The sequence below is a fragment of the Hetaerina americana genome, unplaced genomic scaffold (genome assembly GCF_022747635.1).
Source record: "Hetaerina americana unplaced genomic scaffold, ioHetAmer1.1.p SCAF_10, whole genome shotgun sequence".
In the NCBI taxonomy this organism is placed as follows: Eukaryota; Metazoa; Arthropoda; class Insecta; order Odonata; family Calopterygidae; genus Hetaerina; species Hetaerina americana.
The window spans coordinates 19637216-19701505 of NW_027286070.1; the positions used below are offsets into that span (position 1 = coordinate 19637216).

General features: G+C 36.7%; 1 protein-coding gene across 1 annotated transcript; it reads right to left on the bottom strand.

Moving 5' to 3' along the window:
* Positions 1-23597: 23597 nt before the first annotated feature.
* Positions 23598-60626, bottom strand: LOC139700001 (farnesyl pyrophosphate synthase-like). The gene is made up of 9 exons (XM_071598422.1): positions 60490-60626; positions 59803-60370; positions 36591-36780; positions 34256-34396; positions 33765-33986; positions 31397-31552; positions 29212-29289; positions 26282-26416; positions 23598-23822 (listed from the first exon to the last, which is right to left on the bottom strand). Exons 2-9 carry the CDS (start codon positions 59949-59951, stop codon positions 23625-23627), a joined length of 1269 nt encoding a protein of 422 aa, XP_071454523.1. The 5' UTR covers positions 59952-60370; positions 60490-60626; the 3' UTR covers positions 23598-23624.
* Positions 60627-64290: the final 3664 nt, after the last annotated feature.

Sequence of the window (64290 nt, forward strand, 5' to 3'; positions counted from 1 at the left end):
CGATGAATTTGCAACGGTCCGGAAAAGTAACTTTGGCGAAAGCCCCGTGTGATGAACAAGGGATCAGTGGTAGGGGAACGCAGGCGAAGTTCCTGTGACTATTTTTGTTTCAATGGAGGTTATATCATGCGGGATACAAAGCGAAAGTGAGCGTATAAAAAGGGGGAGGTAGACCAATAGCCTCCGGTTCGCTGACTTCGCCACCCACACACGGTTTGTTCCCATGCGCCACCATACTCGTTCCCCACCCGCCCATTTCCCCCTAGCTTCCGCCAGTTCATCGCAAGGCGGAAATAATGTGTCACTGAAAAATTATAGAGCCCTCATCCGTTATTCCGGCCATAAGCATCTCCAGAGAGTATTATATTTATATTTATATATATATATATATATATATATACATGTATATATACATATATATACATGTATATGTACATGTATATATATAGTATACATCCACCAGATTAATGCTAAACATCTATCTATAGGTATATGCAAACACGTGATATACGAGTTTAATATGAAAAAATGTATAAAATGTTTCAAATAATTTTATGATATCACTTTGGCTACTGAGTAGAACATGATCGAAAGGTAACAAACACCATCCTGGGTAGGAGTTATGAAAAAAATTATTTGAGTCGGGGAGGAATGAAAAGTTTTTTTAAATCACTATAAAGGTACTATTAGATTCTGTGGTATTTACTTCATGATGTTTACGTCTCCCTAACATAGTATGAAGTCAAAAATAGAGTTTTCATTTTTAACACTATTTCGCAAAGAAAAAATGAACATGTCGTGAATAATGCACCAGAATTAATTGCGATTGGAAAATTATTTGTATCGCGTTTCTTATTTTCAAACAACAAAACTGTCAGAGTTATCCTAGCAAGTTTAGTTGCATTAAATATCAAATAATTCGTAGGCAAAATAATCTCTTTCACATTCCCCAAAATATGATTCAATTTTGCCTTATAGCATTTACCGTAGCAGCCGTCAATACCAGTCATTATTTAAACTCATTAGAACTTATAATTAAGTATTATAGTAGAAGGAAGGAAGGAAACTTGTTTCTGATAATTTAAGTATCAGGATATATAAAAAATATAGACGTATTCATTAAATTCTTTTTAGGGTAATGTTTTGTTATATCACTTTCAAGAATAAAAACTAGAAATGTTTAACAAGGCTAATAATCCTGCTAAATAATGCTTGCGTTTCCTCCGATCTTAAATAAACCCAAAAAAAATACTCAAAGTTATCAATACTACCGTAAATGCTTTATCACATTAATTTAAAAATAATTTTAACATTTGTAAATTCTCTTTTCATTTGCATTTGGATTACTCAACATGTTATCGCAGTTAAACACCCTCAAAACCATTGACTGAATACTATAAGTATTTTCATAATTCCCACTCGTTCTCACGTAAATTTATGTTTTTTAATATGATCACCTAACTTTAGTTTTAAATGATAAGTATGATAAAACTGAGGTAACAATTTAAGGTGACTTAATATTCACCCTAAATAATTCCTCAATTGATGAACGACCTTTTTCAGTTAGTAAATATTTCAAATAAGATTGATGCGACGAGATGTAAATAAGAAACAAATTACGTATGCTTTCCGGAAAACGTTTAAGGTTTGCTCGTTCACCGGGGATGATGCAAAATCCTTCGGGCAGGAAGTGCTAATTCCTCCGGCGCCACTCACTGAGAGAGTAAACATTCATCATCATCCCGCCTCTTCTGAATACGCCCCCATAGCCTCACTCGACGTGCCTGTTTTGTCGCAATAAGGAAAGCATATTCCGCCTGGCTGGGAGTTCCCAAGATTCCCTCCTCTCACCTTCCCACCGCCCTCTCCTCCTCCCCCTCCCACAACCCACTTCTCGCCATACTTTATCTCTCCCTCCGGCACTCTCTCTCTCTCTCGTTACAGTAATTTAACCGAGAGACGAAGGTGAATGACTAAAAAAATGGCAATTGAACGATCGCAAGGCAATAAGAGGAAACCTAAGAAACGCGTTCATACGTTGCTTAGGCTGCCCAAGGGACCTATCACTTCATATACTCTTCCGTACCCTTAACATTGAAGGAGGTAAGAAACCAAAATGTATTCTTTGCAACAAGTAATGATTTAAAATTACAGAAGCGTCCGTACTTAGGTACAAGATAACGTTTTTTTTACAGTATTTCATTTATAAACCTAAGTGCTGGTGATCCTTATGAGGAGATAATTTATGCATCTACCTTGGAAGCAAAATCACTAAAATTGGGATAAGTAGGAAAGAAATGATAAATAGACTAAGCTAGTTAAGTACAGCATTTAGCAGTAAATAACGCTCATTTACTACAAAGAGCAGAAATTTTTGTTCAGAAATAGACTACCAAAAACATCTGTGTGGAGCGTTTCCCAAAATGGTTGTGGATCCTGGATAATAAGAACGGAAGATAAGAGAGGTTAAAGGCCTCTAGAAAGTAGCACTATAATAGAATGCCCAAGATCATTTGTAAAGACAAAATAAAATTTAAAGTTTATCGGAGGGTAGTGTAAATTAGTAACATATTTAAAAGTAGGATAAACAGGAGAGGGTGATACAAATAGGTCATATTCTACGTTACGAGAGCTTAAGACAATTTTGCAGGGAATGACGGACGGTAAAGGATATCGAGAAAGATTCCGCATTAAATTATATGCAACAGATCAATTATAGATGATGCTGACGGTACCAATTATTCAGGAATGAAAAGAACCAGAAATAGAGCATACTGGAAGACTAATGAAGATCAACTTGAAGCTTGATCTGCTAATAAGACAAAGCAGTGATGCTATTTGATATGGGGGTAGATTTTGAAACTGTTGGGAGTAATTAAATCAATTGCGTATAGCGTGACTTGGTGTACTGAAGCGTACCTTAAAAATGATTACCAGGGGTTAAAATGTACGTTGTACACGCGTTGCAATAACTTGAAACTCCATTGTAATAATTGACACTTTGCAAATTATTCGTCATGTATATTTTCAATCAAAATGATTCTTCAATCGGAAAATGGAGGATATTTATATGTGATATAAGTGCAATTTGAGGGAAAGATCCCGCGAGAAAGACCAAGGAGAAGAAAATCCAAGGCCAAATATATAAATAAAATATATCAGGGTGGAAATAGAAATGAAATATGATAGCGAAAAACAAAAGAGGAATGCAGCGAACCGGTCATCGGAATGAAGAAATATTGATCATAATGTAATATATGAGATATACTATTCCACTGGTACCTGTATGTGAAGATATAGTATACCCTATCAACGCACGCAACGCATCCATGAGTAGAACACTCAACGTCGGACCAGTAAATTTTCTGGGTGCCGGGAATCTTAAGGTATTTGAATTTCATAATGACATTTTACATCAGGACTATATCAAAATGATAATGATAATAATGATAATATCAAAATGATAATAAAAATAGACTGAAGTTCAGTAGAAATAAATACAAAGATAAGAACAAAATTTGAGAATAACATGGGTATTGCTACTACCAGCTTAATTTGAACCTGAAATTCAAGGACTAACAGAAGTTCTTGCACCAACACGTCGTGTGATAGCCTAGAAAAGATAGCCAAGTGCTTTTAAGGTATAAGATCATCTGATTTTTTCTAAGGACTAAGAGTACGTAGTGTAATTTATTTGAACTTAAATTCACTGAGTATTCCTTATAAATACAAGGCAGATGTCTGATGATGTACAAAGCTTGTAAAGCTACCGCCAGAGGTATAAGCGTTTTAATACTAAAAATGGCCTCGTTTTGTGTAAAAGAGCAGCGTTTAATCATCCGATCATCCGTCGTTTCCACTTTCGTGGTTTAATACCTATCGAAATTCAGCTTCGACTGAGATACATGCGGTGATAGTGTTAGGGTCAGAAAAAATGTGCATTTGTGGATGCAACAGCTCAAAGAAAATCAGTCGGGTCGCCCTTGAAACAGCAAGTTGCTAGTGTACAAAAGGAACCCCTATCGAAGCGGTCTTGGCAACCATGGAATCACAATATTGACGTCCAGGAAAATGTGTAAGTCTATGGGGGGAAACTTTGTTGAGAAGTAATAAAAATTTAAACTTTTTGGTGAGTGTAGTTTTTCTCAGAAAATAAATTAAGTAACCTAAACACTTGAACATATCTCGTATAAGTGGTAAGTTATGATTTTTTTTAATCCCTGAGGTTCCATATTACAGCTTTCAAGTTCAGAAAAATGATTTTTGCGACTTCAGCACCTCCAATATGAGATCCCAACCTATGATCGTAGAGTGAGAATGGCTATTGCAAGCAACAGGAGGAAGAAGAATAATTCAAGGGAAGGGTAGAGATAAATGAAAGAACTTGTCAAAGGAGAGACTGAATAGGGTAACTATTGCTCTAGTATCACCATCTGCTCCTGAATATTGCACACACAATAACAGATAGATAAACTTAATTTTGATTGTAAATCCTCGATTATGGTTAGGTTTGTTATGTTAATCACATCACTGATAGTGGTCTGGTAGCCAAGTGTGGGTATGACTTTCGGCCTACGACCACACAGTCAAATCACTCAAATTTGGATGATTCTATAGGACACCCTCAGTTATGCCCCATGCATTCATCATTATACTAAAAGTTTCTCGTAACTACAGTTGACTCAGGAAAAGTAACAGAATCGCTTCACTTAATGCGTTTTGCACACAGTAAGGCATTACTTATGGTTGCATGGTGCATTTCATCACCTTTACTTCTGAATTTAATCCTGGGAATGGAGATACTAGTAGCTATAATAATCCGTTACCGATAATTAACTCCATTTGTCTGATTTTCTTCGTTAGTTTTTTTCCAATAGCCTTGATGGCCCAAAAACTGACACACGTGCTTGCGATTATTTGTCAAATGACTCGTGTATTGGTAAACAAACGACGCAACAGTGCCGTATATCACCACTAATGTTTAAATTTAGGATATTTTGATGGATTTTACGAGATAACTTTCAAGACATGTTCGGCTGGTGAACCAACGTATTTCAATCAAGTCCCCTTTTGATTTCCCTTCTGCCCCCCCCCCTTGTGGAGGTTGGGACTAGTCGGGGCGCCCCACCCTCATTCTCCTCCTTCCTTTGATCAGTCTTTCGCTAACGCTTTCAAACCTCTCTTAACTCACGAGTGAACATCCTCATCTCAAATATCCTTCCCTTCGATGATCCTTCTTGTTAGTTCATCGGGAAATTTTAAAAAAAGACATATTTCTCTAAATAAAATTTCCATTTCTTTACTAATTAGGCGGACGCGATTTTATCTTTTTTATAATTCCGAGTTTGAGAGAGTAGAGTGCATTTGACTGAGTGGGATTAAAAGGAACAAAATTTATCCGATCATTGGCTGAAATTTTAGCGGATTTTGCCTCCGTTCACGATGCCAATGTTAATAATTTTTTACGTTTGGATTTAATACATTAAAAACAATAATAATGCTTTAATACGCATGACAAATTTGACTCAAGCGATACGTAAAAACCTGATTTTTAGGCATCACGGAGTCGGTCATGTTAGGAAACAAAGGAATTTTTTCTCGAGTTTCCATTATTGTTCACGATCCAGTAGGTATCACTCGTCAGCACCATTAGAAACTATCTACATGTGATTTCATCTAGTCGTAAGGCTCAAAAGAATCGGAAAATTGGACTAAATGTATGATCCAATCAGACAAAAACTCCATCTCGCTTTAACTCTGGTTTATTTGAAAAGGCTTCAAGAGTAGTAATTTGTAACGAAACTGTGTATACTTTTAACTTAATCCTACCAAAGGATGAAGATCAATACATTAAAATCAAATTTCTAACCTATTGAAAAGAAAAACGGGCAGTTAGTTTACCATCATACAGAAATACTATGCACAACCAGCGCAATGAATTCGACTATCAAATGTTACTTTACCTAAACGATTAATCTCCGCTCTAATATTGGTATTAATTTTTTTATATTAATGGTCTAATTTAGTCAAATTTTCATCCTATACTTAATTCTTGTCTTTTAATTAATACATGTAACACCATATAAGGTATAACGCCATACTAGCCCTTGTCAAAACCTTCTGAAGATTAATAAAACAAATAGTAATGTGGCAGTGCAAACCAATACAATTTGTCCTATTTTCAGTGTACTGGTATCAACAGTTTCTGAAGAATTTCTTGAGTTATTGCTCCTGCCGTAAAGCACCAATCACTTTGTAACTGTTGGCAAAGTACGGCAGGCATTACTAATAGAACGCTGGTAGAACAATCAGGTTATGTTGTTTATCCTGAAGAATATGCATGACCGTGTACACTTCCCTATGAAGGAGCTGCATACATTACGAAGTTGACGGGGTAATACTATAGTATACTATATTTTATTTGAAAACTGGGTTCTAGCTACTTCGCTTGGCATCTTCGTTGACCAATTAAAAATTATTATTCCTCTCAAAAGAAGCGTTTTGGCAAAAAAAGGAACTAGCCGTAAGATATTTTTTGTTCACAGAGAAAAATTATGAAAAAAGAAAGCATAAAATTTACATTTTCTCGAGAATCACTGTATATGTTGTTAGTAGACATGATATGAGGATAGGAATAAATTAAACCAGCTCCTGATGATTAAGCTCCTTATCATAGTAAGAACTTTCCTTCAGGCCCAAAAAAGATTATTAGATTACGAATTTAATGATGAAAAATTTAAATTTAAATCTGCTTATTTTCAATTTATTTTGTAATATGTTAAAGCTGTAAATTCACCAAATGGTGTTTCAATCTGTACAAAAAGTTTGGAAATGTTGATGTAATTTATCAACCACGTGGTAGGAGTGTATGGATATTATACTTATTTCAGAGCACAGGCCGTGACTGCCAAATTTCTCTCCCAACCTAAATTATCCATTGTATCCATATTTCTTTCTCCTACTTATGTTTTTCATTTCTTTTTACTCCTCTTCTTCTCTTTTATCTTATCTCTTGTCTCAGTCCCAACCCATGTGTGGCACCACCATTAAGGTTTGAGGGCGTGTGGGCAATTTCCAGAGTTTAAAAAACTCTTTAAATACACAAGCCGGAAAAGTTTTTTTGAAACTAGGTATTACTTGAGCCTGGCCTTTTATTTATTACTTTCTGAACAAAAGGCTGTACCCAGAAAAAAACAATCCGAAAACCTAGCTTTGCCAATCGATTTTTTAATCTAATCTCTCCACAATGGAAAATGGAATTCATAACGGAAAATGTTTTTACATTGTGGGTAAGTATGATTAGTCAAGCTTCCAGTAACTCACTCATCTTAATATGACTTCATAATTTGAAAATATAATGAATGAAAAGTTAAAAAAAAACTAATCGGGTAACAACAAAATTTTCTGCAAGGACTCAGTGGAACGCCACAGAGATATGCGTTGTGGTTTGAGAGCAATTTAATTATTTCATCATAAATCTAACATTCTAAGATACAGATAGATTTTTTCTCGTGAAACCATTATACTAATAGCATATATTATAAATTATAACCCACGCAATAACTCAAAAAGAATATGATATCGCTATTAGAATACTGTTAATATCGGTTATAATTTATTTTGGCAATCATTTACAAGCGAATTGAAACTTACAGGTACCTGTATTTTCAATTTTTCATGGATATTAAGGACAATTTAGTATACGAAATTCGAGCATTAAACGATGTTTCATATTTTGCTACCTAATTGTATAATTGAGTTTACGATTAAAAAAATATTTGTTCAATTGCATCAGAGTAGCACATTAGCAAGTACAGCAGTCAAGTGGAACGAAAAGAGCATTTCAAGATTTTAAAAGTTTTCTTGAGTTTGAGGGATGAAAGGGAGAATAAATTTTTAATGGGAATATTTGTTATGGACCCGAATATCTTGAAATTACTTCATAAAATGATGTTCATTCCACAAATGAGAATTACATTGCTGCTGACTCGAAAGGGGCTATATCTGCATCCTCCAGTCCGTCCACCTGAACAATCTCATCACTAACACAGCCATATTACTATATAGGCACTTGTCTGTGACCAACAAGAGCAATAATAGCAAAAGCCGTCTCTATGTTCAACAAAAATGAATGGATTTGATACTTCAAAATGAAGCACTCCTGTATGAATGGTTTCACGCTCATCGACTGAAAAAGTACCCTTCTTGCAAATTACATCCACGAATTAGTCCAGGAAAATTCTCGCGTCATACTCATATGCAGGAGTACTATTGCTGCTGAACTCCTTTCATCGCTTTTTATATTCAGAGTATCTGAGACAATGGAGAAATAAGTAATTTTTATCATTGTTTAGCTTTAAACTGGGGATATTTAAAGAGTATAATACCATTGACGAACACCACCAACAAAGTGGTAGCTTCAAGACATTCTCAAAAAAAAGCATTCTCATATGAAATTGTTATCGGAAAAGAAAATACTTCGGTCTTACACATATATTTTATTATGCACGACCTAGGTTTCGACTTGCAAAGTCATCATCAGGTGAAGTACAATATGTAATTATTATAGTCCTAGTTTTTGCTCATAGGTGTGTATACCATTCGTGGCAGCATCATTTACTAAATACGAACGCTTCACATACAAGTTATCACAATTATAAAGAATAATTGAGACTACTGGAAAAGGCCTGGGAGACATAGGCTAGACGTTCTGCAGCTGTTATCTTTGGGCTAGTATGTATATGAAAAATTTCACGGAATTTAGATGTAGCTTGCATTTTTCTAGCGCTATTCTCCACTTGATATCAGCCAAGACTCTCACAGGAAACAAGAAAATGAGTACTCGAATAAGATGACAGGATATTGAATGGAAAAAATCGTTACTGACAAAAAGTTCCTGCGACAATTTTCATATTAAGTGCCAATATTGCCGAAAAATTGATGATATTCTTTATCCTTGATGTGAGTCACTTTTTGGAGATGTTAGGATACCGTTAGGGACGTTTTTCTTCAAGGTTTTGTGTCCAACACAGTGCTTCTGATGGTGCGGCCGGCATTTTAACCAAAATGATGGACGAAAACGTCCCGAATTTTGATACTGAAGCTCCCCTATACCAATTTTCTAATGTTGCATTTAAAATCCACTTAACTACTTGACAATACATATAAATTAGTATCCTTAGATAATATTCGTATTTATAGCCTACTTATGGTCAAAACTATGTTAATATTATCAATTAGCATATTTAAATGACCCAATTTCGCGAAATTGAATGGTAAATAAAGTTGATGACTTTACAAGCTAGCAAAAACATGAAACTAAACTGTTTTCGACCGCAGAGCAACGGCAATATTTCTTATTTAATTATATAATTCCTTTTGCCAACAAAATATACTTGACCCTCATACACAATTTAATCTCCTAGAAAACACGACAGCAAGGTTTCAGATTTTTTTAGCCTGCTGAAAGATACTCAGGTTAATATCTTTGTAAATCATCGAAATCCTCCTTTTCCTAAGATATTTATCGTTTTCTGGCGAGAGATTTAGGTATTAATAGCATCGTCTAATGTTATGCATGGCAAGGATAAATGTCTACCGAAGAACAGATGGGTGACCAAAATAGCACTTAATCGAAGATCAATCTGTAATTACTTAAAGCAGAGAGAAAAGAGAAAATTTTCCTCTTTCTTTCCAATTAACCAAAGAATAGAGAGGACCAAAAGGTTCGTATATTTTGAGAAATATGTGTATGATGACCACTAAAATATTAAATAACGTATTTTAAAGAGAACGAAAATTAACTTTAATGACAGAAGACACAAAGAGTTCTCCATGCGTGAGAGAAACAGCAGATTAAGGTAAGGATCTTAACAAGGTTATTAACATGATAATAAATAATCTTACGATCAAAATAAAAATAAACAAATAATTAAAATAATAACAATTAGCGGAATACAAGCAATTTTCAAAAAATTAGTAATGGACAAAATTTTAAAGGTAAATCATTTGGTTCCCTGGAGGAAGGATTTCCAGCGAAAAAAGAAGAGGAAATTAGTAAGCAACAAAAGACAGCAATGAGAAAAAATAAGCTAAATGGCAGATAACATTTTAAGAAATGGTTGATTGAGACCTATAGTTGACTTTTTTCAGTACAAACATGATAGTTGAAAGAAATTAAATCATTTAAAGCAATAAAAAGGAGATAAAAAAGATTGTGAAAACTGAATTGGTATACAGAGTGAAAAATAAAAGGAGCTCTCAAAGAATAGGAGAAAAGATAAAGATACCGCAGACATTTACAAGACAAAGAAGGAGATATATTCTAAAAATATTTGAGTACTTGGATATAGGTATTCTAAACAGCTGTTATTTGCAAAAAAAAATATAACCGAATGAGCTTTCACAGCAATGTGAAAAATATGGGCCTTGAAGAATGAATCAAATTATAATAAACATGCGACGAAAATCAAGGACATAAAAAAATTAAGGGATTTTTGGAAAGGGGATAGTTAGTAGGATTGCTGAAAATCAAGTACAATCTCGAAAATATGGGATGATGGGAATACCATGTAGTTTTCTAAATTTGTAAAGCTATATTATTGATGTGTCCTCCTTCATAACTTCGGTCTTTCTTTCATTGATCGAGGGAGGCATACATAAACCCTACATCACTATACTTACCCGCGAATTAGAGAATACATACCTGCAGAGCGCCATGAAGTTATAACTCTGCGTTAGAAATAGATGCACACATGAATGGGTGTTATTTGTGGCGGGTAAGATAACAATATTTTCCGTATATTCGTACATTTTGACCTTGATGAATAACGAGAGGTATCAATTGCCTATTGTTTGATATAATGTGTATTTTTCCGCCAAAAATAGTATTTTGCAATTATTTTTCGTCTCTAATCTGATTTTTGAACTAACTTCAATTCCAACATCAGTAAATAACTTCAAAAGAGAAATTTATTGACGATGTAAATGGTCCTAAAATTATATCATCCTCTAAAATTGGAAAGATATATGACTAAATTACCTTAATACCTCGTTATACTCACATAAATTATGTTATTTTGCCGGAAATAGATATTACAGCCATTTTTTTTATTATGTTGATTTTCATTGAACGAGCATTTGAAGGGGATCGAGATGGTGCGGGGGCTAGCGTACTGGCTTCCCACCCAGAGGGCCCGGGTTCAAATCCCGGCGGTGTTGAATATTTTTCAGAGGTATCTCGATCCCTGCTTGAGGTGCTTTGTGGAGGGCACTTTGAGTGAGTACGCCGTCCGTCGGATGGGACGTTAAGCCGCGGACCCCTTGGCGCCTTTCGTAAAGAGTAGGCTAATGCCGACGCCGGGTTTCTCTCCACCCTTCATCCTTTCCTATCCATCCCCTATGGCGCAAATGACCTCAGCTGTCGGTCGCCTCCCCTCAAAACTACTACTACTACGAGCATTTGAAATCTATCATTTCAAGAAATTTTCAACATTAAAAAGATTACTATTTGTAACTATAGGATTATTGAGGTTGTCAATTAAGATTATATCAGAAGGATAATTAAGGATATTAATTAGGACAATTAATATTATTCATCAGACGAAGGTTATATATTTATCTCAGTTCCCTTATTGAAATAAATACACCCATCATGTGGCCAAACTAATTTTTTACACACAGAAAGTTAATTTTACTTATCACCCTAGCGTAATACGTACTTTGTTTTCCAGCTTGCATACCAACCCTACTTTCTGGATACAACGCTCGATCAACCAGTGAATGGAATCTCCCCTCATTCTTTCTACACATATTTTTGAGTACATTTTGTAAGCTAAATATTGAATTTCTCCATCTAGGGTACAAAGAGGTCCTACCTTTTGTCATTTATTACGTTTACGCATATTACGAAATATGCGCGGCTACATGCATGTTTTATGGATACGTACATTATATATAATGCAATACATTAGCACTCTGTCTTTTTCTTCCCTGATTTTACCCCTGCTTTCGGAGAAAATACTCAAGTAATTCAGTCAGCTTCTTCAGCAGGGGAAATATCCTCTTTCATGAGCTCTCAAAGAAAGTACCTGGTTTTTTTTCATCTGAACCTTCACCCAGCTCGATATTCGATCTTTCCTTTTGAACTACCTTCTTAATGACCGATGGGTTCCGTACATGATGTGAAAAAATCTTTAAAAAACTAGATTTTCAAAGTTACGGATGTAAGATATTTCTGAATATTTGCCTGCATAGTATAGTATGCTATACTATAACGAGTAGTATCAATTATATATTAGAAATATTTCCTACAACTTATCTTTTTGAGATCAGTGTGAGTTACCTTCACGCAAACGGTATTGTGGTGTTATGCTTGACTTTAGACATTTTCAACAGATCTTCAAATTAGATAATCCCTAATTTACAAAAAAATCACTAAAATCAATAATCATTCACTTAATTATAATCAATAAAAATCATGTCAGAATGGCTTAGGTTTCTTCGTAAACTATGGATACAAGACGAGGGTGGAGGACGTGACATGAGGACTCACAACTTCTGGATTTGCAACCTTTACGATCTTGACCAATTATTGCTCAAAAGTATACTCCCTATCAACAAAGTAACTTTTTTCATTTACTTCCAGCAAATATTATTCAGCCGATGCCCGAACAAAAACCTGGGTTCAATACCAACCCGCCATCTCCGCATCCACCCTTAAACCACAGAATTTTATCTTTTCTTCCCTTCTCTCCATGTTTTCAAACAGTTTATGCGGTGATACAGAACTATATCTTCAAAAATATTCTTTTTTTTTCAACGCAGGGGTGCCATCGTGGGATGGTATATACCACCTTGGTCCCGGGTCGTCTTCGGAGGGTTGGGGTAAAAGTGTCGTTTCCACCACCGCAGCACTCAACCTGAAGCTTGTTTTGATATGTGAGGGTAGGGCTCGCCTCGTACTCAGCCCAAAGGCGTCTGAAATTCTCATATCGGGTGAGGAAGGGACAATTTCATTTCCTGTGCGGCCCGCAGCTTCCCAGAGAGACCGGGTAACTGAAAAAACATGCAGATTGGGTGACACTGCGTGTCATCTAGTCACGCCAACTGGATATGAATCCAGATCTTCCGATCAGCTGTTCAATGCCCTAATCATTAGGCAAGGGATATCGCTATCCTGAAGTATACATTTTACATCGTTTTTCGTAGAACTTAGCATGCGCACTGAGATTATAACACGTACATATCTACTAGGCTTTCGGATTTATTATTTTGGTACATGTATTACTTTTTATTACAGAAATAAAAACGAAATTTGGGGAAATAAACGCGCAAAACATTTGCAGTACGCAGTAACACCGCGACGCAATGAACTTAAGGTTGTAATCACACGAATAACTGTGAAATTTCAGCCAAACCTAAATCGGAAACGGAACTCTTGTTTATTAACAAGTACGCAAAATCTTCTAATATTCATGGAAAAGTGCATATTTTGGTGAATGTCTTGCATTTGGAGAGAGGGCTTCCAAAAAATTGAAGGTGACTCTTTAGTAAATGAATGTATACTAGTCAACCTAGTTCCATATCCCGAAAACGATCGGAAATCGTGCTTATTATTGCACGAAACTGTGGGAACCGACTTCAAATACATTTCCATGCTCTTTGCCGGTAACGCACAATATGAGGGCAAACTGGTATCTCCGTGTGTTTAATTAAGGCAAGGAGTCAAATATTCGATGTTTACACGAGATAGACATGCTTAGTAGCGGCATTGAATATAGGGGAGGTGACCGACAACCGAGGTCATTTGTGCCATTTGAGATGGATGGGAAAGAAGGAAGGGTGGAGAAAAAACCCGACGTCGTCATTAGCCTGCTCTTATCGAAAGACGTTAAGGGGTCTGCAGCTTCATGCCTGATCCAACGGACAGCAAACTAACTCGAAGCACATCAATTAGGGATCGGGCTACCACTGAAAAAGATCTGCCGTCTACAGGATTCAAACCCGGGCCCTCTGGGAGTGAAGCAAGTACGCTAGCCTCCGCACCATGCCGATCCCTGACAGCGATGCGTGTAAGGTTTATTACCTCCTATATAAGGTGTATGAAACCACGAAAGACAATTAAAACCTTCATAACCCATATAAATACAGACCTCTGTACATGTACGTATGTCGAGTTAAGATAACACTGCATTCATATTTTGTACCCATAGTTTATCCTCTAATCAACTATAAAACTAAAAATAGCTGCAAAAATTCAACGTAAAAGTTAGCTCAGCGTTATGATTGACTTATTATAGGATAGGTTATAATAAACCCTTTATCTAACATTTACCGTCAAACTATCCGCCATAAAATTTAGAAAATTAGATATTTTTTTTATTAATATCCACAATTTACTTATTTAAAACGTGCACAATTCCTACGAGCATTATCTTGTTGGAAGCCTACGCATTTCTTTCCTGTATTTTTTGACGCCAAAGAAGCGCGACACATACATTTATATGTTATTCAAATTGACATCCTACGATCGTGCATGAATTTGTAAAGTAAAATCTCGTATGGCCACAATAATAATTTTAATCGGAAGCAGATACTACTAAAGAGATTCCTTACTTATTAATGATATTATTAATAATACTAGTAAACACAATTGCAGTAAATCTTTAAGTTAAATTAAAAACGACGGTAAATTATGGTTCAAATATTATTCATCTTATAACCAGTCAAGGACTGAAGATTATGTCGAGATTTTTTACGACCATATTATGGTTTTCTTCCAACAAAAGGAAGCTCGAGAAGAGAATTTCGATGCTGAACTTTTCTAATGCTCCAAACACCGGGAGAATGTGACAGAAAACACGGAAGAGAAGAGTTGGGTTAATTTGACATCAGAGAGAAAAGCCATGCGTAAGGAAGGACACACTCAGCTTAATGGGAACTGACTATTATGGGTGCGCGGGCTTAACCTGAGCAGTAGTCGAATTGTCCTGCCTTACATCATGCACGCGTCCAGGCACCATCGGCTTCCTTAACCCATCCTTCTCAAATACATTCCTCCCTAAAATCTCTTACAATGCTAAAACTAGCTTCTACCATGAAAGAAGCGAGTTCTGGTCGCGGTGATTTCAATTCCATACTTCAGATATAGGTAATTTCCAATTCGACCATCAAGATATTATCAATTCTGGATTCCTTACGATATCGCTGTATTTTATTTGACAATCATCCCACTATGTCTCTATGCAATATTTTAATTTAACCGACCAGTTCAATAACGTTTGATAGTGTCCTTTCCCGATAACCTGGGCGAAGACAGGGCGAGGGGAGAAATGAGTTGAGAAGAGGGGAGAGCGTTGCGAGGTGCGGCGTCCTCTGTAGTCCCTGACTGATTGACTTCGGTTCTTGCTAGTCCCTGGAAAGTTTAGCATGCTGCTCATCAAGGGGAGTGCATTTAGAGGGCAAGAAAAAAGTAAAAACCTACTGCAATAGAGGAGAGGAAACCGGCCTCCCGACAATAAACTTTCCCCTTTCCTTCACGCCATTTCCTCTTCGTACTAATGTTTCCGTCTGCCTCCTATCCGAGTGACTATTATTTCCCTAATTATCCGCTATAAATCACCAAAAAATTATCCCCGAAGAAAAATGTCATTTTATTCGTCGAAACGCCTTGATTCGGTGGGTTTTGCATCTCACTACAGGGACGAAATTCGTCCAACAGTGATCTTAAAAGTTTCGCTATGAATGTATTTATAACAAGAGATCTTACCTGTTGCGAAACTCGTCAAATTCACCAACTATCAAAGTAAGAAGTAACAGAAAGTCGCCCAGCAATGAAGTTAAGAAGTCCTGGGATATCCACACTCCACCGAAGCTTGTATTAACCATCCGTGATGATTTCACCCTGGAAAATTGCCTGGCTATGAAAGGAATAAAAATACGGACGTTTGCTTTTAGTGAAATTACAAAAAAATTTACAGAATATTTATTGCAAGTTTGGAATTCTTAGTCTAGTCATGAGCCAACCGATGACTTCCTCTTCACTTACGCAATTTAAATACAAATACAATATTCTTTACCTTTGGTTATTCTTCGTGGTGCAGGCTATTACTGTCTCCTTCGATCCGCTTCGGTGCAGGTCAGTTCAAATAGTGAGCACTTCTCCACAAACACACAAGGAGGCGCTTTGAGCGTAGCCAGTCAGTTTGAAGGTTTGAGGATAAAAAGGGGGTGAACATAGACTATTAAAGCTATCCTATCTAAACGGTCCCTCCGAGGATTTTTTTTCATCGCCATTGCTTCCCGCGGTCAACAGGGTAATATGTGGCGTGAAAATATTGGACCCGGTGTGAGTGGCCTGTCCCGTGTACGATAAAATGCCGCCCACCGAACCTTGTCTTCGCTTTCTACTAGAAGTATGAATCATGTAAGAATGTGATTGACACGCCTGAAGTCACCGTGGATGACTAAAAATAACCGGGGACCAGAGAGGCACACTTCAATCCCCAAGAAAGATATCTGTACGCGGAACGTTTTACCTAAAACGCCTCAGGTCGAAAGAGGGACTGACGTCAATCGTTATATTAAAAAAAACAATAATATTTCAATAAAAAATAAGTTAAATACACTTAACCTTCACCCAAACTGTGCATGATGATTTTCGGAGAAACTTATACCTCGCCAGGGATCAAATCATGGTGAAAACAAAAATGTCTAGAAAAGGAAATCGCGAGCAAAACAACACATAACTATTACAAGTATTTTGCGGAAAAATGAAAAAAAAGGAGAAACCAGGAAGCCTCAATCACACTAACTTTTACTCCTGGTTCCTCACAGGGGTATTTGAGACTCCCCACTAATGCTTAATACTTTCAGGTATTAAAACATGGTATTAAAGGAAACTAGTCTAACGACAGGGACCATCTTACCAGACTCATATAAATGTCTCCCTTTTGGTTCACGAGAATATAAATCCGGATCCCTGTGACTTTAAGGTAACTCATTCACTCGCCAATACACAAACCTTCAGAAGCGGAAGGTAATGATTTATAAAACAAACATCCATCAAAGAGGCAAAGTTTTTTTTTTAACGGAGAAAAGACTAAGAATGGAAACCGTGGGGAGGAATGAAAGAACGACGGAGGTAACTGGGATTACAAACGGCTTCGATCTATCTCCTCTCTACTCTGACCCCTCGCACAATTACCAGATTACAACAGAACTAAATTTAAGCGCCCCGACACATGAGATCGAAAAACTTAATTGTCATCTGGGTTTACTATCATGAACCCTTAATTGCATAAAGGAGGCCAGTGTCCTGACGCTTCCTGCCACGCGCCCACTCAAAGGGTGGCGACGTGAATTCAGATGAAGGTGAGAAGTGGCGGTGATCGGAAAACTAATCTTTCGGGGATGGTGAACTCGTAGAAAGGTCTCACTCACACCCGACCTGATCATATCCACCACCTGCGTTGAGCAACATTTTTTCAGACAGAAGAAAAAAAAATAAAAGGGGTGCACTCGAGTTTTGTAACGGCTATCCCCTTCCTCTTTTCTATCGCCGATATTCAACCACCCTCTTCCTTTTTTCACCGCCGCCGATTACATAGGTTTTAGAACTCGCCATTTGCCTTCCCTAAAGAAGAAGGACGTTCAGGGATAGATTACGAGATGGTCAGCCCAAGGAAGAAGCAAGTCCCAATGGACTAAAAACAGCAAACGATAGTATTCGTAAAAGCCAAATGAGCTTTATTTTGGAATTAAACCCAAATTTATTTGGGACAACGAACCTTTTAATAGACTCTTCCTCAAACGGAGAGAATTTTTTTATAATTTAGACATTTACAATGTCCAGTTCCTTGAAATTAATATAACTATTCGATCTTAAAGAAACATGAAGTTAGGATACAATATATCCACATATTACCAGTCAAAGGACTTTTTTCACAACTATGAGTCGTTGGAACTCAAATATATTGATTTCATGAAATTAAATAATGAAACAATAATAACTAGATGGATGAATAAGGCCAGTAAGCGAAGTAGTTTTTGGGGTAGGCGACACTTTATTGAGGTTATTCGGTAAGCAGGAGTGAGTAGGATTTTTGGAAGTGGAAAATAAGAAATGATAAACAAAGAATACCACGGAATCCCTGCTATTAACAATAAATAGGTACCATGACAATATACTTACCAGTTATGTCCTATCTGACGCCTAGACATCTTCATTTTAATTTTTAATCGCTTTTAACTGAAATTGGCAATGGAATACATACTAATAAAAAATACCACCACAGCCTGAATTCGGCGAATAAATAAGATTTAATTTTCAATGCATCATTAACATAAGGCATGAGGTCATTGGAGGGCTAAAAGACCATGTAAAATTTTGATCATTATGCCTTTGAAATATGAAGCTGTTTCAGAATAAGCTCAGGAGTTTGCCTGACACCTGAGCTGTGTTTTAGTGCATCAGCTCATCCTATGCAGATTACCAAGTCTCCTTGGACTAAACAGTCATCGTCCATACTTGATCACAGCACTACCCCCTCTGATGGCGGATTAATTCCACTAAACAGAGGATATTTTAGACGGTCTAACGATTGAATGAGACGCAGCCGGGTTAAGTTGACATTTATAAGTAATCGGCTCCAATCCTTATACAGCAGTGTGACAACAGAGGACGTAATTTTCACGGAGAAATTCAAAAAGAAAATGGTTTCGTTAATTTAGGTAAACGTACTTTATTGTGTTCACTTAAGTTCTCCCCGGTGTGTACTCTTCTTTCAGACTTTGAATAATCTTTTTTGGAAAAATTTATTTCATTATATTTAAGATGACATTGTCCGTCGTTTTCCAATGCACTGATTTATAATTAGGTATCATGCATGTATTTTATGACCGGCCTCATAATGCCTAAAAGTCAGTAAATTATTCTTCTCATAACAAAGAATTTTTCTAGAAATAACTTTGCTGTTTTAAATGTCAGCCTTCGGAAAACCTGAGAACTAATTAATTGATTGTGTGTGAACTCAAAAAATTCTCTTATGCATTCAGAGCCCCTTTACCTTCTAGTTTAATAGCTGTACGCGTATCTTCTCAGGGTACGATGATGAAGAAATTACTTGAAATAAAAGAGAGAATAGGACAAAGGAATCCAGTGTATAAAGACGAAAATAGTGGCGTGGTGGACACTGTACCGGAACGAGTGATATCGGTAATCATTCAGTCTCACCCTTGACCTTACATTTCATAAAAATTCTCGCTATTTGGTAACGCGAGACGCGTGGCATTACCCTGACTCAAGGTGAAATTCTCTCCGTCGTGAACCAAACCCAGTGGTAAGAGAAAACCACTAGGTAGTTTCTTCTGTCACCGACGTCAGTGAAAAAAATCAGTTTTCATTAAAAGACGAGCAATACCTTTTTTAAAAGTGCTAGAAATAATCGCACTCCGCTTCGGTTAGCCTTGCTGTTGCTCATAAATATAAACATACAAAGGTTCACGTAAATATAAACCTTTAGTACCGTTTTCCTCGCCGAAAAGGTCAGTCGTTGAGTTCATGAAGAAGCAAAGCGATTCAAATGTAAATGAGAAATTGAGTACAACGACGCGACGTGAGAAATACGCAAGGCAGGCTCAGAGAACAAAGAAGCTTGCACAGGGTAGAGCTGAGTGTAGCCAGACGATAGCAATTATAAAATGAATGGATACGAGTAAGAGCTTTGTAAAATAACTCCATATTTTAAATTAAGAAATTATGTTAAAATATTAATAGATCATTATACCTGTATTTACAAAAGGATTATCATACGTGCGGCATCTTTCATTTTGTCGGAAGGCAAAGAGAGAACATTAGCCAGTCAATTAACGGCTGCAGTATAGCTCAGACGTAACTCTGATTCCGGAATCGACACAACGCGTTAGCGTTATACAACAAAACTTGGACGATAGAGGACTGTAAGTCCTGCAGTGTGACTGTGACTCAGTGGATTTTGGCATAGGATTTCGGTTGTTCAGTACCATAGACCCTCGTGCTCATCTACGAAACTTCACATGACAGCCCAGTGGGTAAAGTGCTAGGTTATTGATTTGAGGGCCAGGGGTTCGACTATGGGTGACGCCTATGTGTATCCTAAGCTTCACCCTCCCATCCTACACTCTTCCTCCTTTCAACTTTTTCCTTTCTTTAAGGGACTCACTGAGGATCAATACAATAGCCAAATAAACTCGTCAATAATTTTTCAGCTTCTGAAAAAATTCTTAAATCCAGGCAGAGAAAATTTTGAAAGATTGTAATTGAAATCTCGGTCGAGCGCATGTCATTTGGAAGTGGCTCGTACGTGGCAGACCGCCTCAAGTTGCAACTGTGCGACTGCAAGTTCAGGAGATATATGAGAAAAGCTGAAGTTTGCAAGAAAAATTTAACGCCCAAATGTGTTTTTGCATATCACCCACACGCACTTTTCTGCATCTCTGGTAAAGGATTATGTGCTGGGATGACGTTAATCTCTTGACTCAACAGTTAAAAACACTGTTCATATCGCAGGTGTCCAATCAATGCTCCATACAAACAGTAGTCATCACGCCCATTTACATTTCTTCAGGAAAAGTTAGAGGATTATTGCAACCTCTGTTCTCATCCACCAAATAACTTTTTGTTCACTATCAGAACTGAATTGCAATTGACTTTCCATGAGTCTACACAAAGGCCAATCACTCATATGCTTGTATTATGGGAAGAAAACAGACTCATTACCAACGATTTATTTCATAATAGTTGGTGTTTTATATTAAGTTACATATAACTATATACTTAATATAAAGTTAGCACATCCTAATTAAATCTTCTGTATTCATTTCTCCAAGTCCAAAGAATGTTTAAATGTTATGATGCTGTGAATTCAACCGTTATATATTCCTTTTCGTGTTTTATGTCTCATTTATTTATTCATAAACTAAAACAAAATCTCATAGTTCCTATCATCATGCAAAAACCTCTTTGTTTGAATTGATAACAACACCAGAAAATGATATGGACGACATGAAATTTGTTTATAAATGTGTGCTGGCAGTTTGCTGAGTAGGCTTCATGGGCTCTTCATGGTCCATAGCTCACTTTAAAACTGCAGGACTGAAGGTCATATAATTACCCATTTTGAAGGTTTTTAAAACACCAAATTAAAACCCGATATTGACAAACTAATTTCCTGTATATATGTATGTTTATGTATATATATATATATATATATATATATATATATATATATATATATATATATATATATATATATATATATATATATATATATATATATATAAAATATACATTACACAGAAATAGATACAAGGAAAGATAGGAACACATATGAAAGACGAACACAGGAAAGGTAAGGAAGGCAGAATTGAGCAGATCAAAAGTTCAAAAACATTTCAATGCAACAATTTACTGTTGCGGCATCTCCCGCAGTTTCTTTGGAATTTTTCAAAAACATTACCTTGACCCGGGCTTCAACCATGGATCTTTCAATTTGCTGGGCTAATGCTCTAACCAGTTGAGCTATTGAGTAAACGTAATCTGCAGGGTATTTGTGTAACCAAGTGCCCCAATTCTTTGGCCAGGAGATGGTGTTAGGAAGCTATTATCTTTGCAAATCACCTGTATGTGATGCAGAGAGGAGAGAGCGTACAAAAAGGTGAATGAGAAAGTGATTAAAAATAGGTTCTGGGGAGAATGGATGGAGAAGAAGAGGGTATGGAGTTAGGAAACAGAAAAAAGGCAGGTGGGATGGAAGCCAAAGAAAGGACAAACATACCCTAAATCCTCATTTTTGCAGGCACATCCTTTGAATTTTGAAAATGCATACATGTGGCTGTCTGAAATTAGTCAAGTTGAAGCAAAATTAATATATTTCTTGAATTACTATCAACATATGTACTTACTTATTAACACCAAAATAGTACCAGTAGTCCTGAAAGTAAAATAAGCAATAAACATCCAGGATACCTAGATTGCATAATTATTTTTATGTAATTTTATTATTAATAACATTATTTTGTTGTTATTTTTTGATTAAAAAATCCTATTTAAAACAGCAAATAAGCTTTGGGATACATATGGTATAATTTATGTCTCACAGGAGGGACAAATCAATAATTTTCAGGACCACTTATCATCTTTTCTCCCCAAAGTGTCCTGATTTCAGCAGATCAAAAACCACCTTGAAGATGTAACTTCTCAAGGCTGAGTGTAAAGGGACTGCATGACAGTCTCAAGTTTTTCATCAGTTTTAAAAGAGGCTATATTACTATTATTATTATTTACATTAATTATTTAATTAAATCTTTGACAACACCAATGTTTAAGCTGCAATGTGTACAAAATTACAAAGCATATAATATTTTGATCTCCAAAGAAACAAGAGCTACTGATAGCAAAAATTCATAAATGTCAGTATTTGAATTTTATATTTTTCACATTTGACATTCTTTTAAGTCCCACTATTACAATATCCACATACTACTGGATTGGTTGAAGCCTACCTTCCAGATTCAGGGATCATCAAATGAGATTAGTTGAAAGGCAGTTGAACTGCATCACCACAGGCCTATGGATTAATTCTGCATATGCACCTGATTATTCAATGGCCATACTCCACATGCATACATTAGACCATACAAAGAGGTCATATCCCCAACAAACTTTCCTTTTTGACAACTGGCGATTAAAACTTCTCCCCTTCATTAAGTACCTGCTCATTCATTTTATGTATGGAGAATTGAAGAGCATTATAGATTGAGACATTTGTTAAGTAAGTAAAAATATTGAAGTACAATTCCTCAATTTTCTTCCTTTGCAATTACTTATATACTATAGAGAAAATATTTGAGAAAATATGAAGTCTTGCATACAGATTGTAGTATTTGTAACATATTTGAAGATATTGACCCAATATTCACTATGAATCCTCATGCTTGGCAGATGAAAAATTCTTCCCCAAAAATCATATGAAATGGACTTTAACCTGTAATTAAAAAGCTACAGCAATTTTTTCCCTGGTATTTTTTATACTAGTATGTGACGTTCAATGAAAAAAATGTATAATCTGATTGCTGTGATACAGATTTTGCAAATGGATTAACACATCTTGCAGGAATCAAATTTGATTCTTAACTCAAGCATTTACAGTATTTTTCATGGTTTCCTTTATATTAGATGAAATTGTAACCAGTCTGAACATTCTAGTTTTTCATTAGTCACCAAAAGTTAACCAACCAAGTGAATTTAAACTTATTTTTTGGCTTCTTTGCTTTGTTTTTTCTTGTTAAAGAGCCATTTAAGTATTTATTTTCATTAATTTTTGGCATGCATGTAGTGTGTAGTGCATAATGTAGCTTTCATAACCTATGCACTACCATGGCCTTCAACAAGAATGATCAGAGGGACACACTTTCGAAGTCCATGATTCTGTCATTTAGAATCTAACAGTAGATCAGTGCAAAATTCTCATGAGAGATGAGGAGAGTGTCTTTCCATTGTGATCCATAAAGAGGAGTGCATTTGTGAATAATCCTTAGTGGTGAATAAAATACTTAACTCATATTTTTTATAAAAATCCTTCATTTCAGTTTTTTACATATATTTTTTCAAGGAATTTGAAGAATAACTTATGAGGAAGATTCTTTGTATTTTGCTGCACTTGGGTGCAAATGAGATCATAGCTTTGACCTTCATAAATCTTGTACATAAATGGTAACTCTAACTCATTGTACAATTCCTTCACACAAGCTACCTTCTCTGGGTCCTTTTCCCCATAGCACTCCTAAAAAGACAGATTTTATAATTAGATTAAATGGAAAAAGACAACCGAGATAAAATTAAAAACTAATCATGCTTATCTTACATGAAATAAGATGGGAATTTTTTTGCTTTCAATGTCACGTGAGCAGGTAAGTAATACTAATTGTATAAGTTTTGTTTTCTCTTAACTTCTTACCAAAAAAAATTTTACAATCAATTTTTGCATATAATTGGTCCCAATTCAATTTATCCTATTCATAAGCACAAACAATGCTACACATTTTCCTGCATAGTGGAGATTCATAAAATCAATGTCTGAAAGCTAATGTTTTTGTAAGTTGGCCCCTGAGAGATAATAAAAAAACTATTATACCGATTCTGGAAATAACACTGAGCACAAACTAATTTGAATGAAATGCTCTGGACAACTAACAATAAATGAACTTTTTTTTAAGCATTAATTTTCCCAAATTATATTGAAAGGTTTAAGTAGCTTAATGCCCTCAGTACTGTTTGGATTGGGAGTAAATTAATGGTGGACATTTTGGGGAAAATTTTCTTTTTCAAATTCAGATATAGATACTTATATACTTATGTATATAATTCAGATATAGATCATAATACAAGAGAGGTCTACTTGCAAGAGAATTTCTTAAGTCTTGATTGCCTCAAGTCTTGAGGGAATGGAGGAGCAATTGCCTTTTACTTAAAAAATATGTGTACTATCTTACATTTCTTATTAGCAGCTGAAAAGTTGGCTAACATGAACCAGGATTAAATTTGGTACACCACTGCAACAAGCCATGATAAAAAATGGAACTGGGTGTGGAATCGGGGACAATGAAGAGGAGCTAAGCAGCTAGCATATGGGTTCCCTCAAAAAGTGTCATCATGAGTTTGTTGGACAGCCAAAGAGTGAGCTCTATGGCAAAAGCTATGATTATTTCCCACTGATGTAGCCCAAAACTTGTGTTTTCGTGAAGATATACATTAATTTAATATGATAACAAAACCAGCTTCAACTCCATGGTAGTTAAATAAGGAAGGATAGATTTTACTAGACCATACAGAATTTTAAATCCACGCACTCCAAGTAAGGGAGGTCATATCCTTTCCCATTAAATTACTTGTTTCCCAAAATTTTCTGACATTTCCTATCCAGAAAATATACAACGAATACAAAGGATCAGGTGCCCATAAACAAAGCTAAATTTTCAACTTCAGACGTTCTGATCAGTGGTCAAACATTAGCCTACAGGCTACAACACTGACTTTACCAAAATTCACTATACACATATCTACATATTTATTTATAAATGTCTTAGAAATGCTCCTTCAGTCTTTGATTTTTTCCAAATAACGTGATTGTTCCGACTCTGAAAAATTCAGAGGCAGTTATTTATGTAATCACCTCTTCGTTTCAATAATATCCCCTTCCTGTCTTCCATTTCCTCATTTTGGATAATAGCTAGTCTGAGGGAGCCAAATCTGGCCAATGGGGAGGATAAGGGATGAGTTTGAATCATAACTTCATTAATTTTACGGTCACACCTGCAGAGGAGGTGCATTGTTGTGCTTGAAAAGGACTTTTTTGTGAGTGGATGTATTTCATGCAGCATAGTGTTCAAACAATCTAAAGCCAAGGCTTTATATGCACTTGCAACTCATCATTTGGATTTTTCTTAGCTACATGCATGTAGTGGTGCATCCATGTTTCATCTACAGCACCCAAACAAAGTCCTATTTGTTTCACATAAACAGCTGAAAACTGGCCTTGGAATATATCATACGATATCATTTTTGTCAACTCCGAGCAATTACAGCGTCCATCTTTTGGTTAGGTTTCTCATGCCCAAATTTTGATCCAAAATATTATGAATTCATTCACTCGAGATACCTACAGCATTATCAATCTTACAAATCTTCACTCTACAATCATCCATGACCATTTCATGGATTTTATCAATTATTCCTCGAGTGTTGACCTCAACAGGGCATCACAAACATTCATTATAACCTCTGATTATATGGCCACCTCAAAAATTTTAAAACCACTTGTAAATAATTTAATGTTTCAGATTCACCAGTGCAGTTATATCTTTTGTTCGATGAGGTGATTTGATTTTCATAAAATGTTTGGTTGAACAAGAAATTCTTTTTCATCCATTTTTTGGAAAGTCCACAAACTAACTGCTCAATTAAAATGAATGCTTTACACTGAGTATTAGACGAATCAGACTGAAACTTTATGTGTTCCTTTAAGATGTACATACTACCAACTGAAAATAACTTTGATGTGCACCAGTGATGCCATCTCTCTGATATGAACAGACTTTTCAAACTACCCTTATATTATAAAATCTCTCATGTAAATTAGATGGAATTACTACAATCCAAAATTACAAATCTAAAGACTATGGATAAGAATAATAAATAAAACTACTAAAAATTTTTTCCCAAGTGCTTGCATGGCATACATACTTGCATTACTTTAAGCTGCTTTGGTGAAGCCCTTTGTAAGGCAACGATAGACAACCAAGTGAGCTTGCCATCTTCAATGTCAGTCCCTGGCCTACCAAGCACCTTAATATCAGCATAGCAGTCCAAAAAGTTATTCTGTAATAAAAAATCCAATATAGATATACATTAAGTCAAACCAAGGAGAGAGCATGTAGAGGTCACCATAAACACAGAGGGATATTTGATGGTTTGAAGCTCAAGTTTGCAAAAACTCATGATCACTGAATGAATAAACTTAGTAACTTATTATGATTTTTTTATACCTAATTATGTCGCCTATGTATCAAAACCAATAGTTGTATAATAAATATTTTTGTGTGAAAAAATGCTAAGTTTATTTACTGAGTGAGGGGTATTCTTTCTCTAAATGTTCAAAATGCTATCTTTTCAAATTTTAAATGGGTTGAGTGCTTCAGGGACTGGAGGTTTGGAACTGGTACTTGAATAATATGTCAATAGCCAACAACTAGAAACAATAAGGGAAAGCAAGAGGGGACATTATCCCCTATTTTGACCTCTCCTAGGTCTTCCACAAGTGCTATCTTTAGTTCTCTCATTGTTATTTAAAATCACTTAAGAACATGTTCTAAGTTCCACTCATAACTGTTAGAAATAGGAAGTGATATTTTTGGCAATCATCATAGTTAAGTGCACTGTTTTGGGATGAAACTCATGTTTTTTTTTAAACCATCCTCATGTAGGTTATTATTTAACTCATGACTCATTGATTTGAAATTGATACTGATGATAGGGATGTTAAGCAAGGATGTTAAGGAAAGGCTCATCAAAACTTGAAATGGAGCTTAGTCAGGTACGGTGTGGAAACATGGCCACTAAAGCGGGATGATACTTGTAGATTGGAGGTTTTTGAAGTGTGGGTGCAGAGAAGGATGGAGAAAGTGAAGTGGTCAGAAAGGAAACCAATTGAGGAAGTGCTAGATATGGTGAGGGAAGAGATGGCATTGTTGGGAGAAATCATTAGGAGGCAGGAAAAATGCATGAAAAGCATATTAATCAGCACTGGGATGTTGAAGACGATGGTAGAGGATTGAATGTTAGGCAAACAAGGAAAGTGCAGGAATAGGATAGAGATGTTGGACGGGATGATGGGAGGAAGGAAGTATACAGAGATGAGGGGGGGGCTTGTAGCATAGGATGTTGGGTCGTGTTTTGTTAGTAGAAACAAAATATTCATTTGGTAACTGGTTCCATCCAAAACCTAACTTTACCGGTAGATTACCTGATAAAAAAATATTTTTTTAAGGAAGAGTCCATTACAGTGGAAACTACTTCAAATTATAATTGATGATGTAATGTATCAGTTAACATGAAATGTAGGTGCTTTCCATTTCAGCTCAAACTTTCTAATGCATATTTATTCATTTTACACAAGATGGTAAACATGAAACAATGGTTGTCATGAAAATATTTTTATTCATCATAAAATAAATCCCTGCAAAATTCTTTGAATATGACACTGTGTTGTGATTGAATTTCCCAATCCATTGGTTCCTCAACAGCAATTTTTCTCAATATCAACCACAGTTATCAACCAGAAGTTTGCTGGTTTGTTAAAATAGGGTAGAGTTCACCCAATACTAAGCTCAAAAATGAGTGTAATTCACGCATCAGGGTAGGGGGGGGCATTTCCTTTCCCTGTACCGCCTATGGTTTCCCAGGAAGATCTGGATTACCACATCCTATGTTTTTTCGACATCTGGCTCAAAATTCTCATGGCAATTTTTCATCAACATCCAAATGATGAAATCTCATAACTTTTTCCTACCCCCTCTCCAATCAATGGTTAAGGTCATTAGCAGTGCCATGGCACCCCACATTAGGCGCAACCTCTTTAACCATATTATTCCCTTTCCCTTCACCCCCATCAAAGGAGAGTTGGAAGGATACAATAAGACTTTTTTTTGTTGTAATAACTATTTCTGGGAGCTTCCTTCCCTACAACAAAGAGGAAGACTGGCAAGTGAAGTGTCATGTTTCATATAATTAACTCAAATTCCTCCTGACCCCTAGGTTACAGTTCATTAAAGTCTTCCTTCCCATTGTCTCCTTCTGTTCTGCACAGTCAGCTGTTTACAAACTTCACCAAGCAAAATGGGTGAATTTTGAAATGATTCAAACTACATCATTCTCATAATTATTTTTAACTGTTAATAATAGTATAATAAGTGGCTAATTTATAAATGGCTTATAAACTGCACATCTAATTTAAAATAAATTCTTCAAAAAGTGAAACTTCAGCTGATACAAACGGTTGACAATGGTTGAATCCAACATTGATATCTGCAGATTTGGGTATACCTGATTCGACCTTTTCAACAGTTTTTAAAATAGGTCAAAGATTAGCAGTAATAGTAGAAAGTAGAAAGTAATTTTGAACAAGAATGGCAGCATCTATGTACAGGAAACAGGAGGATTGAGAAGATGGGCTGATCACCTGGTGTAAACAGACCTGGTGCATCAATTTCTGGTCCTGAATCAAGGCTGACACTTTCGCTTTAGAGTTGAGAATTAATTCCATGCCTTACCCTAGATGGCTGGAGTGCTTAGAGATGAAAACTAGAACACCATTTAGGTATGTTTCATATTATACAAGTCCAAGATGGACAACTTCTACCTTGCATAAATCGGTTAAAGACTTTTCACTAAGGACATTTTAATGCTGATAAAATGCATTTTTTGCATTCCATCCCAGAAAATGCTCACATTAAAAAATGAGTGAATTTCTAGTGTGAAAAAATCAGATGAGTGCATTAAATATTACAAATTATAGTTTTCAATTGGCAGAGTGACTTTATATCAATTATATTGTTTTTATGAAATATTTACATTATCTCACTATTATTATTTATGAAATATTTACACTATCTCACCTGAACTTGAAAAAACTGAGCCATCTCCATCTGGATAGTTTTCACTTGGCGGTGGGTCTCAAGATCTCTAATGCCAGCCTAGAAAAAATATAATAAATATGTTCATTAAGCTCAAATCATTAAGTAACTCTATCATTACACCCTCATATATCACAAATATTGTAAACGTTTGTTATGTGATTTGATTTATAGTTTGTGTATTGGTTTAGGGACATAGCAGTCCAGTATGTTGAGTAATTGACAAATATTCCTCAGCACCATATATAAAATTAATGTGGGAATTAATTAAAATTAATTTCTTAATACACTCTACATATTACCAACAAGCTTTCTGCTGGCATGTGTACGCCTTTTAATTTCCTCAAGTATCGTACCATCTTTCACAAGCATCTGGCCAAGGTATACCAAATCATTCACCTGTTCAATTGTTGCACCATATAACATTTCAATGCAATCACTCTTCCCATTCTCATCATAAAATAAGACTACTTTTGCTTCAGGTGTATTCAAACTCAATTGATTCATTTCAATCTCTCTATTACCTAACCTGCTATTCAGGACCCCTTGAAGATTTTGCAATCTCTGAGTGAATCCTACTGCATCATCAGTACATGGAAGATCAACATTTAAATAACCAATCCTAATACTTATTGTATATATTTCCATTCATCACTCAAACATTATTCCACTAGCAAATTGAACAGACATGCTGATATTATGCAGTTGTGAGTCTCACAGAACAAAGACCCACTAACTCATACTCAATACGTAAGAGTGAATCAATTGTTTAGTCAAGTCAATCAAATCATTTTTTCATATCCCATTATGGGATTGAATACATACTTATTATATCCATATTCTCCCAAGACCTTATAAAACTTTCCTCCATTTACCCTCTCATGTGCTTTCTCCAAATCAACAAATTACCTTTACTAGTCCATGCATTTCTCCAACACTTGTTGCATTGAATATATATGATTCACATATGCCCCATCAGATATGAAACTATATTGGACCCCCAGATATAATACAAAATTAGGTGAGTTCAATGTGATTTTGTACTCAATTGGGAGCATGCAAATCATATGTCTTCGATAATCTTCCAATCAACACTTTCCCAAATACTATCCCCAGTATACCTAAAAACTATTTGCTCTATGCGTAATTCAGGGTATCAGGTTGGTGCAGATCCTAGTTTCCCATCCCAAGGGCCAGGAATGGAATCCCAGAGGTGTCCTGATCTCTCCTTCGACGTCATGAGAAGTGCAGGTTATTGCAATTTAAGTAGGGCAAGCTGCCTGTTATATGGTTCATTAAACTGTGAATGCCCCAGTGTCTTTTATTAAGAGTAGGCAAATGCTGATGCCAGGTTTCCCTCCACCTTGCCTCCCATTACCTGGAAATCCTCCCATTGCAAAATCATTCCTCTTACCCTAATGGCAAAAGTTATAACAGCTGTCATGTGCCTCCCCTAATAGACATTATCAGTGCTCTATCATCCATGCATTATACTACTACTACTACTACTACTTGCACATTAAGGACCCCTTCACTTTACATGAGCATACAAAAATTGCAGTCTTCCAAATATCTGGTTTAACTTATGTTTGCATATATGAGTAAAACAATTTGCAAATATTAATAATAAAAAACTTCTTTCTTACTCAAACAAGTCATTAAATACAATATTATATGATTTTAAAATTTCATATTTGGCTCATTTTCATCATCCAAACCACAATAATGCAAATCCTTAAAATGCTTCCTCCAACATTTTCCACTTCTCCGCTTACCCTAGAAAATATCACCATCCTCATTCATTTATATCCCTACTTAGATGCCTATAACTTTGCACTCACAGCATATTCAATCCTCCAGGATTCATCTTATATTCTTTTGACAACACCTTTCCTACATACCCTTTAAATAAATTCAACAATTGTTCCTTCAAAACTTTCCAAAGCATCATTCACACTTGTTTTACATATATATTTGTCAAATTTCACTTGAATCTTGTAAAGTTTATTGTGAAGCGTGCCTGAGTACAACATCTTTTTCATTTTTATCTTACAGTTTATCTATTTTACTATCAGAGAATGGTGGTGTAACCTTAACAATGAATGAAAATCATGAAAAGTTCAATAATTTTAATACATAGTTCAACTAGGCATTTCTTAATACCTACCATAAAAAGTGCTAAAGTCACAGGTGCTCTAAATGAATGGTGGGCTGTTTTATTCCTCACAATCGTTAAGTAACGCTCCATGGTGTGCATTGATAAACTTCGGTCAGCTCTGGCTTCCAAATCAAGGGCTTGACCCAGGTTATATCTCTGACTCATCTAAAATTATATAAATGAAAAATCAATGCATACCAAGTCAATAGATATCAAATAAAAGGTTAACAAATATACATATTTCTTGAATTATACGGTATAATTTAAAATCTAAGAGTGAAATTTTATTATAATTTCTTCCCCTTCCATGCAATTAACTTATTAATGCAGAAATTTATAAAAAATGCATTGTGAAGTACCTTAAATTTACAAAAACCCAAAATTTTAAATATCCTTGAAGGCAGCTCTCCACCCATATAAATCAATGCATTAAAAACCTTAAATTTACAATCCTAAAACATGAAATATTTGTTAATTTCCACTTCCCCACAGAGATGAGGTGATTCACAGCTTATATTTTCCCATTTTTTTGTCAATAATTATAAAAGTTTTTACACTTACAAGTATATGTATATCTTAAATTAGAAAGAGTGCCAATGTGTAGCAATAAATCAAAGTTGTACACATTAATCAATTTTTAAAAAGGACCATATAAGGGCTCATATAAAGGATCATGAATTGCATAAAATTGTTTTAGTCTTTGTGACAAGATTGGTTTTTTAAATCACTCAAAATCATAGCTACTGAGTGACCTTAATTACATATTATTTCATTTTAGCATTGATTAATTTTGCCTTAAAAAGATTAAAAGAAAATGAAAATTTTGAAAATCAACCAGAATTTGAAATTTCTGTTAGAAGTACATATATAAGAATATAGGAAATCATATCCGGTTTCTTTACCATAACCTTTCCAGTATGAGAAGCCATTATTTTATTTTGAGACTCCTTCATTTACATTTATTGCATCTGGTTGTAGAAACAATTGTTTATTATTTATTCTATTGTAATCCCAAGATATTTTTACAACAAAACTTGAAAATATACTTTTAAAATATTGTCTCCCAATCTCATTTTTACTTAAACCTCTATTTTATGAACTTTTTTGCTCATCTCTTCAAAAGGTTAATTATAAGTTTCACTTTATATTAAAATGGACTTGTTTAGACCATAAAATATAAGAAATTGAGCTCTATGGCCTTGTAAATAGATAAAATAAAATGAAAAACCTACAGCTGTAATAAGTTAGCACCACTTGTCCCACAATGAATTAATCCTGCAATGAAATAATTTTAGTTGTGATGGTTTGAGGGGAAAGAAATATTTCCCCTTTTGATTTCACCTTATTTTACCCCTTTTTCCTCCCTTAGCTGTCATTGGTTCCTCCAATTTTTGCCTTTACCACCCCCCCTTTTCAGCTTAGGGTACATATCGAAAGTTTGTCCATTTCCTAATTTACTTAAAACCTTTTGTTGCAAGTCCTCTTTTTCTTCAGTTCGCTAAGGGAGGCTACATTGTAGCCGAAATACTCATATCCAATGCACACTCTTGTATTTCCCTGTTTTTTCTAACTTTGCTCAAATTGAGTATTCTCCCAGTAGTGAGACCCTTTTTGAATGTATGAGTGATTGTTTCCCTGAGTGCTTGTGTGTGTGTGTCAGCTCTGTGTTTGTCCCCGGTGCAGAATTCATTCCTGTAAACAGTCACAGAGATTGTATATCTATTCATAAACCCAGGTATCCTTAACAGTGTCCTTTTAACCCTGTCAATGATCCCAATTGGGTTTGAGTGTTTGGGTCTGTAATTGGTCACTGGGGAGAAAATAATATTCCCAAAAACTACTGCAGAAGGGTGTTCTGGTTGAGAGGTTGTGATTGATCACTGTATCGGAATTTCTTTTCCCACAAACCATCACAACAAAAATTTTATTTTCATTGCTGTACAAGTGGTGCTAACTTATTATGGCTATAAGAGTTTGCATTTTATTTTATTAATTTTTTAAGCTATATTTAGTCAATATTTTCTACAAAGTTAGAGTGACTTTTTCATTTTGGAAGGCTGAAAAAGTATGCTCTACGTAGACTTGATTTCTTGTCTTTATTTAATTTTTAATTTATTTTTTATTTCAACCAGTAAAGCATTTAGAACAAATCTTAAACTGTTTATTCTCCAAAAAGATGCTATAAAGTTTTTCCACATAAAGGGAGTAAATATTTTGATGACACCTTTGATTAATCAAGAATAGACTTCATTGACTCAATACCAAATCATTAGCTCTTAAATACAAATACCTATCTGAATACTTAAATTCCACCAGAAGGAATTTCAAATCTGAGGGGATTGGGAATAAGATACAGGTACCCAATGCCAAACCTAACCTCAAGGAAAAGTTGAACAGTATCAGTGTAGTATGGTTTGTCTCCAAAATATGTCTTAAGAATCTGATAAACACCAGATTTCAAAAGAGCAGCATCATTAAAAGCAGCTGAAGATCCCAAATGACCATATTGCTCTTTTAGTTGAACATGCCATGCAGGTCTGTCTCGCCTTGTTTCTGCTTTATCAATTGTATCTTGTGCAACCAGCAAAGAAGAATGGAACTGAAAGTAACAGTTGCATATTTTTACATAAATGTTTCCACACTTTTAAAAGTTCATACATCTACTAAAAAAATTACAAACACCTTTCAAATTCAAGAGGTAATAGGCATACATTTATTTACTCCTAGATTGTTAGAAAAATATTAATAAAGAGATTCCAAAAATTTTTTGGCTCAAAGTCAGGAAAAATTTGGCCAAAGTCAGGATCCTGGAATTAGCATTTCCCTACTTCCAAAATTCACAGGCTCAAATGAGAAAGGTTCACTCACTAGTTCTAAACACCAGCCCATAATTCGCACGAGAGTAAGATTTTCAGGAGTTAGATCTTCGGGCTTTGCCAGCATTTTATATGAAAGCACCATGGCAAGGCCTCTATTTTTCTTTCCACTTGCCACATTGTATTGAAGAACCTAAAGAGTAAAAATAAAGTTATTTAAATAATTAAATTTTATTAAAAATCCTGTAATACATTAGTATTACACTAAATAATATAATAAACATCGGTATACTTAGACCAAGTAAAGAAGTACTATAACCAAATGAGAAAGCATGAGTATATTTAAAAAAAATGAGAGTATCCATTGGTATGTCTCAAGACAAAGAAATAGGTGCATGTAATACAGCATTCTACATCTCTGTTTCAAAAAGGACCCCTTTATGCTGGCATTAAATTTCACGACTATTTACCAGCAAGCATTATAGATAACAACTCATTCCAGATGTTTAAATTAAGATTAAAATCTTTTTAAGTCAAGAGCTGTTTTTATGACCCAAATGAGTATTTTGCATCAGGACATGACAAGCTGTAGCCATTTATTTTTATTTAACCATTCATGTATGCATTTTTCGGAATTCCATCTGGGAAGTAATTTTTGTATAACCATAGTTCATGATCATTGGTATGGTATAGTATTTTATACTCAGAAAATATCATGAAGGGTTGTAAGCTGAGGATTTTCCTCATCAGTTATAACTCAAGAAAGGATGTGTAACTTTATCTAAGGAAATGACAGAGGATAGTGAGTGAAATTTCAAGCAAAACCTGAAATAGGAGACTCGCATTTCCGGCATTTTTCATTCTTAATACTATCTGCTTAAGACATGAGGTGCTATGGTGCATCTACTGTGGATATCCCTGAATTACCAGAAATTACATTAAGGGAAAATAATCAGTAGATTGTGATGGTTCACATGGAGACAATAAGCAAAGAGATGAATGATCACATTTACCCATGATATCTTATACATCCCTACAAATTAGATAGTTGGAAACAGGTATATGCATTAAATTAAGCTATAAAAACATCCCAAGTGTATCCTAAGGCTTAATTTATTGGTTACTTTATCTAGAGAAGCTGTGTGAGAGAGTATTCTGTGCTCATTAAGAAAATATAATGCTCCTGAAAGTGTAATTAATAAACTAGAAGAACTCTCAGTAAAAAGGGGAAGCCAAAATGATACTGCCAATTCCAGAGAATACCAAAATACTTTCATAACTTTATTTGTAAGAAAATAATGACATAATGGAAAATGGATATTGCAAGTACCCACCAGAGCAGCAGTACTCTCTAGTAAAACAAGCAACCAAATTTCTTGCCTGTCAACCTTGACTTCAGGAATGGCAGAAACAAAAGCACAATGTAGGATTGAATATTTAGGTTCTAAATGATAACTAAGTAGTTGGAAAAGCAACATGAAATAACCAATCATCCAAAGTTTTTCACAACATATATTATTCTGAAGTTGTATCATAGGTACTGAAGTTACCAGAACCCATGGGTACCAGTTACTATAATGTGCATGAAAGATTTCATTTTCAGGGGGAATAATACTAATGAATTCCTCTCAGGATTACTGCCTGGTAAGGTGCTGAATGGTTGACATCGGCCATTCATCACCACAATAGTCATAAGAAGACTTCATTTATGTCATGTAAATAACAAAAAATATTAAGGTTAAAACCTTCATAATGCTGCAAAATGGTCAATGAATTTTCATTATCCTTGATTCTATAATTTGGTATTTATTTTGCTGTAATTTACTTAATGGCAGTTATCTACCTCGTAAAGAAGAACAAATTGATTATCTAGAGAGGGAGGACAGTCATCACCTTCCAAAGAATGGTAAGTATAATAGTTGTCTATATTTATGTACATGGGTTTTTTCATTTTGGCCCAGTTTCATATGTTTGGTTAAATCCAATCATTAGTTAAAATGAATGTTAATATAAAATGAAGATATCAGCAAATCCAATCACACCAACAAATAATATAGATCATTTGAGAATATGAATATTCATACCATAGTAACATTGTCTGTCAGTTATTAAACTGTTAACACTCAATTTTGAACTTAAATAGTAGCCATAATACAGTTTAAGTATTTAAACAAAGTAGTTAATCTTCAATTTGATGAGACTATAAAATCTGTCCTTGGTAAATTTACGAACAAAATAAAGTAATTCAAGCACTTTTTTATATAAGGTATATAGCCAAGCTTAAATTAATTTCCTAGTCTATTTAATTAGTACAGTGTTGATGAATATATCTTTTGGCATGCTCAAAATGGTGTGAGGTAACTCTAGATTATCCTACAATTTAATACCTTTCTAAAATGTTGTCTGCTGGCTGGAGGAGTTGGGGAATCAATTGATTCCAGCGGTGTCTGAGTAAGTTCTTGCACTAAATCAGGAAATATTTTTGTGAATTCAATAACTTCTACTTTGCTTATTGCAGTGCCAAGCAAAGCAGGTGGTATAACAGCAAGTTCCTCAACTTCCTTCTTCTGTTTTCGACTATTGTAGCAAGAAAATTCAATATAATAATAAAGATGTATACATATCTCATGAAATTCAAAACTGTACGAGGTTATAATTATCATCCATGAGCATATTGAAATGTATGCTCTTTATGGCATGGATTATTAGTTATAGCAATTGTTTTTAGACCTCAGATAGATGGCATGATAGTAACTATGACTTATGTGGAGTTGAAAATTGCAATTTCAATGGTCAACAGTAATGTTAATGTCGTACTGCTGAAAGTGAATCCAATTGATTCAATGAGAATTTGCTATGTAATTTTGAGGAATGCAATGGTTGACAAACAAGCCATAAGATATACTAATAAAAATATATTATCAAAATTGTTTTCTATGAGTAGTTAGGTAATATAAGGGTGCTATCTTCCAAAATACATCATTAGCTCCCCTTATCACCTCACACATTAAACTTTCTAAAGTAAAATTTCAAGGTTTTCTTTGTGTTTTTAGTGAACATATTTTTGTTTGAGAATGTGTTGGGGAAAATAAATTCTTCACAGAGTGGATAATGATTAAAATGGGTCTTTCTTTTTTATATTTTTGAGAAAGACAATTATTATCAGCAGGTATAGAAATAAAATACGGAAAGTGAAAACTTAAATGTACTTCAAAATAATGACCCAAATAAGACATTCAACTTGTTAATAATTAATAGTCACTGCAAAATATCATAAAAGTTGGACCATTAAAATTAATAATTTTAATTTATTTTTTACTTTCTTTTCAGCTCCCTTTCTAATTCTCTGATACTAGATAATCAATGCACACTAAGAGAGTTGCAATCCAGTCTAGAGCAATTTGGGTAATTCTTGAAGTTATTTGCTTTCATGTTACTTTTATTTTTACCTAAACTTTGACATAGAAATTTTCTACTGCAATTCATCCACTAAAACACCATAAAGTAAATAAAATGGAGAAATCTTTTCCCTCATTTCAAAATTTCACCCAATGTATAAAAATAGGTAAATGTGTTCTTGAGCTCCTAGTTTTATCATTACGCAAAATAAGCAAGCAATAATGGCCTTTGACCCTGTGACAGAGAGGGCTTACAGGGCTCCTCTTTACAAATATGACGACGTTGGATTTTTTTTAAACAATAAAACACTTGCCCTTCTAATGATAGAAGATGACTTCATTAGGGTAGTAAAAAGACTTTCATGCTGAACAACTGATTTAACCTTGCTAGCATACATTATAGACTTGCAGCAATTGAACTTAGAAATAAGCATAACTGAAAATGAGCATGTGGTATCCCCAAAGTGATCATCATCACTTATCTACCTAAAGGGTTTGGTTAAGCTAGTCACAGCATAATGCACATTGTTTTCACTCTGATCAGCACAGTTACCTTGTACATTGAGAATGCCTATGTGTGGGCACAAAACAAGCTGTCAAAAGCCCCAAGAAAGCTGGAGCTCCCTAAAAGGAATTATTTTTCATTAAATTCCAACAAAGATTCTTCCAGAAAAATAAATCTGATATGCATGTATATGGAAAAAGGATTCATCTAAAAACACCGAAGAAAAAAGCAAAAATCTTTGTAATTATTCAAACTTTTTTTATATTTTTCAAACAGTTTCCATAATTATAAAAAATATGAAGTTTTAATGGTTGTTAATGTACATTACTGAATAAAAGAACATTGTCAATCATATGAAATTATTAAAAAACTAAACAAGGCCCTAAAACTTAAGGTTGAGGTCTAAATCTGATTCTTTCCACCACTTCCATATAGTAAACCATTTGTCCCCAAAAACATAGTACAAATCACCACCTAAAAGAATAATGAATCTTCAATAAAGATACTAGCTTACATCCAGAAATAGTTGGTTAATGAATACTTTCCCTGAATTTGGTTAGGGTTTCTTGATAAAATGGGCCAAAGCAAACACATTCCACAAATTTAATTGAGTGTAAGTGAACCACCACAGAGAAGAAATCTATAAGCACCAAGGACCCAACAAAGCAATGAAACAAAGTAAACAGAGCAAGTTTCAAACATAAAGATGGATTCAAAGTTCATAGAAGATCCAAAGGATGTCAAACTTTGTTACTATAATAAGGTAAGATTTATCAGGGATATGATAAACTATGATGAAGAAAACTCAAGTAACAAATAAATCAAGCCATGGGAAGAATTAGGATGGAGAGGACACAATTATTTCTGTGACTTGGTAAAAACACTTTCACAACTAAAACAGGACTTAAATATCAGAAAAATTCTCGTCATACATGGGAACATGAAGCACATGATATAGATGCACACAAATCTGGTTATATTTTAATTCATGTATAGGTATTTGAAGTTATCTGTAAAAATAAGAGCCAATTAATTTTCACATAGTGTGTTTTAATTACTGTATTAATATGGATAGTTCACAATATTTGGTTTTTATCTATGCATCTTTATTAGATCTTTCATTAAATGCCAATAACCAAAAAGATACTCCCCACAATGCAGGTACTTTTAATTAACTACAGAAGAAGTCGTATAGTTTTATTTCTAACAATAAAAGATAAATTATAATCTCTTAATAAATAAACAGAGGATCAAAAGATGATGGAAATGTTTTCTAATTCAGGTCTCCCCATGTATCCCACAGCCTGAGAATGATGTTAGGCATAGGGAATGTGAAAGTCTCAAAAATGACCATCCAGGGAATATCTTGAAAACAAAATGAAAACGTAATGGAAAAGAAGAGGTGGTTATTAAGGGGAGAAAGGGTGTGATAACATGTTATGAGAAATATATGGATAGTATTTCCATCATACATTATATAATTTACATGCATTATGAAGTCAATATGTGCGTAAAAAAGGGTTTCAGTAGCTGTATACGTAACGATGAGATGGACTATCACATCATTGTTTACAATAATGATTACAGAGAAATACTGGCTTTAATTAAAGAGTGGGTAATGTACTCAATTATATATATACAATATTTTATTTGTAATTTTTAAAAATTATTTTTACATTTTAAAGAAATTTCCATTTATTTTAGTAAATTGACTTGGAGGTAGGTTCTTACACTCTTATACATGTATAATCCACACTATTTTTTAATTATTAGACCAGATAATTTATTGGTTGAAATGATCATGATGAAGGTGCAATTTTTATTTTTATTACTATTATTTTCTCAAAATGGTGATTTGGGTTCACCCAAATCTAAATTTATGGAGCAGGAAACCTTCACTGTGTTAGTCAAAGTCAACTAACACATTGATACATTAGGGATGACAATATTTAAGGATCGTAAGAGTGACCTAACCAGGTTACATTTTATTCAGGCACCAAGGGATTCGATATTACTTTTTTCTTTTTTTTAATTGAGCAGATTTACTTGGAAATATAAAAATATTATATCAAATGCCTATCACAAAAGGAAATGCTATAAAAGGAAGTGAATGCCTACCTCCATTGCTTCTTTGCTAAACCTAGGACAGAAAACAAACTCCTTATGGAAGAGATAGGGAAATTTCATAACGAATGAGCATAGGACAAAATGTATGAAATGTTTGTTTTGTGTATATGCTTGTAGCATGAAATGTGTGTTTTCAGAGAACATCCAATTATTTGACGCCAGTCAGATCATTCTCGCTCGCCTGCTGGAATAAATTCGAATGAAGCAGTTCCCACACTCTTTCCCTACAGACAAATAAACTGTAATCTGTTGGTAAGCTCTGGTCAAAATGCTTCCTCAGCAGAATCTTACAGATTTTCGCTTCTGAAAATCATATTTAGAGGCCGTCAGTCCTAAAATGATCGCAACTGAGTCATTCTCAAAAATGTTAAGTGCCCACGTAGTCGATCGTTTCTCCGAATTCGGCCAGACACAGATGAGCCTTTTTTGCTATGCGCGACTGAAAGGAGTCAAGGCTATTTAGAATCAAAAGAAGGTTCCACTGCCCGCATTCGTTGAGCGCTACAGTGAAAATGTTTTCCCCAGGTTTGAGTGCACGAACGGACTTGGGCGGGTTAATACGCTAGATGTGAATCAGGAGAAAGAGCCACGGACGCTCCGTCCTCCTCCTACTTTTCCGGGAATACTATTTTTTGTATCATATCATGCATGCTCTGGATGAGTGAACGACTTAATCATATTTTATACGAAATTTCTGAGGACACCGCTAAATCATGGCCTCGCTCATAATAATGGCGATCATGGCCTCCTATTATTTCCCATTTCGGTGAAAATAGTACGCCAAATTCCGCACGTCGTGTAGATTGATATTCTAACCGTGAAGCAGGAAAAAGTTATCGCATTTTCGCAAGGTCCTTTCCACTTTCTGATTTTCATCAAAGGTTGACCTCGAAGATAAGCGATAATTTGCTTTATTTCTAAACCCTGAATATACACCTCTTCAGAATTATATTTTTTTCATCGAAATTTCGACTATTGTGACAGTAGTCACGTCTAGTGAGGAGATGACTCCACTTCAGTATATTTTTTTCGTATTTCCGACGTCATCTCGTCACGATCCGGTCTCGCTGCACCATAAAATTGAAATTGGCGGGTGGAAATTCATTATTTCGAAGATTCGTTATACATAATTAGTTGTTCCAAATTGCATGTTGAGGTAAACCCGGTAGTAGAATTGGGCAAATGGGATTGCAGAAACACGTCCTCAATCCATACCTAACGTACAGGAGCAGACAAATGGAGGAGGGGGCTCAGGAAAAGTGAAGGGCAAGAAGGAAGGAGACTTGGATACTGTTAAAAATCATTTACTCTGAAGACGCACTGAGTTTGTTTTTCTACCAAAATGCAACGGCCGGTGAAGGCTAATACATTTACCAGCCATTGCATCTTGTGTTTATTTATTTTAGTACAGCGCTAGGGTGTGTGGTAGGGGATGAATACACACCAGACTAATTTGACCCGAATATTTTTACACCTACCGCGGTCGGACAGTGTTATTCTGATTTCTTATCATTCGTGGAAGAAATGACATCTTAAATCTATCTGTTCTGCTCTTAATCTCTCTAATTTTATTGACATTATCTCTACTATCGTAGTACGATTGGGGTAATAATACATTTTCAACATCACTGCTGAAGAGACTCCTTTCCAATTTATACAAGAGCTTCGTGGGACTTAGTTTCTTAATCTTAAATATTTTTCAAAAGGTACAAAGGAAAGATTCAGATCTAAGAATTCGATCGCTATGATTCGAAGGCCAACCATTGCTCACCAGCAATGTTTTTTACTGCTCAACTACCTCGAAGCAAACGTTCGCTCCATGCAATGCTGTTAAGAAACTAATCAATCACGGCTACTCTACGCCCTTCAGCATTGTTTATATCTTTAAAAGATTGTCGTGGCTCAGTTCAATACTTGAAAACAGAAGTGGGTGACTTTTTCATGGGATATTATCGCGTCTGCAAGTTTTCCGTATCGCATTGCTCGCGGGGGGGGGGGGGTCGACATTCCCATACTTTGTCTGAGCTTGAGGAAAAGTAAGTATTAAATATATGCATAAGAAAAACTACTGTGTTAAAATGCCAATAGATTGAAAAGACCACACTCTCAGGAGCAATGAATGGAACTAGCCTTCGTGGGTCGGGATTAAATAACAATTATTTTAGCAACACCAAGGTCGTAGTCAACGCCGTCTATTTTCATAAGAACAGATAAGTCCTCCGTTGATAAATCAACCACTCTAACATAATCAAAGCGAATGAACTCGAGATCGTATGCTTAAAAGCAATTTTCATTGGCACTAGTGAGGAAATGTGATCGACGATGGGTATTTCTGGAAGAAATGATGTGGTTTTCTCGTTGGAATCAAATTTTATTAATGTTTATTCATTTTTTATTTAGCCTTAGTCCGAAAACAGCACTTTCTTTCTTTACATCGAACAATTAATAGTAAAAACAATGGAGATGATTACAAACACCCAAGCCCTAGGTGGAGGAAAACCCACCCAGGCGGGAACCGAACCCGCGACCCTTTGATTGGCAGACGAGGACGTTACCCGGCCGCCACCACTACTAGTTGTTACAATAAAGGCGATAAACCAATAGTTCTTACACAAGCCCTGTACCTAAGGGGCCGGAAAAAACTATAAACAGGAACATCTACACAAAGCACCTTCGAGGTACCCAAATGGGTCTGTGGTTGCGTACTATTTGTACCTAAAGCAAATATATCTATCTAATGCTATATACTGGGCAATGCGACTATATAGGTGTCCAAAGTCTCCTCCGATTAGATACAATGAACACAGAATGCGACAATAATTGTTATCCCAAATAGAAATTTTACGTCATTTTATGATAACAAACAAAATATCATACGCTAGAGCTTCGTAATGCATAGCATGTATTCCAAGTTCATCTTATAAAAAGTTTATTTAGTCGAACTTATATTGTTTGCTTACCTGAAAAACAAAAGGCTCGGGTGATTTAACTAGGCATCTGCACACTAGAGTATTTCATAATGTACTTGGCTTTTACCTCTTTTTTCACACCCAAAATTGGTATAAAATAATATGCTTTTCCCCCTCGATAATGTTGTCGGGCTCTAGTCTTCAGTATCGATCACAAAGAAACACTTCCGAAAAACACTTCGCGGTTCGGTACCATTCTGGGCAGTTTTACCATTAAAACAATTTCCAAAGAGCTAACGCAAAGCATTTATTCAGCTGTAACACCTTTGCCTACGAAAAAAACGGCTGCCGACAAGGGGGGGCTAGCGTTGCTCCATCAAGGCTTTCTTAAGTCTAGTTAAGCGCAGTAGATAAAGGCAGATAACGAGATCGGAAAGGCGTATAAGGTGAACACACTGTTTACAATGAATTAACTTTGATACATTAAATTACATATTCTTCCCTTCGACAGTCAGTGGAGGGGATCATAGAGCGTATGACCGTCAGGCTTATTATTTACTTTGCAATCAGTCAAGTTCAGTGGGATTGAGTACGAGATATGATTAGTAGGCAGGTAGTGGAAACGAAGATGAGCAAGATGTTGAGTGTGTCAAACGGCCAGTGCTTGGATTCGGCAGAAATATTTGGCCTCCACACACTTAATGGTCTAATGGTCCTTCCAATATAAGATACCTATGCAAGGAGATTTAATTTGCAAGCTGTAAATAAGGATTTCCTCCCAGTACCTAGGCTTGGGGTCAAGTAAGGAGGCTCCCCCGTATTTCCCCTCAGTCGCCGTCCTTGGTTCTCAAAAATGCTCACGTTTCCTTTCCTAGGGTAAAAGCATTCGGGTTGCGACTGGCACGGAGAGTTAAGTGCAAATATTCGCAGAGCGTGAAGGGAAGAGTGTGTTTAAGTCCACTAAAGAGTCGAGAACGTCGGAACAAGTGCGAAGTCGTGAACAAACTATTTATTTGACTCTGCAGTTTTCGGGAAGGTGGGACTCCGAGCAGCAGGAAACATGCTTGAAATACCAGCGAAAATGCCAACCTGTCAGTATGGATGGACGCGTGACCAAATAAAAAACCATGGATTAATGTACGAAACACATCGGATTCATGTCATGGAAACAGTTTACCAGTATTTTATAACTCTCGACTAATGCAATTAAAAAAGTTGGTATTACCCAAGTAAACTAAGCAGGTATCGGCGTCTTGTCTTTTTCAGACTCGAGAATACAAACTAACTACTAGAAAATAGAATAGATTGGTTTGATAGACCGTGTATAAAGGAACTGGAAGAGAAATTGGAAAATAATTTAAGTTAGTATAACGCATATTATGTCCTCTTCACTATTGTTTACGTAATGATCCTTCGAGTATTGGGCCTTTGGATATTCTTTTAATCCCGAGGCTATAATTACGAATTCTGTGAAGGTAACATGAGTACCTGAATTGCCCTTAATATGGCTGGCGATCCGCCCCAGGGAATCCAAATAGGACGGCTGAACAATAAAGTAACGTATTTTATTCATAGTTTTAAGTACCGCTCTTAAAAATGAATAAAAATATATAAACTGAGAGAGATAACAAGGCTATAATGAAAGAGGATAAAATATTCGAAAAGTCGTGAAATTATTATTTGAAAATAATGTTCCCGGCTTAAACATCTTCATGGTCTTTCTCACCTGGGATCAGCTGTTCAGGGTTTCTTTTCAAGTATTCACCGTGGTCACCGTCAAGAAGCTTTGCTGAATCGAGTTCACCCTTCATAGTATCTCATAAATAGTTTTCCCTTTTTCACCATAAGTAACACACCATTACATTGACACACAGATGCACGTTTTTCGAGCACTATTTTGCCCCCGACTGAAGCTATAGGCAGGAAGCCTGTAAAGCTATAACCAGCAGCGCAGCAGCATTTGGGTATTTATACATCTTCCAGTTCACGAGAGGAAGCACAGGGGTGGGAAAAACCCCATTTTGACCATTTTGGGTCTACGAACGACAGTCGATGAAAGTCCAAGGGGATTGTGTAGCTCGATCTTTCAAATGAACGGGAAGAGATTTTGACTGAATGTGAATAAGGTTGTCCTTGTGTTTCAAAAACCAACGGGAGGGGGGGATTACGATGATGGTAGATTATTTATGGGTTCTAAGTTAGTTTGTAGGCAAGTGAAAACAACGGAAGGAATGGAGTGGGGCCGTTACATTGTTTTCTCATATCTCTTTACACAAAATATGCCGGTCCCGGTGGCGGCGGGGTAACGTCCTCGCCTTCCAATCCAGAGGTCACGGATTCGAGTCCCACCTAGGTGGGTTTTCCTCCATCTAGGGTATGGATGTATGGTATGTAATGGAATGGGATCTTGGGTATGTATGGTTCATTGTAATGTGTAGAGGTTAGGTGAAGAAGGTACTATGAAGTCTCAATCTCGCCCCAATATAATCCCCTTAAATAAATAAAAATATACGTGTTTTCAAAGTCATAAAATAATTAGCCGGGTGTTGTACCGTACAGCAACAGAATTTCACTGACCATATAATGTTCTTAGGAGTTCGACGCAGTTTGATTTTGAGGGGAGTTGCATATTTTTGGATCGGCACTTATTCTTTGAATTTGTTATTCATTTTCACCCAACATCATTCGAACGCTCAAAAATATTAAACCTCTTGAGGCCTTTTGCATTAATTTCATGTCTTTGCTATGTCATAACAAACGTAAACGAAATAATAACTTTAAAGAGCATTTTAATTTTATATTAGAGACATATTTTTATTTTTAAAACACGTGCAATTCATATTTTTCATCTATAAAGATCATAATTGGTTGAAAATGTTGGCTTGGATGTTTTTGATCGCTGGCCGGACGCGGGCGATTCGTTTTCGAAGCCTGTCGAGCACTTGGACGTAAAATGCAGCATTTACAGTTTGTCGTTCAGGTACAAATTCGTAGTGGACGACTCCTCTTTTGTCAAAAAAGACAATGAGCATCGCCTTGATCCGAGATTTGCTCATGCGAGCTTTCTTTTGACGGGGTGATGATGGGGTGTGCCACTCCGCACTTTGTCTCTTCGACTCCGGGTCGTACTCAAAGATCCACGTCTCGTCACCCGAAACAACGTTCTCTAAAAAATGTGGATCATTTTTGCAGTGATCCGCAAGTTGTGTCGCGATTTCCAAACGATTGAGTCTTTGATCATCACTGAGCACTTTCGGCACCAACTTTGCACAAATTTTTCGCATCTGTAATTGCTCCCTAATAATATCGTGCACTATTGTTTTTGGCACATTACACTGCTCTGCTATCATCCGAACACTAAGACGACGATCAGAGTTCAGTACATCGCGAACTTTTCGCACATTTTCGTCGGTGAGTGTCGTTGATGGGCGTCCAGGCCGTGGTTCGTCGTCGACCTCTTCTCTGCCCTCCACGAACATCTTGTGCCACCGAAAGATCATGTTTCTGGACATGGCTGACTCCCCGTAAGCCTGGTTAATCATACCGACAGTTTCGGTAGACGATTTCCCAAGCTTTACCGCAAATTTGATGGAATAACGCTGCTCCAAAAACTTCGGCATCGCGTTCCGTGACGTGGGTCGAGCGTGGAGGTTCGCGTTAACAGAGCTCCTCACTACACCACAGCTCAGAGCCGACTGCCTTTTTCAGCGTCGCTTGCCAACATACCCCCCTCCAATCGCAGCCCGTCAGAGCGGTGCTGGGCGCGCCTGGAGCGGCGGGAAAAAATCAGTACACTTATTTTCCGGACGAACCCTGTAGAAATATCCTAGTTTCGGTTAAAGACCTTTTGATTGATCGGGTACAAAGAGTAATCATTGTTGTTTTTAGCTCTAATGCACTGAAAGCCACTCAAGGTATTCCTCAAAAAAGGGTTATCGGACCTCTTTTATGCCTTCTTTACATTAACGGCCTTAACTCCGTGGTTAATAGTAAGATACATTATTTGCTGAGGGTGGTTTACCGAGATATCTGTAATCCTGAAGACACAGCAGTTTTATCAGACGGTCTAAATGCTATATAATGCTGGAGCGACAATTGGCAATTAAAATTAAATTTTAAAAATTGCGTAGCGATGAATTTTTGGAAAAAGAGTACTTCCCTCCGGAACGCCCGGAACACCGAAATGGAATGAATACACTCGATTAAATACTCAGGCGTTACCCTCACTCATGACCTCTCCTGGGTGAAATCCATACGGGGAATATGTGGACTGGCTAACAAAAAATTAGAATTGATTGGAAGAGTACTGGATAAATGTGATGAAAGATTAATCCTATCTGTCGCTGGTTAGGCCTCCTTTAGAATATGCTGCAAGTATGTGGGATCCTCACGAAGTTGGATTAGTTGCCGAATTGGATCGCGAGCAGCGTAGAGGAGATAGATTTGTAGCACTTTGTTATGATAAGCTTAGTAGTGTATCCACATTATTAGAGCAGCTAGGCTGGGAATCACTCCCGGAGCGAAGGTTAAATTACAGATTGAAGCTCTTGCATAAATTGGAAGGAGGTCTCTTTTAGCAGGGATGTTTAAAATGTATTATTACCCCCATCGTACTGCGGTAGGAGAGATCATGTCAATAAAATTGGAGAGATTCAGTGCAGAACAGATAGATTTAAGATATTTCTTCCACCAGCGATAAGGAATCAAAATAGCGTTGTCCGATCGCGGTAGGCGTAAAAATATCCGGGTCAAAATTAGTGTGGTGTGTACTCATCCCTGCTTGCAGGGTACCAAAAAATACAAAAAAAATAAATATGTGGGCGTGGTCCATGATATCTTGGAATGCATTGCGAGCGCTGAAAGTATTTCAGGGAACAACAAACATGCCCCCATTCCTTTGTTTTATTGCATTTCATACGATCGGGCTATACGGAAGTCGATCTTCATACACGATACCGATAATGACTTGAGAGGCGTTGCCAAATGGTGGGGTCGTGACCTCATTTGCGACGACCGTTTTGCATGAATCGCTTTCCTAGTGCCCAGTCCTGGATGTTGAGAAACTCTTTCTCATTCGAGTACGCAAGGAGGTCTTGCAAAGTCATGCCTTTATTCTTATTCTTCGCGGATGATAGCGTCAACGCAAGATGAAAGTGTCCTTTCGAGGTCACGAGAGGATTAATTGCACGCATGCTGCGGGATGCTGGTCGCGAGTCCCCGGCCTCGCATCCTTCGCAAGCGAAAACCCTCGCTGAATGCAGCCGCAACTTTTCCATTCGGCGAAAAACCACATCGACGACATGGATGGTACTCCCAGACTCCTCATGTCCTCATATGTTTTTTTTTAAAGATTCTTTAGCACAGAAACGTGTTATAAAAATCCAGGTATACGTTATTCCTGTGCTCCATCACTGTGAGGAAATTCGGGGCCTGAGATAATTAAACGGATTGCAAAAGTAGGATCAACTCCGAGTGAAAAGATACTGTGGAGCAATAGGTCTTAAGAATACATTTTCTCGGAAGTACCTAATCGAGAATATGAGGTCAATTAGAAGTATTGGAATGGATATGAATGACTGAAATAATAAACTGCGGTTTTATTCCAAGTTCTGGCTGTAGCATATGGATAAAATGATAATTTAATATATGTATTGGCCCTTGTCTAGTTCACAATATATTCTTTTAATATATTAAAATATATATACACCTTTCTCTGTCTTCTTCCATGTAAAGCCTAGAATACACAAGGTCACCCAAAAACAACCTGAATTTATTCAACGCATGCATGCATCTACATCTTACGCTTCAAGCACCCAGGAGAGCGTATAGTGGGGCGATCAGCTATTAAAGTAAACAGTGATTTATAGCATATGGGAGATTTAAATCGCCTTAGCTACATTTCCTACGGTTTTGGTATCGAATTGTGCTAGGGAATATTCCTAATTTCGATCGGCCCGTTTGCCAAATTCCTCTTCACTCCTCAAAGAGGTCACACCTACCAACATAAGAGAGACTCTTTCTGTTCGTCCTTTACAAATCGATGAAGAAACAGACAAGCTATTTTTGTATTCTGTTAAATCCGAAATTAAATAATGGAAAGGGTACCCAAGACTCGACGCGTATTCAAAGTTAGGTTTCACACCAGCGAAACAACAGCTCTCCTTTTCTTTTTCATTCGGATAAGTCTCCATCTTTTACATTTTGTGAACACTAATTTACTTTGATGCAGCACCGCAGATATCGTTACGTAATGGAAAACGGGTGGTCATAATGTACCTACGCATAGGCAAATGTGATGAGCCCATAGACGAAGGAATTATTTTTAATCATTTTAGTGACATTTAGAGAATGCTGTACTTGTATGGGTTCCGTCCGAGAAATTACTATGTGATATCAAGGTACCAAAGTTGCTAAGGCTTTCAATCCGCAATTTTTTTCATATTTCTTTTTCTTATTGAGGGAGGTAGAAAATATGCAGAACTAAGGATATTCTATGCCATGTCTGTTAGGGCTTACGAGGACAGTAGTGTGTAAATGCCACTTTCCATCATAAATCTAATCTGATCCCGTAGACTACTGCTAATAGTGCATTAAAACCAGAATAAGTTCGCCGAAAATTATAAAGAACTTCGTGGAGTGAAAATTTTGCAATAATATTTGACTGGGGGTATTTAAAGTTTCCTCTTACCGCAAAATGGTGGTATAATACGCCAGCAGCAACAATTAATAAAAAAATTGTTTACTATCAAGGTGTCTCAATGTAAACAAACAACGGTTAGAATATATCCAACGCAATCTACACGCATATCCTTTCAAGCAGTACCGTATCCCTTCGCTTGTCATCCAAACGTAAGTTCTGATTGGTTACGTTATATTGGTTATTACGGATGAAATTAGCATTAAACATAGTGGAATTATGCATAATACAACCAAGAAACTTTAGAGATGGGTTCTGAACGAGAACTTTAATGTAAAATGTACTGCCCAAGTCGATTCAAACTGAGTATGGCCGCGGTCATGATTCCAGCCATATCAGTGAAAGATTTTAAGAGCAAAATGTGGAGACAAATTTTACCGTGTGAAGGGGCTTTCTCAAGAATTGTCGTACAATTTCCCTAAGCAAACCTTTTTTTGTATCGTGTGAAAGCGGCTTTGGGTTGCGAGAATCATAATCTGTTGGATGCAAACTTCCTCCCTCCTCACTCCCGCCTCCCTGATACATCCCACTGCACATCCGTCCCCATTCCTTCCGCTGCTCCCTTTTCGCAACACCAGAAGACAGCACACACGAAATGGGCGACCCATGTCGCATCCCCTGACGCTTATTTTCCTCCCTCGCCTCGCTCTGACGACTAACGACGCACATGCAGCTGCGATTATTTCATTTCTCTTCTCTTTTCCCGTTTGGGTACACCTTGGTGGACCTTATGCCTCGGAGAGATCCTGATAAAATCTCGACAGTATTGTCGACAAAGAATCACTGAAAATAATTTGCCGGTCGGTCTATGTAGTTTCCTATATTTTAGCAGCTAAAGGGAATTCAAATTTTCACCGGAAATTCAATTTGGAAAGAACGCTAAGGTGTTAAGAGTCCTCTTACAGGACCTGTATATAATTCTTACACGGAGTCCCACAATATACCAAAGACTGAGCCTGGTTGCTAATAATTTTAGGTTCCCCAGGAGTTCCCCGGAGTTTATTCTTAAAAATATGAGAAAGAAATGTACCTCGAGAGTCCGATATACACGAGTCCTGATTTGTGATTAGATATCTCAGGGACCGAACCATCACGGTTTAAAAAACTCCCATGCCCGAGATGGGACTCGAACTCCCTGAACTTTGGATTAGCAGACAAACGCGATTCCCAACTGAATAAATCGTCCGGCTTGAAGAGGGAAATTAAATTTAATATTAGGCACGGCGCTGGCTTACATCAATATTTGCTACTATATTATTTAATTTGAGGCCAAATTATGATTACGCCAATTAGACAGTCAAGTATATCTATCTATGCTTAGTGAAAGCATTTTCTTATTGCGACCCCAAACGACCTTCGCTAAAATTACATCTTGCCGGCCAGTTTAATTTTGGTGGGTTACCTGCCCACCTCTGCAGTGGGCGTAGTTCATAAAACTCTTGAGCCAGAGGGAAGCCGGATGCCCGGCGAAGGCTTACTTGGACCCAAGGGACAGACGTGTAGGGATGCAAGGAGAAAACTTTCAGCTCTCTTCCACCCCTGTGATATAATTAGAGCCTTTCGTGTACACTTTCACGTCTTCTGAAATCGAAACCGAATCAGTTTGGTTTTAGAGGGTTTAATATCTCGTTCAGCTCCCGTTACCATAGGGATTCCCGAACAAACTCGGATGACGATGCTTAGTAAAATTATAGCTCTTTGCCGAGGTCACTGGAGTTCTTAAGGAATATCTACCTCCTAAGTGTTCCATACACTTTCTGATAGCAAGACTGTGAAAATTTTGTGTTTGTCCGCTATATTACACATACGGTGTATATTTTTGAAACAACGGGAAATACTCTAATTTTTAACAAACCGAACGGTATTAGGGTTAACCCTGTGAAATTTATCCATGATGGAAAGGAAACAAACTATGCAAATTTCACTTGAATAGAGATTTATTCACGACCCGGGTTTCAAACACTTAATGTCATCTTCAGGTGAAGATGACATTAAGTGTTGACATGACTAATTTTTATTTTACGTACGTCTATTAGCCTTCCTATTCCACAGAGATTTCAAAGTCGCCATCCTTTCTAGGTCTTGTTATTTCATGAAGAGAATCGTTTTGGAACTTCACAAAAACTTCATTTTCGTTGGCCTACATAGCATGAAGAGTTGTAGTACTGAACATAAATTGTCAATTGGTTTTGGTTTGTTACTCCGCTGATTATCACGCCGTTAACTATGCAGTACACCTATAGAATCAGAAGTGAATGGGGCTTGACATAAAATTTGAATAAAGTTTACAAATTACTACGCTATATTTGGTAACCCATGGAATGCCATTTCAGGATTTTCTAAATCTCAAAGCCGCTGAAAGTGACGCAAAGTTCACATTAAATGTTGATATTTTTTTCGAAAATTCATTGAGTTTAGCCGATATCAATGCATTCTAATATTCCAATTGTTGCCCTAAAGTTCATAAAGTTACCTTCACTTTTGTTTTTGAGCATTTGCAATCGGAAGATAATTCCATTATGCAAAAAATACGACGAAAAACTTGCTTTTATTCGAAACTAAGGCCCTAAGGAGCCTTAGTGCCTAATTGGCACTAAAATTACGATCTCATAGATTGAGATTGTGTTTTAACCTATTTTGCAACTGAAAATTACCAGATAATAGCCACAAATGCTAAAATCTGGCTCTTTTTAAGGACAAGGAAGAGTACAGATGAATTCAAGAACACATAGACAGGTACGTTTGTAAGTTTACGCTTATATTTTAAAAATCTACACATGTGTTTTTATCTATGCGCGTCGCCGAAGAGCGTTCCATTTCGAAGAAATTTATATATATATATATATATATATATATATGTATATATATATATATATATATGTATATATATATGTGTGTATATATATATATATATATATATATATATATATATATATATATATATATATATGTATATATATATATTTTTTTTATAAGGTAATCTACCGGTCAAGGCAGGTTTTTGGATGGACACAGCTACTAAATAAATATTTTGTAATTCCTTACAAAATAAAAAATCCAGTACCCTACTCTACCTCAGACCCCTCTTCATCTCTGAGTACTTTCTTCCTCCCTTCATCCCATCCAACATCCCTATCCTGTTCCTTCCCTTTCCTCTTTTGCCCAACATTCTACCCTCTATCACAGTCTTCAACATCCCACTGCCGGTCAACACCCCTTTCATCCACTTTTCCTGCCTCCATAGGATTGCTCCCAACAAACCCCTCTCTTCGCCCACCATACCAAGTATAAATATATATATATATATATATATATAAATATATATATATATATATATATATATATATATATATAGAAATATATATATATAGAAATATATATATATAGAAATATATATATATATATATAAATAGAAATGTTTATATATAAAATACCTATACATATACAGTTATTTATTACATATATTTATGTTGGTCGCGGTAGTCCAGTGGGTAGAGCGTTGGACTGCTGACTGTAGGGTCCCGGGTTCGATTCCAGGGCAAGGCACTCTGGGCACCTGCAGCTTCGCCCAAGCTAAAGTGATTTTTCGGGTACCAGGTCTTCCTCGGAAACCATAACCGGCACAGGGAAAGTAACTGGCCCCCCTACCCTGATGTGTGAATTTTCACACGCCGTGTAGGGCTTAGTACTGGGTGATCTCTACCATCACCTACTAAACCGATCTTCGGGTTGATTAGTATGTTAATGGTTATATGTATGTATGTGTATATATATATATATTATATTATATATATATATATATGTGTGTGTGTGTGTGTGTGTGTGTGTGTTTATATATACATATATAAACATATTACTATGCATATATATAGTGTAACTATAGTTATTGTATGTTATAATATTTTATATACAGGGAAAGGAACTATATATATATATTAAAATATAAAAAAACCATAAACACAGTAATCAACCCGAAGGTCGGTTTAGTAGGTGATGGTAGAGTTGACACCTCAACACATCCCACCACACGTCCTTGTGGCGACTTGCGTGACATTATGTAGGGGTAAAAGATCTATTTTCTTTCTGCTGTGATATTAATCAAAGGAGCTTCTTTGTTAATTTAAGCGTCAAAAATTTCGTCGCAATCATTGTCAAATGATCCCTCTATTTCATATTTTTTTCATTTGCATCTAGTAGTTGTCGTAGTATTTAAGATTGGGTGCGTGTCTGTAATCTTAAAGCGCTCGCCCGAATGAAGTCGCCTTGCCGTCGGCCTTCTACTGAGTCAGGTGCACGGGCGAATAAAATAGAGAAATGAGAGCCGAGAGATATGTTCGCCGCGCGAGGGGCGAAACCGTCTGAAGGTTAAAAAAATTCTTAGGGAGGAGGAGGAGAGAGCGTGAGGGTTTGACGGACACGAAACAAGCGTCTGGTGAATGTATTTTATACTCCAGCGGAGCACGGACGGAATCTGAAGGGCGGATCCCTCCAGGCGATCGTCTCACCCTAATCTCCCAGCTCCCGGCTTGCGCATTTTAAAGCGCGCTTTCGTTTCCGTCGACCCATTTGTACATAAAATTTGTTGCATCGACCGTTCGAACGCAGAAAAATACTCTAATCATACGAGAATGCAAGGATTATGACGATTTTCTCAAAATAGAAAGTTGCAACGCTATACCGGGTGCCATCAATACCACCTGACGCATTCAATGGAATTATCGCACTTAGAATTTTTTAATTAAAAAATGTACGTAAAATAAAAATTTATTACGACAATTACTATCCCCTCCCTCGGTGAATGCTAATTCAGAAAAAAATTAAATTGATATCAACGAACGAAGACGGGATAAAAAATTCGACGCGGTAATTCGAGTTAAAATTTCCAGAAAGTCTGTTCACAGCTATGCCTAGAGAACAATTTCATAGGTTTCCCTCAAAGTGAGACGTATTAGCTGGAGTCAAGTCAGAGGTCGTTGAACAACAGCGACAAGGACAGCCAGGGTTCTATTTTTAAAATGACTGTGGAAACACTTCGTCGGAATGGAATAAAAAAATAGGTTTACGATCCCCAGAGGAGGTATTTCGCTTACAATTGTGATCTATTTTAAAATAAGAAGTTTCATCAGGGTGCAATCATAAAAGTGAAATAAATAATTACCTTATCAGGAATTAATGAGAATCCGTCAGTTTTTCTTTTAACGCGCGTACCAACGCTAACATGGGCACAAAAGAATCAATTTTCTCGCAAATGTATTTTCTAACTCCAACTAAATTGATTTAAATCCTCTTAAAGCAGCGGATTGAGACGGGATTTCCCTTGTGAACTTGGAATCCGAATTTAGGCATCCATCCAAATGTTTTTCAAGAGCCAAAGGCCGGGATTCCCAGACATTTATGAAGAAAGCCCCAGTGAGGGGGTCACCTCGACGAGAGGACGAATATTAAAAGAAGCTATTTCCAGATAAGACATGCCGCAATGTATTTGTCATGAGCAGTCAGTAGTAACTACAAAAGTAAGAACTACTATTTGGATTTCATGTTTTCCGCTGTCTGCGTTAATATCTTATCCTCGATGGTTATAATTCTTAAAAAACAACACACCGTACGTAACATAACTCGATGAGGGTTTCGTATGCACATATACACCTCGATAGCCAAGATATATTTAAGAAAAACCAGTACGGTTTCCGAAAGGGTAAAACTCGCGAGAGACACTGTGTGCTTTTTGTTCATGACATCTTTGGTTCGGGGGAGAGCACATTCCAGTGGACGCCGTTTTTCTAGATTAAAAAAAAGGCTTTCGACACAGTACCTCATAATAAATTACACACGAAGTTAGAAGCCTATGGAATACAAAGAAATATCCTGAGCAGGATTGAAGTTTTTTTGAATGGTCGAGTACAAAGTGTAGCCATCGATGCTGTTATCTCTAACGCAGTGAAAGTTACATAAGGTATTCCTCAAAAAATGTTATCAAACCTCTTGTTTGATATAAATTCCTTTTTTACATTAACGACCATAACTCCGTGGTGAATGGTAGGATACGTTAATTGCTGAGGATACAAAGAAGACAGATACATACGTAGTCCCAAGGAGGAGAAAACTTGTGGACCCAAAACTACCCTATTTTGACAAAATCTCTCTCAAGCCTTTCCAATAAGAATCCTTAGTACATAATCTCACGTCATGATAAACTTTCCATTGGGACCACAAACTTGGTCGCAATGGTTCAATACAAATTTGAATACATTTTAATATTTTCTTCACCTTAAAATTGCTTCAGACAAACTTTTTGACCCAAAATTACCCCGTGCGTCCCTAAATCTATTGATTCTAATACATGATTTGAAACATAGAGGCACAGACGAACGAGAAGGAAACGAGGACGAACGCGAATCAGATCCCAAATCGCTTTCTTGACATTCGATGAGGCGATGTGGCATGTAAGACTCTTCCGGGCTATCATATCGCAGATATTAAATGAGGGCAACGGCACGGGAATCAATTGGTTTTATCACATTTGATTAGCCGAGAGGAGACGAGATAGTTGACTACATAATAACCAAAACTGTTGACACATTCAAGGTTCTGCGACAAGACTACGTTTCGTGTTTGGTCGATGATGATTTTACGATTTTCCGAAGAAAGAATGCTGGTGATCGGACACGGATGCCAATGGAACTCGTTGACCCATTTCCCGAGATTTTTTTCTGGATTCACCGGGGACACGATGAACTCTTTTGTCCCATTGAAGAGGAGGACTCAAGGTTAATCAAGGTCTTTCAAGGTTAACTGAGTAATTCTTTCAGGTTTAAAGTGGATAATTGAAACGGAGTCTTTCAAAGTTGATGTACCTTCAATAAGCATAAATAGCACTACGCCATGGGACGTCACAGAAATGTCATCTGAAATAAAAAAGCTCAATACTGGTGATTCATTCTCTCTTATACCGCTCGTCCGTACTTCAAAGTGATCAAATTGAGCTGACTGGAGCTGACTTGACACTCAGGGGCGAAAAGATTTTTCATTGGTACCTTCCCAATGGCCTAAACCTACACAATTTCCCGCTTAAATAAAGATTTATGAGGAAAGCCGCTCTAAAATTAGCACTAATTTAGAATCACAAAAGTGGATAAAAAATGAAAAAGAAAAAAGTCACGCGCCCATTTGAGATCTCCGCAACGTTTTGTGATCTTCTTCCCTCGTGTTCGCCACCATGCACACCCGGCCTGCAGTCACATAGCAACGTTTTATCGGGCTCCGTCGATACCCCAATTTTCCATTCCATCCACTTCTCCCAAAAGACAAAAATAAGTAACCAGTAAAAAAATCGCGAAATCTTGTCACACGAATTCCAAGATAACTTTACCCGGGGAGCACTTTGTATCGCTATGGTGTTTTCCATCCAAACAGTTCCCGCTGCAACGCGAAAGATAAACAACCCAAAAGCACATAGCGACGGAGACATAGCGTATGCATCCACGCCACCTTGTGGATTCAAATACCTCGATGAGAAAGAGGGCCGACGACCAGTATGCACCTTCGTACACCGCATTTCGGGTCGAAGCGACTTAGGATTCGCACCACCACGCATCAGGAAGAGGAGAAAAAAGGGAATGGTAAACCAATGCATTATGCATATATCAAATCATATTTAGTCCTCAGAGAACGACATTAGGCCGTTAGTTTTTGGCGCATAACTTCTTGTCGCTCTTTGTTCATATATGCATGCACATAACATTTTTTGGGAGAGGGGGTAAGGGTTATGAAAAGCTATAGGCAAGTTCGGTGTTCCTATGGATTGGCGCTGTAGGGTATCTAAACCTTCCCCTGCCAAAGAGGTGGCAAATTGAATGAATTTTCATGTGAAGGAAATATTTCGAGAGGTTGGGGCAATGGGAATTATATCCGTCCCTGGACTAAACATACAGCAGAAGCTCTTAAATTATTTTAAAAGAGTAACGCCATTCGCTAATTCAAGTTTTTATTCTCGAATATTTCAGCAGTAAACTGCGATAGACGATTTCGCAATCCAGGACAATTTCACCATATGACACTAAACAAAAATCAGCATATAGTAAATAATATGCTTAGCTATCCAGCTAATTAATTGACTCCTTCCTTGTCCTTAAAACTAGCCGGAATCGGAGCATATGTAATTTTAATAGTAAATTAAACCAAAAAAAATTCTAAAATTAAATTCGTAATAGTAGAGGAACGCATTCCTTTTGTTAATTTGACATTAAGACTTTAAGATTACAATTTAAGTTACAATTACAACTCCAACGAAATTTTCAATGGAACAAGTAACAGTTGACTGAACGCTGAAAGGCATTCTAAAACGACCTTGTGCTAGCTGGACCAGTCCTCCGACAGAAACTTCGTAATATATTCTGTGAATGCATTGGATCACGAATGTAACCGCGTGAGACACATAATAAGCTGCTCACGGAAGGACTTTCACGTATTGATTAAAAGTACGTACATCGGGAAGGGGAAGATCGAGTGGTATTTGAACGTAGATAAGATTTTAGACACGAAATCTTAGCCGAACTGCGGCACTGACACCAGGGATTATTTTGAATTACGTTGACGAACGTAATTAATTATTAGATGGTTTTAATTGTATCTAGTTCCTGATGATAAATATAATATCTGGCTTAAAGAATACATGATTGAGCCTATAGTAATACGTTTGCAAATTAGGCCTTAGGATGATAACAAGGTTCCAGAGAGCTCACCTAAAACGAAATGCATGACCAGATGAAGTTGGGAAAAAAAATCATATAAGGCATTTTATCAACGGGAAACAAATTACCGGGCTCATGACTGAGTGCGGAGATTACGAGTGCATGACCAAGAAAAACTCTGGGCACACAGCATCGGATTGGAAAAAGTTAGTTACAATTTCATTACTTTTGCTAACTATCAAAAATTCCCATCGTAATAAAACACAGAACGAACATTATTACTGTTTATCCCATTAAAAATATCCAAAGAGAATAAATTCAATTTCTTTCCATTTAGAACTACAACTATTGTTTCCATAACCGAAGGATGCCTAGAGGAACCTAATACGAAGAAAGACGTTACGCAACCAATCACCACGCTATTCAAGAGACAAATAAGTCATTCTTCTTCTCGAGTGCCTAGCGCATGATAATAAATAATCTTCAACCGCTGTGCATACTCGGTAAGAATGAGAGAGAGGCTGGAATCTTCAATATTACTGCAAAAGAGTATTAATATGATCTCAATCAACGCTAACTCAGTGGAAATGCTCACAAATGGAGCGAGGCAGTATCCAAAAACGCGAAACCAAGCATCGACTTCAGAAAACGAAAAAAATCATGAATATAAAATACGGCCACCCAAACGATTAGGACGAAGAAATAAAAATTTTGTAAGATAAAACTTTTAAACAAAAGAAAAACCGTTTAAGTTTATTTTCCATATGCTGCACTATGAATTTAAGTGGACTTTATTTTGCCTTAAAGTAGTCCATCCAAGTATCGGAAGATTCAATTAGTCCAATAAGAATTTAAATTCACCAAATCTGAATTGGATTTTGTTAACAGGGAGGTATGCAAGTATCTAATACTAACGACTATTAATCTCTTGGGGTCACAACTTAACGCAGTGCTATGATTTGATTAAGATAATTAGGCAATTAACAATACGAACACAATATCAAATCACTCGGTTCCTTAAATGTATTCAATAGCCAATGCAGAAATAGATTGATGTATTTCTTTTAGTTTCGGTTACATTTTTCCCCAACAATAATTCTTTTGCTTTAGATTAGCCTGATTCATAATTTAATTTTATAATTAAATTAAGTTTTATTCCGATGGTCTCCTAGAGTCAAAAATATGGTAAAATCATGCATATATTCCTTAAAAATAATCCTTTCACTGTTCTCACGCACATCAGCAAAATTAAAAAAAAAATGAGTGCACCTACCTCAACTTGTAGCCATTTCCTCTGGATTGTTTCTCACCCAGGTTCTCAACCGGGGACAAGTTGTGCCCTGCGGTCGAAACACCAGCAATATTCACATATTGCTGTAAGTTTCTCTTCCACAAGAAATTGCTCACACGCGTGAAACTCATTTTCACTGAAAATTATCTTAACTAAAGCCCTCAAAAATCGTTGCTAGAACTTATATATAGCCCACCAACCTAATATAAAATAAAGCCTAGCTGGAAACGAGCAAGGCAGATGGTACCACAAGGATGAATTAATGTTATTTACTTCAATGGCTTCCTTTTATTCGGACGCGACACCTCTCCTGCAAGCACTACAAACAAAGCCACTTGATTCCAGGTAATATCCTAATCCATCCGAATGGTACGTCCTCGATGCATCTCCTGATTTCTGTTTCAGACGCTCCGTCCTTCGGGGTCTCCTTCCTGGCCAATGAGGTGTCGGCAGGCGACGGCTACAACTTTTGTTGACACGTACAATTAGAGCAGTTGAGTTTGACTTTCCATGTCCATATTAGATTATCACGTGCGACAATAATTGGAACCTGTGAACAGACAAAAATTAGCAACGAACACTTCTCCTCATACCTCCAGTGGTCATGAAAGTTCTCGTTCATACTGTATTCGCAAAGAGTACATTGTTTACAACAATGTCCGTACTAACAATTCCGACGCGTAGTGGGACAGAACTCCTCAACAACAATAGTTCAATCCCTCGTTGCGATTAACTGAACTTTTCTCTCAGAAGGCATACGCAGTAATCAGGAGCATCTTTCTAGCGCGACTGAGCATGGCAAGAGACTGATATCCGAGTCGCAGCATCGGAGACGGAAGGGAGGCGAGGACGGTATATTTTTTGTGGAGGGGCAGGTGTAACCTTGGTTACCAATCACGTCGTTCTGTATGCCGGCTTTTGCGGAAAATAGGGAGGTCATGCAATGCATGCGTACTTGCGATCATATATAAATTTACGAAGTTATATCAAGCTTTTTTCAGTGTAAACCCAAAGTTGAAATAATTTACAAACCCAATATACCTAAAAACCTCTGGGGACTATGGGAATAGGGGGTTACACGGGCGAGTAAATTTAGTGTTTCTGTGCGCAATGTTGTCTTTAAATTCCTGATTAACAGGCAAAATTATTCCAAAATTACTGTTTCCCACAAAGTCTCAATTGCCCAAAAAAACAATTCACCAAAAAGTCATCGGGCCATTGAACGCCTCCTCTATTAAAAGAAACGTATTTGCGGCGCTTGGCACAACTCCAAACTTTTCCAAAACATTTTGAAGACCCACGCGATGGTACGAGGTCGTTTCCAGATAGGAAGCAGCACCTCGGGTCTCTTGACAAATAGTGACTGTTGGGAGCATTAGATAAGATATTACTGTTTGAAGAATACATGTTTCGGCCCCGGACGAACAAAATGCCTCACAAAAAATAAGACTACTATGAAAACAGGTCACCTATTGCTCAAGTTGATAGTTTATAAAATCTCCTTTCCGGAAACCACAACGAAAATAACAAACACTAGAAAATCCACCACGACTCCAGAGCGATCGATCGCCGGATCGCTTTTTCCAGGTAGGACCACGCAATGCGTAGCCCTACCTCGTCGTACCTTTCGTACTTGAACGTTGATTGAAATATTTACACTCCCCAGAATTTTTACGGGCATTAGTTTAGTGTATGAAAACAGTTAATCAACAACCTTCGCTCAGGTGAACGTTAAGTTAAATATAACAGGCACACAACCCAGAAAACCTCAGATAACTGACCTTTTAATTCTTGCCCCCGCCCCCTTTATCAATTGTTATGGGGAGCGTCCGATACTCGAGCTAATATGTACTACTTATATATCTGGTCGGGAGTGCCTACGTGCCAAGGCCCTTGGAGTCTACAGGTATGACATTAACTAACAAAAGGCGGCAAATGGTACAGGTCATCGCTACATCCGAAACACAAGACATAATACACTGCAAGTTCTCCTTAGATGACATGGCGTGGTATTCACCTTAGGTTAAAAGGATAGAAAGATCTTCTATCGCTGGGATATGAACCCAGTACCTTTGCTTATGCAGCCAGCCTTCTGGTCACTGGATCATCCCAACTTCCAGCATGAAACGAGATGGGAGTTCCAGATAAAAACCATTTTAGAAAACCGAACACTTCTGACCAAAATTTACGCATTGAACTCCCAGATATTCCTAACTTCCTCAATGCCATGAAGTAACAATGAGGGGAAATGACACCCATTAAAGTAGATACGACAGGCAATCTATAAAACTAACTAACCAAAGAGACAAGGTTGAGACGAAGGAATACACAAGTTCGGTTTAAAATGTATCGAGAACATTTTTTTTCCTAACGTGACCGTACGATGCAGCGCGCAGGCTCGGTGGTGGGGGGAGTGACCTTCAACACGCGCCAATCGCCTGCGAGCGTTCGTTCCGGTTAGATCGAGTTTTTAGTGGACCCCTGTCGAGTGAATCGGTGCATCGTACGCAAAATGCAGCGAACGATTGAATAGCGGTACGCCATCAACTTTTGAGTTGGGTTGGGAAAATCGGGTATGATGACTTTGTGTATGATTCGCCAAGTGCTAAAGGATGAAAGCATGTCAAAAACTGCAGTTTGAAGTGGCACAAGCTCTTCAAAGATAGCCGAAAGTGTGGAGGACGAGCCCCGCGCTCTTAAGTCGTCGATGTCAAAATCCGGTGGCGTGCACGTGAAGTGCTGAATTCAAACCGTCGATGAAGTGTGCGCATGATTGCAAATCGTATTGGCATTGATGCGCATAATCGCAAATCGCATTGAATAAGATGATGATGCGAAAGATCTGCGCTGAGATCGTACCGAAGGCACCTAGCCACAACTGCTCTAAGGTAACCGACTACCTGGCGAACTTCGACATCGCGACGATTCCCCAACCCCCTTGCAGTCCCGAATTGGTAGCAGCACACTATTTCCTATTCCCAAAAGTGAAATCCTCCTTCAAAGGACACAATCATGGGGCCCTAAACGCCGTCAAAGAAGCTTGCACGCGTACCCTCAAGGACCTTCTAGAATCCGCCTACCAGGGAACCTTCGAGTCGTGGAAAAGCCGCTGACAAAAGTGTGTCGACCCTAAAGAGATGTTCTTGGAAGAATGTGAGGTATTTTAGCCATATCTGAAATAAATCTATTTTTCCAAAAATTTTCCCAATACTTTTTATGCAAACCTTACACAGAAAAACTAGTGAAGACATTAGACAGTATACTAACGTAAAGGAAATGTGACACTTATGGGATAACTAAAGACCAGGCATTGGAGAAAGTGACCGGAAGAAAACATTACAGGACAGTCTAATAAGAAGGAATTTATATTAACACCCCATAAGAAATACTTAAGTGTTTAGGAAGGTGGAAGAAAAGGTTTTTACATGTCATTTGTTGCATTTATGAAGGTGGTCCACAAAAAAATTTCATTTGGTGGCTATTGATTCTCTCCTCAAAAGAGACAAAAATAATAAAACTTAAAGCCTCTGGAAAAAATATTTACATATTTTTTACCAAACAGGTCATGCATAAACATAAACAAAAGAATCATAAACAAAAGAATAAAACAAAACAGCAAACAAATATTTAGGTGAAAATGAGCTTGGGTTAAGGATAATGAGAACAAGTGATCCCAAAATAGTAATGAGAAATAGAACAAGATGTAATCACAATTTTCACATGCTCCTTAGATACTGTGAAGTATTCAACAAAATACAGAGACTGGATGATTTTTCAGGTAATACATATCTTAATCAAAAAATATACATCCCCGACTGCACAAGTAAGGCAATCATGAATCAGGATGGGCTGGAAAGTAAGGCACGAGTGGTTTGTCACCGCACATACCTTTAAACAGGTATACTGAAGCATTGTGAACATTTTGCAGGGGATAAGAGTAGACTAGAAGGATAAATGACTTATTTGGAACCTGTACAAGACTCAGACTGCACATGCATTTAGTAATTGTGTTTGGAGTAGGATGGGTAGTAAGAATTAGATGCACATAACCACCTCTTCTTTTCAATAAATATACAGAGGATGTGGTAAGTGAGACACAGGAAGGCTGGATGCTGGAGTGAAAGTACGTGATAAACTCTTCGGATCAATTAGGTTTGGGGAAAATCAAGCATTAATTAGCCAGTTAGCAAAAAGATAACAATAATTACTCAGAGCCAGGGTGGTATGGGATGAGATTTAAAAATAATTAAATGAAATTAATGAGATTATCATGAAAAATTAAGTTTACTTGTATAATAAGCATTGAGGTTGGGGGATGTAATCCTGGGCAAGTGAAACAATTCACCTTTTTGGGAAACGTATTAGAAAGACGGGTCAAGTGTTAGGGGAAATTAAAAATGGAATTACATTAGGTTAAGAAGCATTAACAAAGAGATGGGTGTTAATGATAGGCACCTAAGTGTAAAGAAA

Excerpts from the sequence above, each read along its gene's own strand:
- LOC139700001 (XM_071598422.1), bottom strand. The coding sequence starts at position 59,951 with ATGAGTTTCACGCGTGTGAGCAATTTCTTGTGGAAGAGAAACTTACAG. Across the intron at positions 34,397-36,590 it reads GCAGACAACATTTTAGAAAG|GTTCTTCAATACAATGTGGC; the intron begins GTATTAAATTGT and ends TTTACTCTTTAG. Across the intron at positions 29,290-31,396 it reads TGACTTTAGCACTTTTTATG|GCTGGCATTAGAGATCTTGA; the intron begins GTAGGTATTAAG and ends TATTTTTTCTAG.